The sequence below is a fragment of the Podarcis tiliguerta genome (assembly GCF_965153285.1).
Source record: "Podarcis tiliguerta genome assembly, chromosome: 7".
Classification (NCBI taxonomy): domain Eukaryota; kingdom Metazoa; phylum Chordata; class Lepidosauria; order Squamata; family Lacertidae; genus Podarcis; species Podarcis tiliguerta.
This window is the reverse complement of record NC_139540.1, coordinates 77021233-77082302: the sequence shown is the minus strand read 5'-3', so window position 1 is coordinate 77082302 and position 61070 is coordinate 77021233. Positions and strand designations below refer to the sequence as shown.

Genomic DNA, 61070 nt, shown 5'->3' with positions numbered 1-61070 from the left:
TATTGTGCCCAAGAGATACATGGAGCTCAGCTAGCATTGATGTACGTGTGTGTTTTTACAGTGAAGTCAAACTTTGCTTTTCTGTTATTGCTTCCTGAGTTTCAGTCTTCACTGATTTATTAGCAGTGCTATGCTACTACACCTAAAGTCAATATTTGAACTCCCTTTATGAGAAAAGAACCCTAGAAGCTAGCAAGCAAGCAAGCAAGCAAAAAATACTGTATCGCACAACTGTATGTTTGGCCACTGTTGAAGGATTTTGACCTTTTTACTTTGAAAGTTGGTTGTGATCTTTGCACAAGACATTATGCAATCGTTTTGTATTATGTCTAGGTATATAGACATACACTCTAGTCCTGGATATACTCCTCTGTTTCAAACCCTTTGTAATACTGGGCTAACATTTTTCCTCTAGACTTTCCTAAAATGGAAGTCAATAGAAACCATTCCATTTGTTTTTTTGTTGCAGTGGCTTTAACTAGTTAATAGTTGTAGTGGTGTCTTATTTTCGAGTACAGTGATATAGTTATATCACCCAGAAGACAATACATAACAGAGGCCACTCAAGTTTCCTCAAACCCAAACCGGAGTCTAATTTTACATTTTACCAAAATAAAGAAATAAAATTCTGTTGTCCCCAATGCTTCTGTTCATCCTCCCAAATGTCTATTTAATTTACAGCTTCAAAACAGCACCCAACTATCTGAGCAATAAACTGAACACTGGGTTAATCACAGATTTAAAACAGAACCAACAATTAATTGCACCCCATTAGCTTGATTTTTTTTGCATAATTGTAGCCAGAACATTTTAGCTTTCTTAATTCTTTTCTACACCTATTAGCAACCACTGAGTGAAGATATGCCCGGTATGTATTCTGCACTAAAAATAAAGATAAATTCCTCCCCCACACCATTACACTCCCCAACCAACAAATGTCTGAAAATAGTTTTGTCACTTTCTTTTTTTGCAGAATTTATCATGCAATTTTTTACTCACTTTGTTTTTTAATATATAATTTAAAAAATAGTATTCCAATATACCCCCAATAATAGCCAAATTATAACAATAACAATTTACTGATTTTGGTTTTACCAATCATAGTGAATGGCAAGGAGCAATACAAGGAGGTTGCATTGCCAACTACTGGAAATTTCCCCCCACTCACGTCTCTTCTGAATTTCACCTGGTGTGGTCTTAGCAGAAAGGACTGCTGCTTGCACAAGTCCAGGCATTGGTGTGTGTTTCGGGGGGGACGGGACCTCCTGGACCAGAACAAGATATGGCTTGGAGGGCTGCAAGAGGAAAGGAGGATGAGTGAAAATTGGGTGTCCCAACTTGCACAACCAGAAGCGCTTTCCACTAAAGCAAAGCCACCATTGGATATGACCCTTGAAAAGCAAAGAAAACTTACCTTATGGAGGAGATATGATGACTCAGGCCAAACTAACTCTAGCTGTTCCCTGCTTTGCTAAATGCCAACAAAATGGAGAATCAGGTATTTCCCTCATAACCAACAGAACCTTATATAATACTCTAACAAATTGCCTGTGTGCATTTTGGTGCCTCTGAGTTAATGACAAATATGCTCAAATTGTATGTCTTTAAATCCAGAAGCTTTTACCTGTTTTACCTGTTACTCATCTTCCTCGAGCTTTTATACTAGTGGTGCCCTCACTATAGAACTGTCTTCCCAGCAAAGCCTTGCAAGGCCAGTTCTGTTAGGGTGGCTAAACAATGCTTTCTTCTCTCCTGCCCCCAAAGATAAATTATAATTTATGCTCAAACTGAATTTTAAATTGCTTTCCTGTTTGCCATTTCTCTAATCTTCATAGTTTGTTTTAATGCTATTCTTATTCGTCTTTGTTGTAATCTGCCGTCAGGTTCATAGTTTAGTTGGAAAGTTAGAAATTAAGGTTGTAGCCAACTAAGTCCTAAATCCATTGAAATTAATGGACCTAAGTTAGTCATGCCCATTAAATTTAATGGAGTTACTTGGAGTAGATCTAACATTGGATAGAATATTATATGTATCTCACCCAATGGCAGGAAACAGGATTCCCCCTGTGTGATTCAGTCACAGATGCAGCCTCTTGATGGTGAGATGAAGGCCAAGGCACCTGTCCTATTCAGTTTTCTTTCCTAGTACAACTAACCTAATTAAGTTGCCACCAGTCAAACAGCTGTAATGCAATCTTGCAAGCAGATAATTACTTTGGCAAAATCTGGAACCACTGCCAGCACCTGGACTCCTGCTCAGAACTTCCCATTATAAATTTTAAATTGGTGCACTGTGCAAAAAGTTGTTCCATTTTGTTGAACTTTTCCTGCGTCTTCTAACAGCAGCACAAGACACAGAAATTAAACATAACAGGAGTTTCCCCTAGCATAGAGTGGCGGAAATATTTTTTCAGTCTAGTTTTATAAAACTGGAAGCCACTTCTTGTGTGATCGATAGCATCTTCAGTGTGTTCTGTTTGTCCTGTACATATTTTCTTTTTTGGTGGGGCCGGGGAGTTTACCTTGGAGATTAATAAGAATTAACTAGCTCAGAAAAAGACGTTAAGCGTTGTTGGATACTAGTAGCAGCTGCACAGTGCTGGTGTCTTGTTTCAGCTATTCATCCATTATGCCAGCCTCCCCCAATCTAGCCAGAGTTGATGGGAATGGTTCTCAAAAGCATCTGAAGGTCACTAGGTTGATTAAAGCTCCATTATGCACAGGAGCACATACAAAAGCAGCCCATTCTGTGTTGTAGCATATGTGTGTGTGTGTGTTTTTCTGCTGCATCGGGGGTCCAAAAAAATCCAAGAGTTTTAATAACACACTAGAAATTCACCTAGTACCATAGTGCAGTACATTTCCAACATATACAGAATAGCAAAAGGAGATGCTGTGCTTTTAATAAATGTTCCCCTAATGAGCTCAACTGAAGAGTTTATTTAAGGATGTTGTTTTTGTTCCAGATTCTTCCAGGTGTCACATTTGTCACATCAGTTGCAGGCTAATGTCCTCTCTGCTTGATAAACCATCACTTGTGGGTGTCATCATGCCAGTTGATCATAGTATCATGAGCTCATGGTGAGGCAGCTCTGGTTAATTTCCACCCCACAGAAAAAGCAACAGTGATTTAAAATGCAGTTATTCATCGTGCTGAATTTTTAAATGGACAAGGCTGCCACAAGGTATTCAATAAATATGGCTCCATTGAAAGCTAATCTAATGTTGCACCTGCCAGATAAATAAGTTGCCAGATCTTAAATTCAAAAGCAGTCGGCTTTCTTGCGCAATAGGATGCAAGGTTTAATGCTACATACTGCTCTCTTAAATTTTGCTAAAACTGAACGGATTCCCCAAGATGTAGTATTAGACTTTTGGTCAAAAACCACTCCCATGTATCCTTGAATTCAACTCCAGTGATGTTTGTAATAGCAGTCAACCGTGACAACCAAGCAAGCAAACTATACTTCCTCCAAGTAAGATTTGGCTAACAATTTTACTTCCAAAACGCGATCCCAAATCTGATTGTATCCAACTAAGTTATACAGATGGCAACCATTTTGTGTGGTGGTTCCATTCCCAGCCCCCGCACACATTGGCAGTGTATAAGCATGCCCCACCCCATTACACCCTGCCCACGTTCTGCCCTCTTCTGGGTCCAAAAGGACCTGTGGTCACCATCTGTACTCAGAATAGACCCATAGAAATTTATGGACTTAAGTTTGTTGTTTAGTCGTTTAGTCATGTCCGACTCTTCGTGACCCCATGGACCAGAGCATGTCAGGCACTCCTGTCTTCCACTGCCTCCCGCAGTTTGGTCAGACTCATGCTGGTAGCTTTGAGAACACTGCCCAACTTAAGTTAGTCATGCCTATTAATTTCAATCAGTCTACACCAGTGTTTCCCAAACGGGTCTCCAGCTGTTTTGGGACTACAACTCCCATCATCCCTAGCTAGCAGGACCAGTGGTCAGGGATGGTGGGAACTTGTAGTTCAAAAAGAGCTGGAGACAAAAAATAGGGAAACACTGGTCTACGCCGATTTAACATTGAATACAACTGTATTGCATTATCATGTTTTAAATAGAGGTAATAGGAGTTCAACATTATCCAAAGAATGTATTCAAAACAGTGACAGGAGGAGTGCTTATTCTTACCACCACCGCATGGATAATTAATGTAACGTTTTTACAATGCATTTTATGCCAGTAGTAAGGCTGTATAAAATTAGAAGAAGCCAAGTAGGTAAGTGGATAGGTTAGGATGTCCTTGGTAGTCTTTCAACATATTGTGCTTTCTTCTGTTACAGTTTAGTAATAATGAATCTCTTTTAGGCATTTATGAATGCAGGATATATTAATTTAATATTGGAGGTACCCTTCCCCCCTGTGCCACTAGTGAGAAACTTTTAAAGGCTGGTCATATACATTTGGCTTGATTGGTCACAGGTTTTACAGGTCTGAATGATTCATTACAGATACACTTGACAATTTTTAAAAAAAAAAAAATCACAGAACTTGGCATATTCCATATTTATCTATCACACGTTATTTGGTGATTGCCGTTTTGTGGATATTTGCAATATTTCATGTTGCCATGGTCACAGCACATAGGTCTCTATTCACCAGGCACAAGTAGATCCAATGACCCAAAGACAGTTATGAGCTGCAATTCTCCAGAAACTTTAATTCGGAGCTATTACTAAGAAAGAACAAGGTGCTGAATACAGTGAAAGAACACTACAGTCAGCAAACATAGCCTTGCCCCATTAGGAATAGATGTATCCACTGGTATATTGACCTTAGTCAAAGCAGCCTTCCATGGGCAGCCACAAACACCACCTCTGGCAGATAACATTACCTCTCTCGCAATGCTTTTCAAGTCATGTCAGTTTATCATCAAGTGTAGGGATGGAAACAAAACTGTCCAGGTATTAAGTTTCAGTGGGTCCAACAAATGAACAAGTGAACTCCAGATAGGACCTAGGTTGCAATGCTAAACATACTGAAATGGGAGCAAGCACCACTGGACCCAGTGAGACTTCTCATAAATCGAAGAGTTGCTCATGTTCTCTTGATGATGTGCATAAAGCCCAGTTTGATTTATATCCATAAAATACATCACATGTACAGTTATTGAGATGAGCAGACTTTCAGAGAGTAGATGGCTACATTGCACCTCATGACAATAACATTTAAATTAAATGCAAAACATTTTATTTAATATCTAGCATTCAGTTTTCATTTGTCACAAGGTAGTCATTTTAATGGCACTTCGAGAAAGAAGAATTTGCCTCATAAGCTACACACGCTGAAACTTGATTTCAAAAAAGGCAGAATTTTTTTCTGGAAACAAATTAGAACCAAGTCATTTAAAGCCAATAACACATTCGCCTTAGGTTTCACTTCTTATTGTTCACATGGCTTATTCTGGTCAAGTCAAGTATCTTTAGGACTTCAGCTGTTTTATGCACAGAAATCTGATAAGCATATACGTACATGAAATAAGTATAAGGACACCCTTTAACATTTATCCCTCTAGCATTCTATTTCCAGTGGGCAGCCTGATGATTTTGAGTGCTCACAAAGCACGGCATGAAAATGATAGCCTTTTCTCCACCACAAGAGAGATATTCCTCCTCCATACACCGAGTTCCAATTTAGTTATCATGGATAAGCACACGAGAAGCGCACTCCATGAATGTTTTCCTCAGCAGAGAGATTCTGCCACTGAAATGCCTCAAGGGTTTGAAAACATTTTTCACAGTTACATGTGAAAATAAACATGCAAACAAGAGAACCATTTAAATTGCAGCTATTTAGATACAGAGAGCAGCAAAGCAACTCCATCTAAAGAACTCTAGGCAGCATGTTGCTCCTATTCACCAACTATGCCCGTGTTGATGAATTGGTGTCTAGGTAGGTAGGTAGGTAGGTTCTATGGCACAGTGACATCTAGGCCATACTGCACCAAATTAGGCAGTTTCTACTCATTTTTCTTTCTGCTCAATCATGTATTCATAGAAGAACCAGGCAACCATGCCTTAAAATGGGTCAGCAAGGTTTCACCGGGCCGGTTCACTCGAGCAGAGACCCCTCGCATGTGCGCCTGCGATTTCCAGTGTCTGCACCTGCGGAGACGTGATTTCCGGTGTCTGCGCAGATGCGATTTCCAGCGCTGTGGAAGCGAGTCCTCGGCGGGGCCTCGCCGAGCGGGCGGCTTGGTTTGGGGGTGGCTCATGGGCCAGTTAAATGACCCCCACGGGCCGCATGTGGCCCATGGGCCTTAGGTTGCTGACCCCTGCCTTAAAATGTGAGAAAAGCATCTAGATTCACGTCTTGACCAAGACATAGAAAGGTCCAGATGTTGCAGACTAGGTTGCTGAATTCACACACAAGCTGGAGAGCAGTTATGGATTGACACCCTAGCAACACATGTTCAAGGGTCAGAGGAATGACCCAATGCAAGCAGCTATCATGTCCAATTTGTAGTTGGGGGAGTTTTTCCACGTGCAGTTCTTCTGTGACACTTTTGACTGTGAAGCAGATATTTCTTTGTGTTTGAAGAGTTTGCTGTTTGACCTAGTTTTCCTAGAGTTCTGTCATCAATTTAGGCATAACGATCCAGGGTAAAGAGGTTCCCTCTGTGCCCAATGGCAAGGTAGGCATCTTTAAACATTGAGGAAAACATTAGTATGCAGCCCTTTGTAAAGCTTTGACTTGTTTTACACACAGCGGCTGAAGAAACCAAACAGACCCCATTTCTGTTTCGTTTCAAAACCATGGCAGTCGTAAAATAATTACACATTTTTATTAAGCAGTATTTCAATGGGTTTTTATTATTATTAAACCTCTCTCCTCTTGCAGTTTTCTCATGTTATTCGTCATTAAAAATAAATGATTCTTCAAAGCCCAAGGGGAGTGGAAATCTTCCATGGTTGCCGGAAGAGAAATTGTAACAATGATTTATTAGCAGCCAACTTTTTCTGAAGTTATTAGAATGCATTGTAGTCTACAGGATTAAAAAGAAGAAGAAAAAAAAGAATGGTGTGGTTTCACCATTTAAAAAATAAAGTACCTATAAAAATGTAAATGAAATTTGGGTACAGCATTACAGAACCAAGTGATTCCGAAGTACAAGTTTTTTTGCATGACCAGGCCTAGCTTTCACCATAATGATTTTTACATCCCCCGCTCCCAAATCTAGCAGTGGATATCCTTATAGGCAGCTGATGGAGATCTTAAGGTGTGCAATGCAACACTCATCTTGTTCCCTAACGAGTGTAATGGATCTAACAGATATATATGAGAATACACACCACCATCTTGAGACCACTTGCCACACGCTAGAGCTAATTTATTCTGCTTGCTGTGAGGAAATAAAAGGACAAGTCATTGTCCACCAGTACTTCACATGTTACTGCATTAATATAACATAGATGTTAAATTGCCACTGTAGGATTATTCAAGTTTGTATATGGCGGGGTCCTTCCTGGACTGCAGGCACTTCAGATTGCAGGCAGAGCATTCAAACATGTGATTCACCCGGATCCTACAATTTGAAGCTGTATATTTAGGAATGGCTGTGCTGTCATGTGTTACTCCTGCAGGCTTAAAATCTGTTTCAAGTTTCTGTACTTTCTGACCATGTAGAAAGTGTAGCAATAGGTAGACCATCCAATCTTGCCATTTTATTTGGATTCTTGCCTCTTATTGCTCTGTTGTTGTTTTTTGGGGGGGCGGAATGTAGACTTTGGGCCAACCAGTTGGCTCATCTTTGGCTAGGCTGCGACATAAATCTCCTAAAGACCCACACTTTGCAAGAGAGGTCTACCCATCTGAGAAATTTCTGGTCCTTTTCATATCCTAGACTAAAATAAAAATAATTGCGCCGGCCCTCCCTCAAACATGTTTGAGAAAAAGAAGAAGAAAATAATAAAAATAATTGCAAGGATGCCCTAAAAGTCTTACTCATACATTGAAAACCTCTCACCAGAAGAGGGCAAGCAAAAAGTAATACACCTCTTCCCCTCCCAATCTAATGCATTCCAGTAGTGCCAAAATCCAGAAATGAAAAAGTTTAAAATAATTATTCAAAGCTCTAGGTTTTCCCAATCCCGTTACATTTCTATGACCATATTTTTTTTTATTGGCAGTACACAGGGACATGGTTTTTTTTCAGCTGAGTTGTAGGACTGAAGACTCTTCCCTCCCCACCCCCTCCCCTTTTTAACCATTTAAACCATAGGCAATTAAGGCAAAAGCATGAGATACCACTTTCAAAAGATCTGGTAGCACAAATCTCTTAATCATTCCATCCGTAAACACTATGGCTGGATCCTGGGACAGGAGCTTCATTTGCGAGGTTGGTGGATGTGTTGGTTGACATGTTGTGCGGGAGGATGCTTTTCCACAGAGGGATGCGGTTTCTGATGAGCCACCTGGGCTGCAGCTGGAGGGAAGTCTTTATCACCCTGATTAAAAAAACAAACACATCAGAATGAAAAGGAAAAGGAAAAGGAAAAGAGAGAACACCTGTCTCATCTGCAAGTTGTGTGTGTGTGTGTGTGTGTTTGCTCCAGCCTGACATGCCAGAATGTCAGATTTTCTTACAAAGTGTTTCTTGGGGCTACAGAATATGAGCTTGTGGTTCATATAAGCTTGCCTATTTCACAATATAAACATTTTCCTGTTGTTGAAATGACCATGGTGTATACAAACTGCAGCTGACCAGATCAGTTAAAATAAGCTGCTCTACAGGAATCTAGGAAATTGGCTTAAAATGCAGGTTTTGCACATTTTACTACTTATGAAACAAATGGCTGCATAACTTGGCAAGCCGATGTGTGTGAATTTGCAATATTACAACGAGAGCTTCCTGGTAGCTGTATCACTGCTGCCCACCAAGTGTGGGAAGACGGTGGCAAAGTCTCCCCATGGTATCCATTTTGTGACTGGTGCCCATAATCTTTCTCTAAATTCAAAATGTACATGCTGGTCCAAAATGGTATGAATAAGGCCATACAGTGGTGCCCCGCAAGACGAATGCCTCGCAAGACGAAAAACCTGCAAGACGAAAGGGTTTTCCGTTTTCAGAGGTGCTTCGCAAGACGAATTTCCCTATGGGCTTGCTTCGCAAGACGAAAACGTCTTGCAAGTTTGTTTCCTGTTTCTTAAAACAGCTAATACCCAGAGTGCATTGCTTGAAGAGGTGCAGTTGCGACTTGACTTCGAGGAGCAACTCATAGCACGAGGTGTGGTAGCCTTTTTTTTGCGATTTCTGAAGACTTCTGTGATTTTTTGAAGATTTTCCAGAACTTCTTTTGCAGCCATTTGGTAAGTTAAACTTTTAAAAACTTTTTTTGGGTTTTTGGATTTTGGGTTGGGGTGTTAGGAATTGAAGGACTTGGTGTTGGGGAAGGGTCTGCAAGAATCTGGAAGCTTGTGGGGTTTTTTTCCTGATTTGTGGGGTTTTTTTCCTGACTGCCTTTTTTTTAAAAAAAAATTGTCTGGCTTTGGATTTCTGAGTGGAGGGTGGCTGGGGGGGGGGTTCAGGGAATTGTTGAGAAGGGGTTTGCAAGAATCTGGAAGCTTGTGGGGGGGGGGGGTTCTGATTTTTTCTGACTTGCTGTGACCATTGGGGCAAACTGCATTTTTTGGAAAAAAAATCAGGCTTTGGATTTCTGAGTGGAGGGTGGCTGGGGGGTTCAGGGAATTGTTGAGAAGGGGTTTGCAAGAATCTGGAAGCTTGTGGGGGGGGGGTTCTGATTTTTTATGACTTGCTGTGACCATTGGGGCAACCTGCCTTTTTTGAAAAAAAAATTCAGGCTTTGGATTTCTGTGTGCAGGGTGTCTGGGGGTGGTTCAGGGAGTTGTTGAGAAGGGGTTTGCAGGACTCTGGAAGCTTTTGCAGGTTTTTCTGCATTTTTCTGACTTGCTGTGACCATTGGGGCAAACTGCCTTTTTTGAAAAAAAATTGTCTGGCTTTGGATTTCTGAGTGCAGGGTGGCTGGGGGGTGGTTCAGGGAATTGTTTTCTGGGAGGTTTGGTGCTTTTTTGGCTTTGTTCCGACTTTTTTTGACCATAGGAACGCATTAATTGATTTTCAATGCATTCCTATGGGAAACCATGCTTCACAAGACGAAAAATTCGCCAGACGAAAAAACTCACAGAACGAATTAATTTCGTCTTGCGAGGCACCACTGTATTCTGCACTATAAAGTGCATAGCAACTAGCCCTTTTCTGACACACAAATACACACACACACACACGTTAAATGATGCACTTTTCCATACCCTTCCCTTTTTGGGTTTTGTCTATTAGACTGTGCGCCTGTGGTCAGGAGCTGTCTTATCTTTCAATCTTTGTATGGCACTTAATATATTAGGGACGTGTGAATGATGACATAAATTAAAGGGGAGACATCAGATCAAAACCAAAAGGAAGTTGAAATTCACAAGAAGCTGGCAAAGCTTCCCTTGATTTTAAAACAGTTGAAAATTAACAAAGATAGAAACTCACCCTTGCAATGACTCCAGAAATGAACACAGTTGGTTTAGGTGGACTGGAAAATTAAAAGAGGAATATTCAACTATATAACTGAACAGTGCCATTTGATACAGCCAGAGGGCAAAAAGCCACAACAGATAATTCCAAAGACTTTATTACTCAAGACTTTATAATCAATTCAAACAAACACAGCAAGAGACACTCTTGGAAAATAACATTCTCATAGCAATCTCCATAAATTATCTATTCAGCCCATCCTTGCTGTACTAGTTAACGTACCAGAGGTGCAAACATGGCGGAGTTTCGAAGATTTATTCTTAGATGTTCCAGATTCAAAATTAAATAAAATAAAAATGGAACCCCAAATAAGCAATATGACAAGGCAGCAACAGGTCCTTCAGTCTACATTCTCTGGGGTTCAAGTCATCCTCTCCTTTTCTTTGATTGGTACAATGGGTGGTGGAGAGCTTGTAAGAGGTCTGTGGAAGGAGTGGGTGGGGCGAAGGAACTAGGATTACATTATCATCTGCTTTAGTGGGAGTTTAAAATGTGCTGTGCCCAGAACACAAAGTGGCAATCCAGCTTCTGGTGGGTCAAGTTTTAGTAGTAAACATCAATCTACAAATGGCTGACATTGAATCTGCTCCCCCCAAGGGATAGCCCCATTGATCCTCTGTGACCAATTCCAGTCAGGCTGGCAGACTGCAGTCCTGAACACCCTCCAAAAACTGGGTTTTGCCCCTCAGGCCCTTCTAAGTCTGGGCTTGGGCCAGGCAAAAGCTATGGTCAGGCAAAGAATAGTAGACACCGAGAGACAACAGGACTGTGCAAGATGCCCCGACTATAAAATTGGAGAAATTGAGAGATATATAGCCGCACCGGCAGCATATCTCTTCTTTCTCGTATCTAGAAATGCAAGAAGGGCCTTCACACTCGCCAGAAGCTCGGCTCTTCCCTCGCCGGTCCTGGATGGAGCCTTTAGAAAAGTTCCCTATGCTCAGAGACTTTGCACCTGTCCATTGGGAGAGATAGGAAGCCCAGAAAACTTGTTCTTTAGATGTCCCTTTTATGAAGAGGCACATCATTGATCCCCTACTGGTGAGGCTTGCCAACCTCCCGCAAAAGCAAAAAATTGACCTTTTGCTGTTACGCAAAGATCAGAAGATGACCTGGATGGTCGCCAGATTTTGTGTACAAATCTGTAGGCGCAGATCATCGCCCAACTCAAAATAGTCCGGCATGAAAATCCCCAAACTCAGTTCCATGGGTGACTCTGAGTCAACTCCCTGGGATAGTTTATTGTTGTACATTGTTTCTAAATTTATTGTTGCACATTGTTTTATTTGTCTGTTTTAACCATATTTGCACATCAGTTTCTAATGTTGTGAGTGCCCTTCAGAGGCTTCAAGAATTTTATTTTATTTTATAAAGGTAAAGGTAAAGGTACCCCTGCCCGTACGGGCCAGTCTTGACAGACTCTAGGGTTGTGCGCCCATCTCACTCAAGAGGCCGGGGGCCAGCGCTGTCCGAAGACACTTCCGGGTCACGTGGCCAGCGTGACATCGCTGCTCTGGCGAGCCAGAGCCGCACATGGAAACGCCATTTACCTTCCCGCTAGTAAGCAGTCCCTATTTATCTACTTGCACCCGGGAGTGCTTTCGAACTGCTAGGTTGGCAGGCGCTGGGACCGAACGACGGGAGCGCACCCCGCCGCGGGGATTCGAACCGCCGACCTTTCGATCGACAAGCCCTAGGCGCTGAGGCTTTTACCCACAGCGCCACCCGCGTCCCCTATTTTATTTTATAGTAGTAAACATAAGGCAAAAAATATAAAATCAGCCTTTAAGGCTAACACTACAGCATCAAAATCCAGGAAACCTAGCTATGACATTTCTGGGGAGGATGTTTGATTTACAAACTTTTCAAATTTGTGTTAAGCGCTTAAACACACATGACAGTAAGAAAAAACGAATAGCAAACAACGTGTTAATAAAACATGAAATCTAGTTTCTGCACAGTATTTGCTTGCCATGACATTTTCTGAAAGGCTTCATAATGGCAAATCTGAATTTGAATGATTTCCTCACATATTCTCCCTATGACCTTTCAATTTTCACTGTTCTCCGTCGAACCATGAAATTTTGGAGCAGCATTTTTTTGAGAAGCACTTGCAGCCACCAGATTTATCCACCGGCGTTGCTCAAAGAAGATGTTTGTAATGAAGCCCCTTGGGTCAAAGACGTATGGGCTGGTTCTCTCTCTGAGACAACTTAGGAGACTTCCACGTGAAAGCCGTTTCAATCTAAGGGCAACCTCTCAGGAAAAGGAGGCAAAAAACCGCACCAAGAGCACATGATTCTACCTCAAGTTGCCTCAGCTGGAAAAAACAAAGCTGGAAAAAGCCATCTCTGACAACCAACTAGTGCCCTCCTTTGTGGTCATGAAGGTGTTTTTGAGTCAGTGGATGCCTCCGCTAATGGAAGAGGACAAGTGACTTTTCCGAATCCCTTTGCTGCCTCAAAAAATCAGCTCCAGAGAGTGGAGAAACCTCCACATCAGAGTGGAAGTTGGCAAGAGGAGCTTGCAGACAGAACGGCAGATTGACCAAAATAAATAAATAAATCACCTGCCCTTCTATTAGTGGTAAAGGTAAAGGGACCCCTTCCGTTAGGTCCAGTCGTGACCGACTCTGGGGTTGCGGTGCTCATCTCGCTTTATTGGCCGAGGGAGCCGGCATACAGCTTCCGGGTCATGTGGCCAGCATGACTAAGCCGCTTCTGGCGAACCAGAGCAGCGCACGGAAACGCCGCTTACCTTACCGCCGGAGTGGTACCTATTGATCTACTTGCACTTTGACGTGCTTTCGAACTGCTAGGTGGGAAGGAGCACGGACTGACCAACGGGAGCTCACCCCGTCGCGGGGATTCGAACCGCTGACCTTCTGATCGGTAAGTCCTAGGCTCTGTGATTTAACCCACAGCGCCACCCGCATCCCTTTTATTAGTGGAGACACTGCTAAATCAAAAGCTCTACCATAAGTGCAAGGTCACCAATTGGATTCCACTTCCTGATATAATTTACTTCCCATGTGTCAGAGCCAGGCTGGGGCCATGACTTAGTGGACCTGCATACAGGCCTGGAATGTGTGTCTCCAAGCAAGTGTCTGAGATGAGTGACTGGAAGTGAAGGCTAGATGACGCTTGCTTGCTCTGTTCAATATTTTTTTTTGGGGGGGGGGGGGACGACACACAGGTGACTAGTATTTATACCAGGCCTAGTCTTTCCAGAGCCTTCATATTACCATCCAATTATAGGGGCCAATATTGCACATCTGTATTTCCTGAAGAAATCAGAGTCTGATTTCTGGTGCAAGACACCAATTCCCTGATTTCATGATATTTACAGCATCCTGACATCAGCAATGCTGCCATCTCTCCACAAATAGCTGCTAAAAATAGAAAGGGATAGAGAAATCCTGACAGCAGACTCCCCTCCTCCTTCTCCAATCCTCCAGAGAAATGGAAGGGAGGAGGAAACAGGGTTTCATTCTTTCAATTGCTTTGCATTCTGCTGGCGTTTCACGCATAGTGTAACCTACATTTCTAGTATTTTGTAAGCTATAAATGGCTGCTTTGAGGATATATTTAATCTGATGAAAACCAGTTTGACAGATGTTGTTTTGAAGATACAGCATACCATACCTTTCTCTCTAGGCTTTCGTAAATAAATTTTAAAAAGGACTGCCTCCTTTAATGTAGGGAACACTTGTTTTTAACAAATGCATTTAGCGAATATAAATAGATGCAATTTAAAAATAATAATGAAAACGAAGAAGTGCCACTATAAAACCTGAACTTTCAGAGAGAATAGTCTCATTTCAAAACATCATAACATATGGGAAGAAATCCAACACCTGCTTATGATGAAATGTTTGAAGCACTCGGTGCTTCTATTAAGAAATGCACCTGCTGCACATCAATATCTTCAAGGAGTTCATTTATTCTTAATCCTATAATATGGAATTCTAATATTTCATGATACTAAAGCTTAAACAAGGCAGATATTGACATTGCGGAGAACTCACACAGAAGACTGATTAGTTGAAAAGGCCACTAAACCAGTGAAATGAGATATGAGGAATACTAAAAAGTGTTTTTGCCTTCATCGTGTAAGATTTGAGGTCTTTAGTTTCATTATTATTCATTATTATTGTTACAGCGCTTCCATCTCACTTTATGAAGTACTCACACACCACTCTGAAGTCTATTCAAAGTAATTCACATACATCATTGCAGTAATCTTTACAGCAACTATACGGTAAAGGTACCCCTGACAATTATGTCCAGTCGCGACCGGCTCTGGGGTTGCAGCGCTCATCTCGCTTTATTGGCCGAGGGAGCTGGCGTTTGTCCGCTTCCGCAGACAGTTTTTCCAGGTCATGTGGCCAGCATGACTAAGCCACTTCTGGTGAAACCAGAGCAGCGCACGGAAACACCGTTTACCTTCCCGCTGGAGCGGTAACTATTTATCTACTTGTACTGGTATGCTTTCAAACTGCTAGGTTGGCAGGAGCTGGGACCGAACAACGGGAGCTGACTCCGTCGCGGGGATTTGAAGCGCCGACCTTTTGATCGGCGAGCCCAAGAGGCACAGTGGTTTAACCCACAGCGCCACTCGCGTCCCCAACTATACAGTAGGCCAGTATTATGTGCTTCTATATTCTCTCTCTATGAGGCATTGTTATTTGGATGTGGAATGGGGTGTCTGGCAATGCTATGTCCCAAAATAAGTAAGAGTGTGGGTTTGCAGATCTCCATGGAATTCAGGGAAGGACAGAATAGTTAATTATTATTATTTTTTAAATAGTATGTGCAAATTACTTAGGGAAATAACCCATTGCTCATACCTTTGTGGAAAACAGATAGTGGCTCAGATAAAACTTTAAGTGTAAAAATACTTTTAAAAAGAGAGAGTTCAAAAAGCACAGGGGAACTGTCAACTATTTTTTTAAAAAAATATGGATTTCCCTTGACCTGAGGGAATGTAATAAAAACCACCTAGTTGCTTTGATAAATCTGTAAGCAGGCACCAATCCTGTAGGGTCCAAAGGGAGACTCTAGCAGGGGGTTTCTTCAGCTTTTTTCTGCTCAACCTTCATTCTATTGTTTTCAATATTTCACCTGATCGACATGACTTTTCTAACGCGTGGTCCTGAAGGTAAAACAGGTTTGAAATGCTTTGTTGCCACTTCCTGATAATTTGCTTCTCACATATCAAATTCTTCGCTAGCAGATCGGCACAGAATCAAAGAATTCCAAAACACTTCGCAAGAGGGAGGGGTTTTTTTTGCCTGGCGAGGCTGAAAATGTGCAAGGATTTCCACAAGATGGCACTGCTGAGCCTCCGAACTTCGCAGAGAGGCAAACAAGCAAACTTAAAAAGACAAGCTGATCCTTTCTTCCTCTTAATTTTAGAACACAAGAGTTGCAAATAACGTAATTCTTTGCAATGGGGGGAGGACAATGCACACTCGTACATACGTTTAATTCATAAAGATCTCGATTGGAGAGTTCAATGAATCTCCTCCAAGGAGCTCATGGTGATACACACAAGATTTCTCATCTTAAATTCAGAACAGCCCTGAGAAGTAGGCTGGACCAAAGTCCCATTTATAGGTTCAAAGCACAGTTATGGACATAGAAGCATAGAAGGACAGCAGAACTAACAATGCCACCGAGCAGAAAGTTATGAAAGGAGGATTTTTCATGCAAGGTTTCTGACTGCAGGGAGAAGTCTATGTGGGTTTGCCACAACGTCGTCCCCCAAAAAAATTCCCATCAGTATTTCCAGCTCAATGTGGAAATGCAGGGATACTGGGGCAGGGCCACCAGTTGCAGCCCAATACCCCTTCTGCATTTCATGGTCACACATGGCCTTTGAATGAAGGAACAGAGCTTCTGAGACTGGGTGAGTGGGCATTGGAATACAGTGGACCCTTCGGTTATGTTACCTTTGGGTAAGGTTGTGAAAAAAGCAGATGATGCTGAGGAAGCTGAGGATAATGATGATGATGATCAGAGTTCGGATTCCAGCTCAGTGAGTGGCGCTGCTGCTGACAGCGACAGTGATGACACAGCAGACTACAAGAGCGCAAAGGCCTCAGTCAGACCATCTGATGCGTCTGACAATGAACTGGAAGAACCACTGTTCACCATTGGTCACTTTTCTCCTAAGAAGGAGGAGATGAGTCCAGATGCGTCAAGTACGCAGGTCTGAAAGGGCGACCAAAGGCAGACCTCCAAAGAGATTTGCTGATGAGTTTGCTAAGATGGCAGCTGCTGTTCTTAGAAGCTCAGAAAAGGTGTGGGAACCTTCAAGCTTCAATGAGGTTCAGGAGTTAACCTCTAAAGATGCTGAGCCTTGGCTAAATGCCATGAAGGCTGAAGTTGATTCCTTGAATAGGAACCAAACTTGGGAACTGGTATCGGTAGTCCCAGGAATGAGACTGGTTGGCAGCAAATGGGTCTTCAAGGCCAAGACAGACCAGAATGGCAACTTCCGGGTTGCAAACGTCGCAAACTGCATGTATGCAGAAGCGGTGCCTCATGTTGCGGACTTACTGGGGTACATAAGGAGCCCTGGAACGAATTAAGTTCGTATCAGGAGGGTCCACTGTAATTCTTTTTTTTTTCTAGTACAAGTCCAACACTCCATGCATTATATTGCACAAGCTTTTATATTCACACAAATAAAGACGTAGCTATACAGAAACAGTCTCTCAAAAATAACTATTTACAAACTGATTTTATAAAACTTCTTAGAGTTAAGTCTTTATGTGCTTTGCTCTAACTTAAAAAAAAATCAGTCATATGGAAATGAGTCATTGATCCATTTTTCTCAAGCCCACCTCTTAATTCGGATCCTGCGAGGACAATAACCAGACAGAATTTCTAGGTGTCAAGTAGCGATGGATTTTCCTTTTGTCCAGGGGGCACCAACCATTTTGGGCACACATCTCGAATCCTGCAAAAGTGCTATTGGTGCCAGTCACAAAATGGCTATACTGAGATGTGTGGCACAACACAAAATGGCTGTCTCATTTAAATGAGAAGAATAATAGGACCAAAAAATGCTCTGGGCATCAACTGCCCTAGCAATAAGCGGGGAAAGCACCAATATCAACCACAACTACTCACAAAGGGAAACTCTGGCATCAAATGAATTGTGGGTGTGGCTTTGGGATGGGCATTCAACATAGGATAAACTGAGCACACAGGATCTGAGCAGGAAAACCTAGCAGTCTCTGATGAATTGTAGATTTCCTGCATGATGGAAAAGTTAGTGGTAAACTGGCACCCATGGGTGCCATGTTGGAAATCTCTACTTTAGTCCCTCCTGTACTCCCATCTGACTGCTGTCACTGCAGATGGTGACAGCAGCCACGAAATTATACGACGCCTGCTTCTTGGGAGAAAAGCAATGACAAACCCAGGCAGCATCTTAAAAAGCAGAGTCATCACCTTGCCAACAAAGGTCCGTATAGCTAAAGCTATGGTTTTCCCAGTAGTGATGTATGGAAGTGAGAGCTGGACCATAAAGAAGGCTGATTGCCGAAGAATTGATGCTTTTGAATTATGGTGCTGGAGGAGACTCTTGAGAGTCCCATGGACTGCAAGAAGATCAAACCTATCCATTCTTAAGGAAATCAGCCCTGAGTGCTCACTGGAAGGACAGATCCTGAAGCTGAGACTCCAATACTTTGGCCACCTCATGAGAAGAGAAGACCCCCTGGTAAAGACCCTGATGTTGGGAAAGATGGAGGGCACAAGGAGAAGGGGACGACAGAGGACGAGATGGTTGGACAGTGTTCTCGAAGCTACCAATATGAGTTTGACCAAACTGCGGGAGGCAGCGGAAGACAGGAGTGCCTGGCGTGCTCTGGTCCATGGGGTCACGAAGAGTCGGACACGACTAAACGACAACAATGTACTCCCATCACCACAGTTTGATGGAAGGTAGCACACAGAGACAACATACTGCAATCTCTCCAATCACTGGTCCTTGTCCTGGGCCAGTGGAGGGCAAAAGGGAGTGTGAGTGGTGGAGGATGGAAATGACACTAATTCTGTCCTTTACTGACTTTCCCAGCAAGACTACTGTAATGCATTATACATGGGGCTGCCCTTGAAGACCGCTCAAAAGCTTCAATTAGTGTAGAACCTGTCTTTTAGAATACTAGCTGCTTCTACAAAGTGGGGCCCAATTTTGAAAGAACTGCACAGACTTCCCATTTGCTTCCAAGCCTAATTTAAGGTCCTGCTACTTTTGTTTATTTGGTCTTTATTTCCACGGAGTTCAAGAGTCAGTAAGAACAAATATGCATGGCTAAACTACCTCTGAGAAACTGGTTCTGAGGACCATGTCGTGAAGTGTTTTCAGATATGTATGTGAGAAACTAGTGAGTATACTCCTACGCTTAAAAAAAAAGAGAGATAATTTTTCAATGTTCAAGAGAAGCAAAATATGTTGGGTGCAAGGTCCCCGAGCTTCTAATAATTGTGGATTGATTCCACTTGCTTCTGGCTTTAAGTGATACAGACTACACAAATGCCCAAATCTTGCTGAAGCCTCCAAGAAGTTCTTCCTCTGTTCCAGCTCTCTCTCATTCATGATTTTATCTGCACAAGCAGAAGGAAGCAAATGCCCTCCTAAGAATTGAGCTGTTCTGTGGGCAACGGCTGAAAGAAAACAGCGGGAGTGAGAAAAATGTTTACAATTCCATGTCCCAAAGGGCCACTGTTTTTTGTTTGCTTTAAGTCACGTTAACTACCAGACCGCAATCCATCGCTGGGACAGTGCTTCTAAGAAGACAGGCTCAGGCACTAGCTCTTAAAAACAGTAATTCATTTCTGCCAGATCAAAAGATTTGTGTTTACAAGGCATTTGTGAGGCACTATCTAAAGCTATAGGCTATCTCTCCTTTGCAAGAGGGTTTATTTATGAGGCATGTTAAGTTTCTTGATCGCAACTATATACCTACTGGTAATGCCCCCTATTAATATTATGCTAGCTATGTGTGTGCTTTGTGGGTATTGAATTTTTTCTTCCATGCACAGTTCTTTTGCCAGTGTACAACTTCCCCCTATCAATGATTATTTACAACAACGGCTTTTCACATGCATGTAATTTTCCTGTGAAGAAGACAGAGGCAGGGATATAAGGCGTACTGCTTTAATTTTCAAATGAGGCATTACCTGCAAATGAAGGGCACTGTCAGGGCCAGACTATGGGTGGCTACACCCGAATCTAGGCTCTGCCTCTCAAGATCAGTCAGTGAAGGTAGAAAAAGCTGTGGTCTCAATTGCTACAAGCAGCTGGTATTGCTCCACAAACTAGATAAAGGTAGAATGCCATGCCCCTAATACCTATAAAAAACCCCAGCCAGTTTGGGGGATTCTTGCTGTCTCCCACTTGCAGTGTTCGTTGCCAGTAGAGAGATGAAACTGTGAAGGACCAAAGAAGTGCTTTCTTCTTCTAGGCATTGTGCCATTTGATGACCTTTCTCCATTTTTCACACTTTAAACAGTTTCCCTCTAACCCCAAACCAGATTTAATCTATACTGCGTTTCTACAACAACCCCTTTTGCTTCTATACCCAAGCGTATATGTGCACGACTATAACCAAAAGCAATACACACATACATGAAAACCTGGTGCCCCTTCCCAGATGTTTTGGACTACATGAGCCCCTGGCAGCACAACTATGACGGCCGCCACTGATTGTAGTCCAAAAGCAGCTGGAATTCCATTGCCTGGAGAAGCCACACTAGAACATGGGAAGAACCTTCTGGAGCTAAACAAAGGCTAACCTAGTCCAGCATCCCGTTTGGTACAGCATCCAACCAGATGCCTCCAGGAAGGCCACAAACAAGACGCCTGGTATCATTTAGAAGCACATCAGTGAGATTCTATCAGTGGTGGCCAAACTTGGCCCTCCAGCTGTTTTGGGACTACAATTCCCATCACCCCTAACCACTGGTCCTGTTATGTGATGGGACTTGTAGTCCCAAAACAGCTGGAGGGCCGAGTTTGGCCACCACTGGATTACATCCAAAACATTACAGAATTACCTAGTTAAAATAATGAAGCGCGGAAAATGGATTTCAGTTTTTTAGACCGAAGGCAGAAGTCTTTGGGGTGGGGGGAAAGAGTACCTTGGTCTTAATTTCATTCACAGGGTGGGGGTGGGGGGAAATCAGACACGCCATCTGCCACATTACGCAGATTACATGAAGATTAGTGTTGCTCAAAAACACACACTTGCAGCTCCTGTTTCCAAAGCAGCATGCCGTTTGGCATTACATAAATGGCTGACAGCAGCAATAATCTGCAGAGAGCCATCCAACCAGCTGAGTGGCATCTTAGCTTAACGTCTTACTGCCACCAAGTTATGTAAATGTGTCCATTATTTTAATTCTAGAATGTGTCTGAGCAAAGCAAGCATGCAGTGCTCCTACTTTCTCAATGCACTCCAGTGGGCTCTGTTAGCATGAATGGAATATGGGGGTGGGGTGGGAAGAAGGAGAATGACTGTCAATACCTTGCCTCCATGCTTTGGAACAATTTTTAAGGGCATGCCAGTAAAAGGTAAAGGACCCCTGGATGGTTAAGTCCAGTCAAAGGCAACTATGAGGTTGCAGCGCTCATCTCACTTTCAGGCCGAGGGAGCCGGCGTTGGTCCACAGACAGCTTTCCGAGTAATGTGGCCAGCATGACTCAAACGTTTCTGGCGCAACGGAACACCGTGACGGAAACCAGAGCTCACGGAAACGCCGTTTACCTTCCCGCTGCAGTGGTACCTATTTATCTACTTGCACTGGTGTGCTTTCAAACTGCTAGATTGGCAGGAGCTGGGACAGAGCAACGGGAGCTCACCCGTCACGGGGATTCGAACAGCTGACCTTCTGATCGGCAAGCCCAAGAGGCCCAGCGGTTTAGACCACAGCGCCATCTGCGTCCAGTAAACACCTGTTTCATGGAATTAATCAACCTGCCACCCTGAGATCTTCACATGAAGGGTGGTATGCAAATTTAATAATATCAATAATATAAAATATTGATCCTTTCTGGTTACATACTAATTATTGTGGAGTCCTCTTATAATCAAACATCACTTCAATTGTGTGCAGTCAAAGAGTGGAGGAAACCCATCAGTAAATCTCAACTGTTGGTATAAAAGGATTGTTAAGTGACCAAAAACCTAGGTTAAGCTAAGAAGAGTACTGAGGCTGGTTGATAACAGGGAAAGCCTAAATAATTCTCCCAGAGAGCATGAGAAAAGCAGTGTGAACTTATATATATATCCTATTAACACATCGCTGAGGTTTTTTGTTCAGGTTGTAGGCTGGCCTCTAACTTCTTTAGAGTAGACTTAGAGGGTCAAAATACTATTTCTCCCATGTCTGGTTTTGAAAGGGAATCTACCCTCTTCCTAACGGAAACATTATCCTAACAATTGTGGATTTTCTCATAATCCATCATAATGTCTAACCTTATGTTGAACTCTACTAAGCTTTTTAGCCTCAAAGGAATCTTGTCAAAAACAAGCTTCACTTGCTTGTATATTGTGTGCCCAAAATACACTATTTTATCAGTATGATTTCGGCTTAATAGGCATGTCTGTGAAGAGTGAACAAGTATACAGTGGTACCTCGGAAGTTGAACGGAATCCCTTCCGGAAGTCTGTTCAACTTCCAAAACATTCAGAAACCAAGGCACGGCTTCTGATTGGCTGCAGGACTGGGCGGGTGGGGAGGAAGACTCCTGCCTAAAACCTTGGAGAGGAGAGGCACTGCCAACCGGTGCAAATAATGAGGCAATGGGCTGGCTTGGTTTAAGTCGACTTACTTGCCTTGTAGGAGGCAGATTTTTCATTTATGTGCCAGTATCCGCCACTGCCGTCACCCCAACAACATGCAAGAGAAAGCCCAGGAACGACGACCGACTGCAAATTGGCAGTGGCAGCCAGGCAATTGTCTACCTAGCCAGGACTTAATCCAGGTTGATGCCTGAAATCCTATTCTTATTAGCAGCAATTATATTTTTTCATTTCAAAGCCAATATCACTGTGCTACCCTGTCAGTTTTCATCTTATCCTGGACAGAGCCTCAGAGCATTCCATGACTGTGAAAGAGGCAATTTTAATTATGTTGGTTTGGAAGATAACAATACCTTACAGAGCTGACCCCTACTTATCTGGGCTTGAACCAATTCTTTTGAACTTCTGCTTTGATCAAAGGAAGAAACCTCACTGCCCTTTTAAGGTTCATTGATGGAAGTCTCATATGACCAGAACTTTAGATGAAATTCTAACAGCGCTATAATTTTTTTTTTTTAATCTAGCAGTGCAAGTCTTACCGACTTTTGCAGGGTGCCCTGGCAAACCATTTTAAGGAAGCGCCTGCTTTCAGTCTTCAATATTATCAAGCCTCTGGTTTGCAGTCTGAAGGGAAAATCCGCTTCTTGAGTTATCTGGCAAAACCTTTGTCCCACGAACCACTGCGCTTTGATGTGCTGGTATGCTACTTACAAGGACAACATTTTAATTCTTACATGTAAGGGTCATTTAAACTTGTGAGACCCATTTGCATTCTGAAGTGGCATATAGAGCCTAATCACAGTTACCTTTAAAGTCGGCACTGATGCTATCTGAACTGCATGGGATGGATGTTAACTAACCACAGTAAGGTGCGATAGCAGAAATTCGCATTCCAAAACAGAGAGGACAGAGGCACACAATTTTGCAGGTAAGCCATCACCAGTGTTTCATTTACATCAGCAATTAAAGCTTCTTCCCCCAGCACCTCCCCGTCCTACCCTTTTAAAAGGATTATACAAAAGTAATAGGGATGTGGGTGGCGCTGTGGGTTAACCCACAGAGCCTAGGACTTGCCGATCAGAAGGTCGGCGGTTTGAATCCCCGTGATGGGGTGAGCTCCCGTTGCTCGGTCCCTGCTCCTGCCAACCTAGCAGTTCGAAAGACCGTCAAAGTGCAAGTAGATAAATAGGAAGGTAAATGGCATTTCTGTGCACTGCTCTGGTTCTCCAGAAGCGGCTTAGTCATGCTGGCCACATGACCTGAAAGCTGTATGCCGGCTCCCTCGGCCAATAAAGTGAGATGAGCGCCGCAACCCCAGAGTCAGTCACGACTGGATCTAATGATCAGGGGTCCCTTTACCTTTACCTTACAAAAGTAATGCCTCCTCTTTTAGTTGAGCAGCCATAATTTTCCCAACACTGCACATTCAAAGCACAATATTTCAAGTTCAATTTAAATACTGAATCACACCTGACCTAATAGCTTATACAGAGTGACGGAATTACATTTGTCGGTTGCCCATTACCATTGTAACTCAAGTATTCAAAGAAGTAAAACAGTAATTAATATACTGATGGGGGAAGTGCAAAGCATGCACATTTCACAGGATATATTGATTTTAGTTAGATGAGAAGCGATTATCTAGCTTGAAAACATTTATCAGGTTCCCTTTAAATTAAGAAACTAAACAACAAGACGATCTCATAGTTTTGGTTTGTGGAGTATTTAGAGATTGCTGGAAATTTACAGGTGTGTATGGACAACACATTGAAGAACTCTTAAATCCAGCCATCATTCCTTCTACCACTTCCAAATCTTCATTCAGGTGTGTTTCAGAAGACAACGTGCAAAGGGTAAGTAAAACGTACATAAAGGAAGAAGCGAAGGCAATTTTGTTTAATATGCTAGAAGATAATAAATGATGATCAACCTTACTACAAAAATAATACAAAGCTAAAAACTCCAGTCTAGGAGAGCTCAGTTACTCAGCTGATTGGTGGTTTCTTGACAGACCTTCAGACTAAAACTTTTTCACTCTATATAACATTCACAGGCCATTCTGGAAGAATCTGAAACCAGTAGATTAAACTGGAACCACTGAGTAATGGCCATTTGCTAATACTTTAGCAAGTCCATTCCAAGCCACTCTATGTGTACGTCAGCTGTGTCTTTCCTACACATCACATAAAACCCTAACTCCTCCCCCTTAACCCCTTTTCATGTTTCTCTCAGATAGATCGTAAGTTGTTCAGAAAAGGACTGTGTAATTTCTGAATAGCATACTGTTAGTATCCCTCAAAAGGTAGCATATTTTAAATGAAAACAATGTATGAAACTTTCATTTTAATCCGGTTCTGCAAGAGAACATTACAAAAATGGGAGGGCAATGTGCTAAAGGTCTTTTTCCAGAGCATGCAATGCTGAATGCTGAACTTAGCAGCTATAGATCAGAGCCTTACCAAACAAATACAGTAGTACCTCGGGTTACAGACGCTTCAGGTTACAGACTCCGCTAACCCAGAAACAGTACCTCGGGTTAAGAACTTTGCTTCAGGATGAGAACAGAAATCGCGCGGCGGCGGCGGGAGGCCCCATTAGCTAAAGTGGTACCTCAGGTTAAGAACAGTTTCAGGTTAAGAACAGACCGCCAGAACAAATTAAGTTCTTAACCTGAGGTACCACTGTATCTTGGTAACAAGGTATGTGCAAGTCAAGCAATACTTACCCAATGTCAACTGAATATGCCCCCCCCCCTTGTGTGGTCAAGTAAAGCTGCACTGGAGACCAGAAGGAGTTTTAATTTTGGAGCCTTTCAGACAGCTGGCGATAAGGTAGATGTAAGAAAGAGCATGCAAACCAGAACAGTGTTCTAACAAGACTGTGAAGTTCTGAACTTGCTTCTTTAATTGAATGGCCCCTGGTATCCCAAGTAGCAGAGCAATTTTACTGACCCAACAGCATACCAAAAGTGAGTGATGTTTCGTGTATGTGTGTGTTTTAAAAGGAGCATGAGTCAAGAGGGCATGAGATCATGCATTTAAGGGATTTGTCTCATTAAAGGAGGCTGCACAATCTGTTTTTTCTCACTGCGCAAGAAAGATAAGAAAAAGATACTACCCTGGGTATAAAACATACACTGGGTAGCTGAAAAGCTTGCAGTAAATTTGTGAGAGATCTGTATTCTTACAGAAATGTGCTTCTAAACAAACAAACACTGAACTGTGACTTGAAGGACTAAGTATGTCAAGATTGTTTGGGGGGGGGTATTGTTTTGTTGTTTTAACTATTTGTGTTTTTACCTTGTATTTTATCCTGCGACTCGCCCTGATGAAGGGCAGTATACAAATCTAAATAAAATGAAATAATAAAGTAAAATAAATAAGGGAAATATTAAGGGCAGAAACATGTCCACCCTTTTCATTTATTAAAGCTGCTGCTATAAATTAGGATGCAGTCTTTATGCCCAGTTGTACACAGTTGAGTAAACTGGGCATAATCAGATGGAAACTGGATAAGCACCTCTGAACGCAAATGGAATCTGCACATGTGCTATTGTTCTGTTGTATAATTTCAACTGAGCCAATCGTGTGAAAATGCGTGCAACCACCTGCCTTATTTCAGGTGGCATGGGGCTTTGGGAGTAAACAAGCCAGGATAAAACCGTGACTTCAGATCCTGCCTTCTTGGGAAGCCACCGCTTGAACCAAGCAGTTCCCAGAATTCAGATTCTACACGGGACTGTTACATTGACAAGTTCACCAATTAAATATCACTTTGGCCCGGGTTTCAGAAAAAAAGCAGATGAAATGGTAAACCTTTTTTGACTATGCCACTTCAGACTGCAGCTGGGGAATGCCATAAATACAGTGGTGCCCCGCAAGACGAATGCCTCGCAAGACGGAAAACCCGCAAGACGAAAGGGTTTTCCGTTTGCAGAGGCGCTTTGCAAGACGAATTTCCCTATGGGCTTGCTTCGCAAGACGAAAAATGACGAAAATTTTCAGGGTTTTTTTTTGCTCCCAAACCCCTTATTTTGAATCGCTAAGCTGCTAAAAGCATTTTAGCAGCAAAACCGCTAATCCCCCACCCCTTAAAAAGCCGTTTTTAGCCCTTAAAATGTCAGTAGTGCTAATAGCGCTACTCCGTCAATGGGCTTCCTTCGCAAGACGAAAAAACCGCAAGACGAAAAGACCCGCGGAACGGATTCTTTTCGTCTTGTGAGGCACCACTGTAAATGCTCGTTCATAGGAAAAATTCTCTCCGTGCAGAAAAATGGATGTCGGGGCCTCCTCCTCAAAATGCAAAATAGGGGATTTTTATTTTTATTTATTTTGTATGGGGGCTCGTTCAACCATGCGACTCCCCACCGGCAATCTGAAGTGATATACAATCAAGTAACAGGTTTATCAATGCATCTGTTATTTGTGAGAACTAGGCAGTTGTATAAAACATAATCATGTTGACTGAGCACAATGTGGTAAAGACGCCATGCTATTACAGTGAAGCAGAACAGACAAGCTTGCTTTAGCAACAGCAAAAACGAGCGCTTTTAAATGTATGATTGAATGCAGATATGATTTCATATCAGGTTTTCAAAGCATAGCCTGAATACCTTGTTGTCAAGCTTCAACAATGTAAGATTAGGGTATCAGGGCCTACTTTTAATCAAGAATGCCTTGAAAACCTGCTGCAGTGCAGGACATCAAATTAAAAAGCTTTGAGGGCGAAACCTGTTCTTTGCTCAAGGTGGCATTTAGAAAGAGAAAAAGAGGAGTATCCTGGGTCATTTCAGTATCAGTTTAAACTATTCAAGAGGTAAAAGGACTTGAATTTAACCCAAAATAAATATTTAGGGAAAGGTAAAGGGACCCCCTGACCATTAGATCCAGTTGTGGACTCTGGGGTTGCGGCGCTCATCTCGCTTTACTGGCCGAGGGAGCCGGCGTACAGCTTCCAGGTCATGTGGCCAGCATGACTAAGCCGCTTCTGGCGAACCAGAGCAGCGCACGGAAACACCGTTTACTTTCCCGCCGGAGCGGTACCTATTTATCTACTTGCACTTTGATGTGCTTTCGAACTCCTAGGTTGGCAGGAGCAGGGACCGAGCAACGGGAGCTCACCCTGTCACGGGGATTCGAACCGCTGACCTTCTGATTGGCAAGTCCTAGGCTCTGTGGTTTAACCCACAGCGCCACCCGCGTCCCCAATAAATATTTACTCCGGTTAAAAACCCTTTTTTGCCCTGTCCACTGGAAGCAAGATCAAAAGTCAGGGGCAAATATCTCCCTTTGTAAACATCTGCATATCCAATATGGTGGTGGAAGCCTGTAATTTAGGAGCTATGGGCAGAAGCATGGCACAGTGGTGTCCTTCCTTAAATACAGTAGCACTCACAAGGAATATGGACTGGGTGACAAATCTGAAAAATGCACTGACCTTCAAAGCTCTCTGTCACTGTTGGGGGTGGTTAGGCAAGGGAGCTGCAGAGAGGTCATTTTGAAAGCTACCAACAAACAGATCAAGAGAACAACTGGAACAACTTGTTCTACATCCCCTTTAGTTGCTGGGAGCATTCTGTTCACCTTGAATATTTGTAGTACTTATCAACCTGCCTTGGGGCAGGAGGACAGAGAGAGAGAACAGGTGTGTTTGCAATAGTTAGAATTTAATTTCTGCCACACAACAGTAACCTTTTCAGATCTAGACCTTGCCTTGAATGTCAAGCTCCAAGATGAACGCCACTTTTTATTTTTTTAAACACATCTGTTTTTGTACCCCTCACTTCCCCTCTTCTTTTTAAACCAAATTAAAAACAAAACGATGCCACTAGCGAGAGCAGTCGACTTGTGGGTCATGACCCAACCACGCTGAAGATCCAATGGTGTAAACTGCTGGAGTAAGGGCATGCCAGATTCAGACCATGCTTTTGTGTGTGTTTTTAATACCGTGGTACCTCGGGTTACATACGCTTCAGGTTACAGACGCTTCAGGTTACAGAATCCGCTAACCCAGAAATATTATCTCGGGTTAAGAACTTTGCTACAGGATGAGAACAGAAATCGTGCTCCAGCGGCGCAGTGGCAGCAGGAGGCCCCATTAGCTAAAGTGGTGCTTCAGGTTAAGAACAGTTTCAGGTTAAGAACAGACGTCCAGAACAAATTAAGTTCTTAACCCGAGGTACCACTGTACTGCAAGACCAAACAATGGGGTCGAAGGCCTTGAAACCGATCTAGAGTAAAAATACGAACAAAAGAAAGAAATACTGAAAGAGAACTAGATGGGATAGCAGCAGATGACGCCTTTAAACTTGGATCTACTGTAAAGCAAGAGATGGAGGACCTTTTTTAAAAGACACAGGGAGAAAGCTGGACAGCTTGTATTCCAAGATATAGAGATTCATAACCAACTTTTACAATGGTTATTAGCTTAAATTTTGTTATTTAAAAAAACAAAAAAAAACAGACTGGAACAATGAAAAAATGCTAGGGAGGTTGCTTGCATTTTAAAAAAAAATTCTCTTACCCTCTTTCCGTACAAAATCAAATATTTAACTCTAGAACTTGAAGGTCTCTGGACTATTAAAACCATTTTCACTAATCACCCTCATGACCTACCCCCCCCCCTCTCTCACACACACAGAGTTCATGTTCCTCAGAGACCCAGTGTGGTATAGTGCTAGACTCAAGTTCAGGAGACTGGGATAAAAATCCCTGCTCAGCTATGAAGCTCACTTGTTCATTTTTAGACGGTTTTTCTCTCTCTCTCACACACACACAAACACGAACCCCATTCAAGTATTAATATCACTGATAATAATTCATTTGTACTCTGAAGCTTAACAGTTGACTATGGTAGTGGGACGCAGGTGGCACTGTGGTCTAAACCACAGAGCCTAGGACTTTGCTGATCAGAAGGTCAGCAGTTCGAATCCCTGCAACGGGGTGAACTCCCATTGTTCGGTACCAGCTCCTGCCCACCTAGCAGTTTGAAAGCACGTGCAAGTAGATAAATAGGTACTGCTGTGGCGGGAAGGTAAACGCTGTTTCTACTCGCCAGAAACGGCTTAGAAATGCTGGCCACAGCTGTCTGCGGACAAACGCCGGCTCCCTCGGCCTACAGAGCAAGATGAGAGTGCAACCCCAGAGTCGTCCACGACTGGACCTAATGGTCAGGTGCACCTTTACCTTTATGGTAGCAATAGGGTTCCTTTCTTCCTCCTCTGTTCTCCTTTTTATCAACATTCTTGCCCAACCCTAGCCCTTGCATGATGGAGAATGTAAAAGAAAAGTCTGTGCAGTTGGAAAGTTCATAGAAAACATTCCACCCAGTGGAATGGCCATATTAGCCTGCTCCTGCAACAAGTGCTGTGTTCAGGAATTTGCCAGCACCTGCAATGCCTCCAATGTCCCCCAGCACATAGGCTGCCCTTTAGAGGATAATGTGATCAGCACACAGGTCCGTAAAAGGTTCCAAGCATGTACAGTAGAACATGCCTAGAAACTCTCCCCGTGATCGGAACCCTGATTAGACAAGGGCTGCCAACTGCAGCGAGTCTTCTAGGAGCACTCCAAAGTGTTTTCTAGGCGCCCTGAAGTCAACATGGTTAAGTACTCTCTAAAGACCTGTGTACTAATCTCATGGAGGTCTAAAGGACAACTGGCACACCCACTGTGGGTGGCGCTTCCATGCCAGCTCCTGTCCTGTCCTCGTTTACAATGTCACGTGTCTGGGCAAACACTTGAACAGAGCCAAGGAGCTTTGCACCGTCGTAAACACTAACAAATTTATTCCTGAATAAGCTTTCATGGATCAGAGTCTACTTTCTCAGTTCCAAATGGTAGCTGAACCAATGGTTATGGAAGACTCATTTCAATCAACTGAAGCAGGATATTTCACAGCCAAATAAACTATGGGATTTTCAAACACCGCAGCCTGAATTGATCTCAGAGTCGAGCGTTCCCCCATCGCCAATCTTTTGTCATGTTTATCTTTTTGTTTGTGCAAACTAGCAAGCCTACTGGTTCCGTGCTTTCATTTTTATACCTCATTTGCCTCAAAACGATCATAGTCCTTATCCTAGCCAATTATCTAAAGCCGGTTTTGACTTTGAAATATAGAAGATAAACTATAGCAGCAATAAATGCACAAGCAAGAACCACAGTTTTGGATAATAGCACCACTGAGGAGAGGAAGCTCCCTTTCTAGCTCAGATCAAATAAATGCAAACAATCTTGTTTGTGAAAGAAAGAAAGAAAGAAAGAAAGAAAGAAAGAAAAGAAAAGAAAAGAAAATGCCTTTTGAGGCCACCCTTATTTCTTTGCTAAAGTAATTACTGCCTATATTTCTTGGGGCGCACAAGCAAAGGCTAATAAAGGCTTTAATAATTAAACAGAAATGCTGCCTGTTTGTCCTTCAAGTGTATCTGTTGCGTTAACTTTCTAGATTTTGACAGACAAGTCGGAATGTAATTCTACGCCTGCCTCACGCAAGCAACTCCAGAGGCCCAACAGTTATGATCATTTCAGTCTAAATAGCTCAGAATATTCCACCCCCCATGTCACCACTTGTGACAACAAATGATCTTGCAAAATGATCTATTGTCCTCTCAGGAATTCCTAATCTAAGGTTTTAATTAAAGTTCTTCATCTTAATAAATATGACACGGCCAAGCAACAGCCAGCGTACATACGACTGCCAATCAAAACCAGGATCTGGCGCTGAATGAATAAACAAAGTGAGAAGAAGCAAGGCAACTGCACAAAACCAGCTCTTAAAATAATTGCATAAATGTTTCATTTTTTATCAGAAACACGGAGGCTGAAAACCTGTAATATTTATTTAGGGATTTTATATACTGGGCCAAGTTCAAAGTCAATAAACAAACTAAGATGAGACTCCATTATGAGTTTTTCAATCACGCTAACTTACATTCAGGATTTATTCGCTCACCATTTGTTAAGTTCAACACAATTCTTCTGCCATCCACAGTGCAGAGTGCGAATGCAGCAGAGGAGTGTGATTAACACTATCTTCAGTCTGCCTTGTCCCTACGATCAAATGTTCACCACAGTGGTAACTACGTGTCTGTCTGGGGTGTAGAACTTCAGACTACAAGTTGGGGCTCATATAACAGAACATGAGTTCCTATTAAAAAAGGATCCTGCACATAGACAGTGGAGAAGGGTAGGTTAGAATGTCTACGTCAGTCCATTTATGTGTTGAATCCCTGTCAGGGGAAATGGCTTGGTGTAAATAAATATACTACTAATAATAACTGAGTACAGTCGTATATTGGATCTTGAACGCCTTGTGAGTTGAATGTTTTGGCTCCCGGACGCCGCAAACCCGGAAGTGAGCGTTCCGGTTTGTGAACGTTCTTTGGAACCCAAATGTCCGACGGGGCTTCCGATTGGCTGCAGGAGCTACGCTTTGGTTTCCAAACATTTGGGAAGTCGAACGGACTTCCAGAATGAATTCTGTTCAACTTCCGAGGTGTGATTGTACAGAATGCATAGCCCAAACCACGAGAAGCCTACTGCTCAATGTCAAGGGAGAAAGCTCCTACGAATCAAGCCTAAATGTACAACCCCATACATATCTTGAGCCCCGCAAATAGACACAAACTGGGCCAAGAGGGGAAGGTTAGGTGCCTTTGTGGGGAGACACTTCCACTAAGTATATATACCCTAATCTTTGCCAACCTGGTGCCTTCCAGATGTTTTGGACTACAACTCAGTTCCAGCTAAGAAGTGAGAGAACAGGGCTAGACCACATCTTGATTCAACACTCTCCATGAATTATTTTGAAGCCAACATATTAACCTTTGTTGCTCTGCCAACAATTCAGTTGTTATCTTTGGCTGGTTATCTTCCGGCTCCCCACTTTAATTAGCTGGGAACTTACCTATTGGCTAAGAACCTAATACAAACAATTCTCTAAAGGTTATTCCCACAAGACTACCCTAGTAAGATTCCTTTTTGCAAACACTTACAATTCCTTAAAACATCATGGTTTCACCCGAAGTAAACGGTGGGTGTGTACAATGTTCAGAGAGAGGAGAAAATCCCTGTTGTGTGATTTATTTGTTTTTTGGCAACTGGAAAAAAGAATCTGTTTGAAATGTTAGTCATGACTAAGGCTGTGATCCCAAACGTATTTACTAGGGTCTACTGTCCCAACAAGTTGGACGCGGGTGGCGCTGTGGGTAAAACCTCAGCGCCTAGGACTTGCCGATCGCATGGTCGGCGGTTCGAATCCCCGCGGCGGGGTGCGCTCCCGTCGTTCGGTCCCAGCGCCTGCCAACCTAGCAGTTTGAAAGCACCCCCGGGTGCAAGTAGATAAATAGGGACCGCTTACTAGCGGGAAGGTAAACGGCGTTCCGTGTGCTGCGCTGGCTCGCCAGATGCAGCTTGTCACACTGGCCACGTGACCCGGAAGTGTCTGTGGACAGCGCTGGCTCCCGGCCTATAGAGTGAGATGAGCGCACAACCCTAGAGTCTGGCAAGACTGGCCTGTACGGGCAGGGGTACCTTTACCCTTACTGTCCCAACAAATACAATGGGACTTATTTCTGAGTAGCCATTTGCAGTATTGCACTGCATGCAGAGTCCGACTGAGTTCAATAGAACTTAACAGCAGCTAACTTGATCTGGATCCAACCCTTCGTGCAATAGCCACCCCAGTCTCTGGCTGCAGCCATAAGAAGATTTCAAGAAATATACAACACTTGTGCCTTCGCATTGCATGCAAAAGATTCCAGGATTAATCCCAAGCTTCTGCCAGTAAGTGCAGATCAGGAATGGGGAACATATGGTTCTCCCTATATTGCTGGACTTTCAACTATTAGAAACATACAGTATAGACATTCCGCTTGCACCCTCTCCTTGGCTTGATGTTGCGGGGGAAAGAACCATCAATCTTTGTTCAAAATTTATTACTAGCTTGTATCCCTTGCTCCTGATTGGGTTTCTGTATTTCAAAGGACCTGAAATGAAGAGAAAACGATACCATTCCCTTTTAACTGCAAAGTAGGGGGTTGCTCTGCAATTTCAGGCACACCTGGACATTATTGGCTTCCTGGCTTCCTGCCAGTCTGGCTTTCCACTTGGATATGGACTGTGCTTTTGGCTTTGTTTAATGATCTTTGCCTAGAGGTCGATGTGAGAAATTGTACCCTACTGGCTTATTACATCTTCATTCTTCGCTTTATGCTGTTATCCATGAGGCGCTGTTGATTCAAGGGCAGAACACAGACGGACCTCGTGGGAGCACAAACCTACCTGGAACAGCCTGACCAGTAAACGGACGACCGGTGCATAGTCCTAAATAATTGTACACTTACAGCGTTTTTCCTCCAAAGCGCTCCAAGTGTTTCACATTGTGAACAGTGGGAGATTCAAGACAGGTAAAAGGAAATGCTTCTTAACACACAGTTAAGCGTATAGTTAGAAATGGGATTTGTACCATAATAAGTGGTGAGAACCACCGATTTAAAGATGGCTTTAACGGGGGATAAGACAATGCGTGGCCAATAAGTCTACAAATGGCTACTAGTCATGATGGCTATATATTTCCTCCAAGATCAGAGGCACCTTGCCTCTGAACACCAGACACTGGCGATTAACAGCAGTAAAGGCTGCTGTGCTCACAGACTTGGGAGGGACCCCATGGGCTATCTAGTCCAACCCCCTGCAATGCAGGAATATGCTCCCATACGGGGATCAAACCTGTCACCTTGGCGTTATCAGCACTACGCTCTAACCCAGGCATAGGCAAATTCGGGCCCTCCAGATGTTTGGGACTACAATTCCCATCATCCCTGACCACTGGTCCTGTTAGCTAGGGATGATGGGAATTGTAGTCCCAAACATCTGGAGGGCTGGAGTTTGCCTATGCCTGCTCTAACCAACTGAGCTATTGCCAAAGTAGTCATGATCAAAGAAATCCGGTTGGCGCTGCGCTAAATGGATCTTTGATTTAGCCTAGCACAGCAGTGTTACGTTCTCCTTAAGTATTCGGGTAAAATAATATTCATGGACCTTGAGTACTTATTTTATATGCATTTAAATGTGTACTTTCTGTATTGATTTCCCCCCTCTGTTATCCACTGGGCAAATGTCAGTTGATAAAAAAGGTCAGCCTCTTGGCCAAGCTTACTAAATGCAAGCTATATAAGCACTGCATCATATTAAGGACACCACATGCCTCCGTGGTACCTCTGAATGCAATTATGCTAGGGATGAACGGCAGAGGGGGGAGGAGTGTAGTTTTCATGCCCCATCCAAGTTTTTCATGCAGGCATCTGGAAGCCCACTGTAAGAGTGCTGGAACAGATCAGATCAGAATCATAGAATCATAGAGTTGGAAGAGACCACAAGGGCCATCGAGTCCAACCCCCTGCCAAGCAGGAAACACCATCAGAGCACTCCTGACATATGGTTGTCAAGCCTCTGCTTAAAGACCTCCAAAGAAGGAGACTCCACCACACTCCTTGGCAGCAAATTCCACTGTCGAACAGCTCTTACTGTCAGGAAGTTCTTCCTAATGTTTAGGTGGAATCTTCTTTCTTGTAGTTTGGCAAGAACTTTAATTTGCATCAGCCACTAGCCATGGCAATAAAATAAAATAAAATGTACTGAAGATAAGAGGTAAAAACTTAACTATACAAAATACATTTTGGACCTTTACATCAATAATCAAATAATAGATCTTATTCTAATTGCCCCTGCCAAATGTTTTGCAGTTTAGGCTGGGAGTGCTGGATTACAGTTGAAAAACAGAAGGCAGTTAACATGGGGTGGGGTGTCTTTTTAAAAAGTCAACCTTCGAATAATCGTTTAAATGTAAAACTTTAGATTTTAAATATCTTAGGATATAGCACACACATTATTAGCACGTTTTCGAAATCAGACGTTTCTTTTTATAAATCATATTCCCACCCACCCCATGCCTATCTGACCATCAGCAATATGGTTCTATGTAGCAAAACATGAAAAAAAACAAGTAAATAAAGTCCATTTTAATTTCTACTGAGTAAGTAGCAGCGGAACGCAGGAAAAGACCTGCGGCCAAGCAGATGCGTGTGAGAAGTGAGACTCTCTGCTTGTGCAGTTATTCCATGCTCAGAATCTGGAGGAAATCACCAGAGGTTTATAAGCTGCTACTGGTCCCATTCATTCCGTTCCTGAACATTTTCCACTAAAGCCTATTTCAATAAGCCCCTGAATAGCTCTGTGCTCATACAAAAAATGTTTAACTACCTACAGCCCTTTCCCTACATATCTGCAACCCCACCTCAATCTTCAATAGACCACCTGGCTTGGCTGGCCCAAAGGTAAAAAGAAGTGGCAGCCAAAACAGGTTTTAAAAAGAAACAGGCAAACACACACCTGCCCCCACCAAAGCAGGAATTCTATTTTTCCAACTCTTTTCAGTTCTTACTGAATTCTCTACCTTGCATCCACCTTAGATGTCATTGAAAACTGTCATGCAATCACTTGGATTAGCATAAATAAATGTGGATTGTTGAGTGTGTGTTATTATATTTAGGGAGCCATTCTATGAACAAGAACCTTGCGTAAAGGGAACCAGAGTAATTTCAGCTAGTATAAAGTTTCACCAGATCCAGTCTAAGTCCCCAGCCTTACCCCCCGCTCTGGTCCTGCTCCCAGATCACCCCTTTTGGGGGACTCACACCACCCTCAGCTCAGCTAGCTGAGCCCCAGCTGAGCAAGTTCCACGGCTGCATCTTTGGCCGAGACGGAGATCTGTTGCATTTTGGCAGATCTTGCCATAGGGCTGCCTCCGTGTTCACCCAAGCTGTCCAATTCCCCACAACTGTGCTTTGCTGGAAAAAGAGTAATCGCCTTGCTCATTTATAGTAATACACATGATGGAAAGGCCTTCACCTGGTGCCAGGAGTTTCCCAGTCCTCCTGCTCCTTCTCTTTCTCCTCTTTGGTTTCTACGACATGTGGATGTTTCTGCACGATTCTCATTCCACCAGCTTTGACTGCAACAAAAATAAAGGGGCCTGTCAGATATGCTGCATGATGGCAGGCAAACACATTAAAGCCACATGAAACATTAGAAATTAGTACTGCATCATCAGAATTCGCCCATGAGCATTTCTGATGGTCCAAATGGACCAAATATTGTGATGACCTCTATACAAATGCTGTTTTTCGTTCTACATAATTGTGAGAATGAAACACAGAAGTGATACATTATTTTCATTGTACTGCCTGAGAGGAACAGAAAATAAAAACAGCAGTGATTTTCATTTCCTATAACTCATATTCCAACAGCAGGAGCTTCGAGCTAACTGCTCCTTATAGGTAACTTCAATCTCCCTCAACCTTTTAGTTGCACGGCTGAGGCCAGTACCAAGCCTGTTATAAAGACCACCAAAATAAAGGCTTTCTTTTACAGCCATCTCACTTTATTTCTGCAGTTTCTGAAAACTGTATCTAGACTTTTAAGCCATACTCAGCTTCACTCCTACTGAGTCAAACTGCTACAATGCATTTAACAGATGAGCACAAACCAGTTTAGGGAAAATCAAATTCTTAAAGCTGTTTTCACAGGGACAGTGCATCCAAAACAAATCAAGACACTTGAAAACCCTTGCTGGAAACATAGCCTGTGAACTGTATTTTGGCTGCCGATAATGTTGTCTGGATTTGGGATGAAAAACTCCCAATCTTTTTAACTCCAGTGATTAATTTCCCAATCCAATCACTTGCAGTTGGTGGCAGTGCGGGATGTGGGATAAATTAAAGGTAAAGGGACCCCTGGACAGTTAAGTCCAGTCGCGGACGACTCTGGGGTTGCAGTGCTCATATCGCTTTACTGGCTGAGGGAGCCGGCGTACAACGTCCGGATCATGTGGCCAGCATGACTAAGCCACTTCTGGCGAACCAGAGCAGCGCATGGAAATGCTGTTTACCTTCGCGCCGGAGCGGTACTTATTTGTCTACTTGTACTGTGACGTGCTTTTGAACTGCTAGGTTGGCAGGAGCTGGGACCAAGCAACGGGAGCTCAACCCGTAATGGGGATTCGAACCGCCAACCTTCTGATCGGCAAGCCCTAGGCTCTGTGGTTTAAAAGAGTAGTCAACACTAAACCACAATGCAGGTACATAGCTGAAAAGCACTTGTGTGAATTACATTACACGGGACATTTTCCCGTTGGAAATCAGTGAGATATCCCTCAATATAGATCCCTAAACCCATTCATCATTCTGAATAACAATAGCATTTTCCCCAAAGATCCAGATTCCCTTCAACAACAATTCCCAGAACTACAGTATTTTTTTAAAGGGTGTGTGTGTATTGTTTTGCAGATCATCCAGAAATGTACCTCCTATCTAGAATCATAGAATCATAGAGTTGGAAGAGACCACAAGGGCCATCGAGTCCAACCCCCTGCCAAGCAGGAAACACCATCAGAGCACTCCTGACATATGGTTGTCAAGCCTCTGCTTAAAAACCTCCAAAGAAGGAGACTCCACCACACTCCTTGGCAGCAAATTCCACTGTCGAACAGCTCTTACTGTCAGGAAGTTCTTCCTAATGTTTATGTGGAATCTTCTTTCTTATAGTGTGGATCCATTGCTCCGTGTCCGCTTCTCTGGAGCAGCAGAAAACAACCTTTCTCCCTCCTCTATGTGACATCCTTTTATATATTTGAACATGGCTATCATATCTAAGTGCATTTAGTTCCAGCATCATCGAAACTTTGTGCAATAGCACAAAGTCAATACAGGTGTAGATTTGGACCTACCCATGACTAATAATAATAATAATAATAATAATAATAATAATAATAATATAATATTTATCCCCCGCCCATCTGGCTGGGTTTCCCCAGCCATTCTGGCCGGTTTCCAACAAAATATTAGAAATACAATAAAACATCAAACATTAAAAACTTCCCTAAACAAGGCTGCCTTCAGACGTCTTCTAAAAGTCAGAAAGATGTTTATTTCCTTGACATCTGATGGGAGGGCATTCCACAAGGTAGGCGCCACTTGACCTAGACTTGGTCGAGCCACTCTTAGCCCTGACTTCTCTCGACATTTAAATAATAGCGGCCTATTTCATAAGGTGGAGATCTATATATCCACCTGGTTTTCTAACACAGAACTTGTCTGTGTGAAGACTTCCAAATCTTCCATCTTCTTTTTGAAAGTGCTTAGCTGGAGCCCAATATTTTGTTTACTAGGCCTGTAAAAACATCTCCATCTTTCGGACTGTACTGTTGCACATGAACTATCTTTAGGCTGATTGCCTACACCTTACATGTTTTTCTACAGCAGATGGACTTGTGCTTGTTCGTCTATAGGGACTTGTGATTGTAATAAGTGCCTATTAACACAACACATTAATGGGCCCCTCTTCCTCTCTAGGGTTGATGGGTAATTTCTGTCCAGGTGACTTCTCTTGTTGTTTTCCTCTCTGCACATGAACACCGCAATCCATTGCACAATTATGAGCACTCAAATCTCACTGAAACCCATGGAGCTTGAGTCCACATAACAATGTGCTAGATTCAGCCTAAAAACACTGTGCAGGATTGCCAGAAGCAGGGGAAAGCCAAGAAGCCACTTTGGGGCAGTTCTGGAGAAAGTGAAGAAGTGGGAGCACACACACCGGCCCTTAAAAAAGCAGTATGCTCACAGCTGATTAACTAGGGGCCACCCATTTTCAGAGACAATTTCTGAACAATTAACTGTGCAAAGATCTGCAGGGAGGGCGAAATAGGAGGGGGCAAAGTAGTGCCACACACGAATTTTTCAACATTTCCCTCCAGTGTAATTTAGCCAGTGTTCCTGAAAAAAGAACATGGCAGGGGCAAGGGGAAGGGAAATTGGCTGGATCCTAAGCTTGCTCAACACAGTCATATGACCTGGCAACCCAGCGTAAGTTAAGATAGCAAGAAGGGTGGTGTAACTCAAACACTACTTTAAAGGCTTGTTTTTCCTAGGCTTAGGCCAGCTCAACCACCAGTAGCCTCGCAGCTGAATGGAGTCTGGTTCTAGTATAACTTTGTGCCGGCTTAATTTGCACCGGCTTGCTTTATGCCTGTTTCTTGCGGATACAATTGATCTCTCAATGTAGGGTTCAGCTCCTCAACACCACCAACACTTATCAGCTGTTTACCTAAGCAACAGCTGGTCCTCTCTCAAACTACAGAGCTCAAGTCAAACATGCCCCTTCTACAGCTTGCAATAATTTTTTACTTTTCCTTCTTCATTGCCTTCAGTTTACATGGTTCTTTATATATAGTAGAAAGGGGGGGGGGGGATACTTAGAAAACAATTAGAAAAATAAAAGTATTCTTCACTTCCAGGAAATTAAAAAGGACTGTAAGGAGAAATGTCCTGGATCATTGGTTCCAACTGGGGGTCTGTGGACCCCAGGAGATCTGTGGCACCATTCACGTAACAAAAACTACCATAGGGATAGGGAAAATTTCAAAAGTAGGGAGTCCAAGGCTTGGCTTTTGACAAACAGGGGGTCTGCAGTACTTAACTAACTGGGAACCACTGTTCTAGATCTCTCACCTTCCTCTTATAATAATGAAATTTCCCTTACTTTCAGCATAGGACTTTCAAGATTAAGGCATCATGAAACAGTGGGGTCATACAGGTCAAGAACAGACTGGGAAGGTTAAAGGTTGAAGTAAGAGAAGTACTGTCTGCAAGTGAGCAATATAATCCAGGAAGATGAAAGGGAAGTTAAATGAAGAGACACTAAAAAATGCAGTTCTTGTTTTCCCTTTGGTGATTTCTGAAATCCACAGGGTTTACAAGCACAACAGCTTCAAGACAGCTCCATGTTCAGAATACTGTATTGCACAATGTTGCTTAGACTTTGCTCTGAACAACAAATGTTGAAGTTAGACAAATGAATAAATCAGAATGTGGACAGAAAGCCATTACATTCCTGTTGCTCAGGGTGGAGGGGAATGTTTTTAATCTTTTTCTACTGAAATTTTTGCTTCAGGAGTTTTTATTTTATTTTTGAAAATCCAACAATAATTTATGAAAAGCACGGCAGTAATTAAATCAGCAGCAAGAACTTTCTGCGCTTTCATGGAAAGATTAACACAAAATAAGAAACTTGCTTACTTTTTTGACATTTTGTTTTAACCTCTACTTTTAGGACATGGCAAATTCTTTGGACAGTCACTTTGGGGATTTTTTTGAAGTTTTATTATTATTTTTATACTGTTTTATTTAACAGTAGCTTCAAATATTGCTATTGCACAGAATGTAACTAAAGTGTGTCTAGGACTGCAGCCAACCTGAGAATAAGCACTATTAAACTCATTGAAAAAAGCTTATACAATCTGGCTGCAATAGTACACAGTAACTCTCTGTACTGTATTATGGCATCCACACACACTTTGCAATGTTCCTCTGTGCTATGGTGTCTATAAACTAGACTCCTATGAGGATCCATCCGGTGACCTCCAAGTGGCTTTTCACAAGACACTTGCGGGATCTGTTTTCTTGCATACGTTGGCATGGCGTCCTCAAGTGGAAAGCGGGGAATGGACAAAGTCCTACTTTGCAGAAGTTTCAACACGCATAGGCCATACAAAACTTTTGTTGCTTTAAGAGAGGCGGAAGGAAGCACGTATTAACAGCGCAGCACCTTCTGTGCACCCCGATCCTCAGCATGTTGACTAGACAGTAATGTTGCAATCCTGTTTACCCGGAAGAAAGCCCCGCAGCTTCAACGGGGCTCACTCTTTGGTAAGCACACTTTGGGCTGCAGCCGCCCCCGTCACCTCAATGAAAGTGGGCTTGCTTCTTGTGCTCAGAAAAACAACAACAACCCCAACTCTGCTCCATGGGGCTTGCTCCCAAGTAAACGTGCACAGGATTTGCAGCTTTAAAAAGAATCGGGCACCCGCCTCCTTCCCTGATGCGCACACAAAACATGTCCACACACCCCACACCCCGGCCCACTCTCCATTTAGGACGACATGCAAATATTGTGTATGTGTGTGTGTGTGGGGGGGTGATTTTTAATTTTAAAAAACTTACCAGCTTCCCCCTCCTCCCCTAATCACCCCTCCCAACAACAAACTCCCGTTTGGCCAAGCCAAGATCTGGAGAGGTGGAAAGAGAGAAGGAAAGAGAGAGAGATGGGGGGAAGGTCAGCAGTACCAGCAGGAGGGTGTCCAGCCCGGGTCTCTGTTTTGACTTTAGGCGGCGAAGACATGCTCGCTCGGAAGCTGCTGCTGCTGCTTGCTGCAAATCAAGAGTCTGCCCCAAAAGCTCAAGCGCAAAGCGGCTCCTCCGGCAGCGTCCTCAGTTGCCAACGTGGCCTCTGGCTGCGCACGGATCTGTCGTCAGAGCGCGCGGCGAAGCGGGAGGAGGAGGAGAGAGAAAGGGACGCGCGGAAAGAGGAGGACGGCTGCTCCTTCCTCTTCCTGCGAGCAAGGAAGGCGAGAGAGGCGCGTGCGGGCAGCTGCCTCTTCCATTCTCTCTCCACCCCCTTTTTTTTTTTGGCTAGGGGATCTATTGCTTTGTGTTTGTTTATTCAGCTCACGCAATGTATACATTGCAAAAAAGAAGAAGAGCGGTTTGCAAAAAGGGGGAAATCTAGGGTGGAATTGCAACATAGATGTGTAGGGTTGTTGGAAAGGGACCCCCGCCCCGAGGACATCTAGCCGAACCCCCTGCAATGCAAAAAGTTAAAATGCTAAACCAGGTTAGAAATGATGCGTCCCATCTGTCTCCAGAGCCTATGGAGGAGTTGCACCTTCAGGGGCTTAAGTTGGAAAATTGCAGCCCCCCTCCCCCCCCCGTGGCTGTAGAGAAATCCAATACGGGAGATGTTAAGTTGTGGGCGAACATATCAGACGACACAGCGTTTCTTCCAAAGCAGCCTTTTATTTGTAAGCTGGAACAGAACTGAACTGAGGAGCTCAGTCAGAGCTCCACTAGAATGCAACAGTAACCATTTTCTGTAACTAGCCAATCACCAAACGTTCAAGAAGGACACTGACAACCTGGAACGTGTCCAAAGGAGGGCAACCAAAATGGTCAAAGGCCTGGAAACGATGCCTTATGAGGAACGGCTAAGGGAGCTGGGCATGTTTAGCCTGGAGAAGAGGAGGTTAAGGGGTGATATGATAGCCATGTTCAAATATATAAAAGGATGTCACATAGAGGAGGGAGAAAGGTTGTTTTCTGCTGCTCCAGAGAAGCGGACACGGAGCAATGGATCCAAACTACAAGAAAGAAGATTCCACCTAAACATTAGGAAGAACTTCCTGACAGTAAGAGCTGTTCGGCAGTGGAATTTGCTGCCAAGGAGTGTGGTGGAGGCTCCTTCTTTGGAGGTCTTTAAGCAGAGGCTTGACAACCATATGTCAGGAGTGCTCTGATGGTGTTTCCTGCTTGGCAGGGGGTTGGACTCGATGGCCCTTGTGGTCTCTTTCAACTCTATGATTCTATGATTCTATGTCACTTTCGATCCTTCATTTGCATACAAACTATCCAATCACTGAACGTCACTTTCGATCCTTCATTTGCATAACTATCTACAGTATCCCCCTGCTGGCCCAGGGTGAGAACTTCATTACATAACAGGAGAGACATGCTTTGTTGCAACTGGGGCAGATGAAGGTGTCTGGTTGTGCCGATGCAGGTGTGCCATTTCATCTGCACCCCTCCCAGCGTTCATTCCTTCTCTGGTCACAGCTGTGGATACACAACCTGACTGATGGTTTCCATGTGCTGTACAGTGGTACCTCGGGTTAAGTACTTAATTTGTTCCGGAGGTCCGTTCTGAACCTAAAACTGTTCTTAATGTGAAGCACCACTTTAGCTAATGGGGCCTCCTGCTGCCGCTGCACCGCTGCCACACGATTTCTGTTCTCATTCTGAAGCAGAGTTCTTAACCCGAGGTACTATTTCTGGGTTAGCGGAGTCTGTAACCTGAAGAGTATGTAACCTGAGGTACCACTGTAGTTGTCTAGAAAGGGATTCCCCTAAAGTGGAGTTAAGGTAGGCAACCTTCGTGTCTTGTTTGCAGACACCTTTGTAATGCACAGTTAGTCTGCCTGGTGCCTGAAGCCAGCTCCCTGTAAAGCACATCTTTAGGGATCAGGCACCTTCCATTCTGTGGGCATGACCAATCCAGTGTAGATGCCCTCTGTCCTGCCATGTAATGCCCTAAATCTTCCTGATGCAGCGCATGTGGAAGGCGTTGAGGCGTCGGTCCTGGCAAGTGTAAGCTGCCCACAACTCATTGCTATTGATTAAAGGTAAAGGGACCCCTGACCATTAGGTCCAGTCGTGACCGACTCTGGGGTTGCAGCGCTCATCTCGTTTTATTGGCCAAAGGAGCCGGTGTACAGCTTCTGGGTCATGTGGCCAGCAGGCCTAAGCCGCTTCTGGCGAACCAGAGCAGTGCACGGAAACGCTGTTTACCTTCCCACTGGAGCGGTACCTATTTATCTACTTGCACTTTGACGTGCTTTTGAACTGCTACGTTGGCAGGAGCAGGGACCGAGCAACGGGAGCTCACCCCGTCGCGGGGATTCGACCCGCCGACCGTCTGATCGGCAAGCCCTAGGGTCTGTGGTTTAACCCACAGCGCCACCCGCGTCCCATTACTACTGATACAGTTGTCCTAAAAACAGAATTCGCAGAATGGTAGAGTTGGAAGGGGCCTCAAGAGCCATCTAGTCCAACCCCTGCAATGCAGGAATCTCAGCTAAAGCATCCATGGCAGATGGCCACCCAACCTCTGCTAAAAAACCTCCAAGGAAGGATGGTCCACGACCTCCCAGGGGAGAGTGTTCCACTGTTGAACAGCTCTTACTGCCAGAAAGTTTTTCTGTATGTTTAGTCGGAATCTCCTTTCTTGTAACTTGAATCCATTGTTTCATTCTGGAGCAGGAGAAAACAAGCTTGCTCCATTTTTGATGTGACAGCTGTTTAGATATTTGAAGGTGGCTGTCATATTTCCTCACAGTCTGCTCTTCTCTAGGCTAAACATACACAGCAGCTTACAGTCGGTGCTTAAAAGAGTACAATGGTAAAGGTAAAGTAAAGGTAAAGGTACCCCTGCCCGTACGGGCCAGTCTTGACAGACTCTAGGGTTGTGCGCCCATCTCACTCAAAGAGGCCGGGGGCCAGCGCTGTCCGAAGACACTTCCGGGTCACGTGGCCAGCGTGACATCGCTGCTCTGGCGAGCCAGAGCCGCACACGGAAACGCCGTTTACCTTCCTGCTAGTAAGCGGTCCCTATTTATCTACTTGCACCCGAGAGTGCTTTCGAACTGCTAGGTTGGCAGGCGCTGGGACCGAACAGCGGGAGCGCACCCCGCCGCGGGGATTCGAACCGCCGACCTTTCGATCGGCAAGCCCTAGGCGCTGAGGCTTTAACCCACAGCGCCACCTGCATCCCTTGCGGGTGGTACCTCAGGTTAAGTACTTAATTCGTTCTGGAGGTCCGTACTTAACCTGCAACTGTTATTAACATGAAGCACCACTTTAGCTAATGGGGCCTCCTGCTGCCGCCGCGCCGCCGGAGCACGATGTCTGTTCTTATCCTGAAGCAAAGTTCTTAACCTGAAGCACAGTTTCTGTGTTAGCGTAGTCTGTAACCTGAAGCGTATGTAACCTGAAGTGTATGTAACCTGAGGTACCACTGTACTGGGAAGGTGCCTGCTCAATAGGCAGGGCAGTAAAATGTTTAGGAAATGAGCAGCATGCTCTTTAAAAAGCAGGGTTGGGAAGGCTGTGGAAGACAAGCCTTTTGGCCAACGTGGCTTAACAGCTACTGTTGGCTAGCTAGAGCCTCCATGTACAGGGGCACTGTACCAGCGTACCCCTGGTTCACACAGAATTAACAGCAATAATAAAAAACACAATTGAATTCACTCCAGAACTTTTTTTATTTTAACAATGTCCCAAGGTACAAATAAAGGGTTAGCATCTAAAGAACTTACCACCTTGCTGTTGATTGCAGCAGGGCTGTCTATCATCCAACTTAGGAAAGTTTTGATAACTATACAATTGAGGCACAAAATGTATGGAACATTGCAATTTAAGTGGGGGGGGGATACATTTAGTTTAAAATTCATTCAAGGAAAGGCAGAACCTTTGGATTTTTGTGCAGTGTGGTGGGATTTTAAACAATATGCTAATAACAGTAATTTGTGAATTGATTCCAGAAGTAAATAAGAATGTTTGGCTAGCGTGAGAATATAAGATGATGTCGTCCTGTTTGTGGATAGGCTATATTCCACTGTCTTTATACTTTTAACTTTGCTTTTAGCATTTGTACTCCTGCGGATTATGGCATAACACCAGTTTATTAATACCGTAGCAGACCTACACGAAAAATAATAACATTTTTAGAAAAGTAGTGAAAATGTGAAATGACATATTATTCTTGATACTGTAAAACACACACCCCTTCCATACCCATTGTTTATACAAGTTATGTTGGTTGAATTTGTATTTTGCTATACTGAAAACTAATTTAAAAAAATGGGGGGAGGAACTGTTGGAAAGGACCTTTATAAATAAGTGTTTTAAAAACAAAATAAGTACATTTTGCAGTTACCTTTGCACCCCCAATTTTTATCTTGCAAAGCCTTTGCTTTGATTTCTAAACGCAAATAGACATTGGCATTATTTCTTCATTTGTAGTATTTCCAGCACCTAATTTGAAGGAGGATTTCATGCCTTTCATAACTGCAGAGCCAAGAGTTATTTAGCAAGGTCTCCTAGCACTGAACCGTTGCGAAAGGTGCTAAAAAGGCTGGTGGTGAGGTTTTGCTAGGTGTTTTTTGTTTTTGCAGATTGTAAACTCCTGTCACCAAGGAGCCATAGTTGCAAACTGCCTTGAGTTTGCTACCAGAAACTCGGTCTGTTTTTTCGATAGCGGTAATTGGGCTAAAGATACAACCAACAAATATGTCACGGTAACCTGGACTCTGACAACGATTGCACAAGTTTAGAAAAGCAAATGGTATGACAGCACCTAAGCACATGCTGCTGTAAAGTTAGTCAGTTAAAGGGGTTACCGTATTTTTCGCCCCATAGGACGCACTGCCCTGTAGAACGCACCAAGCTTCCCCCGACCCCAGCCCCAGCTAGGGCCGTGCAAGCCCCTGGGAGCATGCAGGGAGGGGTGACGGTATGGTGCCCAGCCCCATTCTCTCCCCAATATTGTTTTCACTTACTGGCTTTTGCTGGAATCCGGAAGTCAGTTCTGTCCCCAGGCGGGGGCACAGATAGTCGTAACCAATGCCTAAATAACCACTCACATTATGTATTTTAATAAAGTTGTGGCCAAAATTATGCCAAAAACCGTAAACAAAAATTCTATGTGAATTGTGATTTATTTAGGGGGTGGCTTGGGGACCTCGATAAGGGATGTGGGTGGTGCTGTGGGTTAAACCACAGAGCCTAGGACTTGCCGATCAGAAGGTCAGCGGTTCGAATCCCTGCGATGGGGTGAGCTCCCGTTGCTTGGTCCCTGCTCCTGCCAACCTAGCAGTTCGAAAGCACGTCAAAGTACAAGTAGATAAATAGGTACCGCTCCTGCGGGAAGGTAAACGGCGTTTCCGTGCGCTGTTCTGGTTCGCCAGAAGCAGCTTCGTCATGCTGGCCATGTGACCCTGAAGCTGTACGCCGGTTCCATCGGCCAATAAAGCAGGATGAGCGCCGCAACCCCAGAATCGGCCAGGCGTCCCTTTACCTTTACTGGGGACCTCGACACGCAAAGAAACGTTTCACAAGTCAGCCAGGCAAGCAAGAATTTAGGTCTGGCCAAGAGAGGAAACTTGGGATGGGTGTAATTCCAGAGGCCAAACACAGCTGTCCACGCCTAAGATTTTGCACCTCTGTTACTGACAGATACTTCACTAAGTAGTTTTGGTTGCATGCAGAGTATGGTATTTCTGATCTCTTTTCTTTCTGTGATCTTTGGATGAAGAGCGTCACACGGATGCAGTTAAACAAACAAACAAACAAACAAACTGTACGCTGTAGGTCCCTGGCCATACAGCTTGTCTACGCAGGGCTCAGGCTGGAGCTATATCATAAATATCTGTGTAGCTCTGGGGAGGAAAGCATTTTGGGAAGGGCTGAATTAGAGCAGCCAGATTATTGGGCTGGAAAGTGTTAAAACAATCCTTTCTCTGAAGGGCCCTGGGTGAGGGGTTCACTCTTCTGCGTGTTAAATAAGGGTAAAGATACAATCGTAGGGTTGCTATACGCTCGGAATGCTATATCCACATTCATCAGCATCATCTAAATGTCTGGGAAAATCTGGACGTATAGCAGGCAATTTTGCTGATGTTAAAACAGCTCGAAAACGGCATTTTTTGAACTTTGGCCAAAACAAAAGAAAGCTCAACAACTTTTCCATCTTGATTTTCACTGTTTGAAATATTGTATTTACTTTCTCTGTTCCGCTCTTCTTCTTAATTTTCTTCCCTTACTTATTCTTGCTTTTTCCTTTCTAGATTATTTTGGCTTTTATTGTATGTTGAAAACGTTTAATAAAGATTGATTATTTTATTAAAAAAACCCAACCCTTTCTCTTTCCCCACCCTCAGTCCTCTGCTCATCCTGACCCCCCCAAAAAAAACTAATTTTAAACATGAGAAAATGTGGTGAAGATTAGGAATTGCAGAATTAGAAAAATAGAAAAAAATATGGCTGATTTATAACTCTATGAGTGTGATACAGCACATTGCCTCAAAAACTGCATCTGAAGGCCCAACAAAAGGAGCTGGTGCTATATTGAGCTTTCCATATTCCCAGTCCCTGTCGGAGGCTTTGATTCCCTGTTTATCTATCTTAGATGTAGTCTGCTGGGTACTTGCTGTTGCATGAGCTTTACCTTCAGGTCTTTGGTAGATGATTTAAGATTTCTGTTAACTTTGTTCCATACTTTATCAATCACAAGGTTCAGGGCTTTTGCTCCGTGCATTTTTCTCCCAAAGAATATGAACCGGTAGTAGGCTATAAATAATGCATTGTGAAGGCCTTGCATTCTGTCTCCGCTAAGTCTGTGTGTAATATAACCTCATCTTTTTCATGTAGGGAGCTCGGTGAAGTATATAGATGGCTAGGCTGCAGCAGGCAGTATTAAAACGGGCTGCGTTTATTTTAAAAGAGAAATTATTTATTTAGGGAGATAGAAATGTATTTTTCGACTCGTTTTTAAGTACCAGATAATCTCTAATTATGACTGCTGTATTCTTAATCACCAGATGTCTGGTTTTTTCAGAATTGATAACCACTTCTTTTCCTGGGCACTCCCTACTTAGACAATAATGACAATTAATGCTGTTGGATTGGCAATTCATCATAGTTAAACACCTTGTGGGAGGCACATTCTTCTTCCAAATTAATGCACTCCCCCCCATTACTTTATAATTGGAACACTTTCCAATTTTACTGGGGATGAAAGGAAATTTTTTTTTAAAATGTGAGGAGTAAATCATTGGTTAAAGGTAAAAAGACCAGAAAAGTTGACACCAACCGATAGAAATAAGCTATCAAATGATTATGGGATGTTATTTAATACTCAGGTAGAAGAATATAAAACCTTTATCAAGAAATGGTAGAGAGACGATAAAGAAAAGTGCTTTTAGATGGATGCACAGTGGTGCTTGTGGGCCTGCAAAATGAATAAAATTGGTGAAAAGGAGATTGAATGTACTAAATTTGTACAAAACCAAAAAGTCCCCATGACAAGAACATGTCTTCCAAGGAGATGGAATATTTGTAAATATTTGTAAATAACGAAGAGATTTTGCAGCATGCACACATGTTGGAAGCATGGGAAGGCAATTAAATATTTGCGGATGGTAGTGAATATAAATTTTTTCAGTTTCTTATTTATTTATTTATTTATTTAAAGTTTTTTATTTATACAAGAAGAAAAACAAACAAACAAAAAACACAAATACCAAATTATACACAAATTACAAAAATAACCATAGACGCATGATATTCTTAGCAAACAATAAAACATCTATTGGTCTTAACACTAAAGACCTAATTTTTTCAGTTTCATATTATATTAGACTTTGAAATGTTTATTACATTTTGTCAAATATTGTGTTTCTTATTTTTATATCTTGCAGTGGTTAAAAGGGTGTTTTCTAAAACGGAAGAAAAGCAGTTGAAGACCGATAAGGCTAATAAGAAACATTTGGGAATTTGATGGCATTTCTGAGGAACCCACAATAAAGTGGCCCTGAGGAGAAGGAATCTAGGGATTCGGTATGGAAAAAAAGGTAAGAAAGGGGCAGAGGGCAAACTTGACATTGTGAATCATGTAAAGGTTGAGATGGAATAATGGCTTTTTGTTTTTGTTTTTGTTTTAAAAAAATCATTTTTGTTTTCATGTGTGAGTGAGGTGGGTGGGTGTTTTGGATCAGCTTAGCCATATTGATTTGTATGCTGTTGGTGGATTATTGTCATTGTCCTGTTGGGCTGTGTATCAACACAAGCAACGCTGACACCAAACTCTACATACATTAAACATAATAGAAACACCGTCACCCGACCCCACCCCCATCCATCTTCCCTCTCTCCACCCCCCCTTTCTTTTTTTTTTCTTCTCCCCCTAATGCCTCAACAAATGAAATGGATTTGTAAATATGTTACATGGAAAAAAAAAACCAAGGCATTACACTTACTTCTGTAAAACAAGAAAATCCTTAATAAAATATCAAGATGGGGGAAAAAATCATTTTTATTTGATTTTACAGATAGAAATTTATAACAATAGCAAATACATATCCATGTATAGAGAATTCTCTGAATCTCAAGACTTCCCCCCATCCCCTCCATGGATCCTATTGTCAACATTTTCAACTGCATATTATTCCATACTCTATATTTTATATCCATCCATGTTATCCATAATCTAACAAAGATTATGATGGCAAAGAACATTACAAGTGACATTGAAATCCTGCTAATGTTTTCATCTGCTTACAGTGGTCAAAATAATGGCATTTTGTATCCAACAGTCGGAAAGTTATATGGAAGAAATATAATTCCATGTATTATTCTGAGTAGTCCCACTGAAATCAATGGAGTTGTCAATGCAAACTTCCAACTCCCATTCATTTCAGTGGGTCTGCTCTGAGCATGATTTAGTCAGGTAGAATCTTATATATACTATACAGCAGATGTATATTGCGTAGTTTTTCATAATATAGATCTCAGCTTGTAAGCAGGTTGATCTCAGATGGCCCTTCCAGGGTTTCCCCCCACTCCCCCCCCTTTTTTTTTTAAATCATCGATTTTTGGTGGCAGTGCATGCAGTCATGACCACAGAGGCACAGGCATGCTGAGTCACACTGAAATCAATGCGTTCAATGTGCTTATAGCTGGGCTTCAGATTACATTCTGTTTTTAACACAGAAAGGAACTCAGGAACCAGAGTTCCTGAGTTAAACAACACAATGTAGATTTTCAGGTGTTTTTTGTTTTTGTTTTACATCAAATTTGGTTGTGATTTCTGTATTTAGTAATGCAAGTGTGTTCTTTGTGGCCTTCCTTAAACAATGCTTTTTATATAAAAGCCACTAAAATCTTTATTGTGGTTGCTAGCAACATGGTCCTATGCATGTTTATTCAGAACTGAATCTAATTGTATTTGTTCGGTCTTGCAATACAGTGGTACCTCAGGTTAAGTACTTAATTCGTTCCAGAGGTCCGTACTTAACCTGAAACTGTTCTTAACCTGAAGCGCCACGTTAGCTAATGAGGCCTCCTCCTGCTGCCGCGCCGCCAGAACACGATTTCTGTTCTCATCCTGAAGCAAAGTTCTTAACCTGAAGCACTATTTCTGGGTTAGCGGAGTCTGTAACCTGAAGTGTATGTAACCTGAAGCATATGTAACCTGAGGTACCACTGTACTACAAATAATCAGAATCCTACCATTTATCAATTTCTGCGGTTTGGGGGGGGACCCCCTCAAATCTATAACCAGTGCTTTTTCTGAGAGTAGTCAAGAGTACCGGCACCTTTTTTTTTCTAGAAGAAAAGCACTGTCTATAACAATATATTTTTTCTGGCTTGCGGCAAAACTAGGGCTAATCTAAAAGTGGATTAGTGCTTTAGTCTGCACTCCAATCTCCAATTCCCTGTGGTAAGGGGAACTCCCTTTTGAGTAGACATGTATAAGAATGTGGCACTGCCTGTATTGTTTTTGGCTGAACGTAACAGGATTTTAGCAGAGACGCGGGTGGCGCTGTGGGTAAAACCTCAGCGCCTAGGACTTGCCGATTGCATGGTCGGCGGTTCGAATCCCCGTGGCGGGGTGCGCTCCCGTCGTTCGGTCCCAGTGCCTGCCAACCTAGCAGTTCGAAAGCACCCCCGGGTGCAAGTAGATAAATAGGGACCGCTTACCAGCGGGAAGCTAAACGGCGTTCCGTGTGCTGCGCTGGCTCGCCAGATGCAGCTTGTCATGCTGGCCACGTGACCCGGAAGTGTCTGCGGACAGCGCTGGCTCCCGGCCTATAGAGTGAGATGAGCGCACAACCCTAGAGTCTGTCAAGACTGGCCCGTACGGGCAGGGGTACCTTTACCTTTAACAGGATTTTATGTTTCTGCGGTTATGTACTGTAAACCTTGAGAAGGGGGTGGCCCATACACTTTCAAATAGCCGACTACGTTTCAAGTCCATCATCTCCTCCATGTTCCACTTCTCCCAGCGGAGGCTGTTAGGATTCCTTATGTGGGTGGCTGAGGTGTAAGGAAAGTTGTTTTTCTTGGACATATTGCAGCTTCCTGTAGCGAGACGTGAAATATTCTGACAGCACTGGGCTGGGCCAAGAGTCTAAAATGAGATAACACATGCTAGCTGACTAAAGAGACCTATAAAAAAATAATAAAAGCTTTTGTTTTGTTGCTGGTTTCGACAAGGAAAGCTGCCAAGCGTAGCATGTTGTAGAACCCCGGGGTGCTTTTCCATGTTAGCAGCTTCTATCCTATGCATATGGTGATAAGCACCAGTCTGCCCTTTTCAAGGCTTTTTCTCCTACGTACTGAGGCCATCTGAGATTAATACTGCTAGATACATTCAATATTGGTTTACTGGAATCCATGAGGATTTTGCCTGCTTTCCTATACATGTAGGGTTTACATGTCACAAAGATTGAAGTGATCTCCCGCTGCAAAGATTCCCACCCCCTCAATAATAATAAAAAAGGAAAAGCTGCTGGCAATCTTATTATACCTGTTGTTGATAATGCATATACAGTGGTACCTTGGGTTACATACGCTTGATGTTACATACGCTTCAGGTTACAGACTCCGCTAACCCAGAAATATTACCTCGGGTTAAGAACTTTGCTTCAGGATAAGAACAGAAATCGTTCAGCGGCGGCGCAGCGGCAGCAGGAGGCCCCATTAGCTAAAGTGGTGCTTCAGGTAAAGAACAGTTTCATGTAAAGAACAGACCTCCAGTTCTTAACCCGAGGTACCACTGTATGCAGACAGATAAGATAGCTATCTTTCCATATCATGAGATATATCATAAGATCTTTGTTTGGACAAGCATACATGTATTGCTAGGGAGCAAGTGGCGCTGTGGTCTAAACCACTGAGCCTCTTGGGCTTGCCAATCGGAAGGTTGGTGGTTGGAATCCCTGCGACAGGGTGAGCTCCTGTTGCTGTGTCCCAGCTTCTGTCAACCTAGCAGTTCAAAAGCACACCAATGCAAGTAGATAAATAGGTACCGCTGCGGCGGGAAGGTAAATGGCGTTTCCGTGTGCTCTGGTTTCCTTCACAGTGTCCCGTTGCACCAGAAGTGGTTTAGTCATGCTGGCCACAATACCTGGAAAGCTGTCTGTGGACAAACGCCGGCTCCCTCGACCTGAAAAGCGTGATGAGCGCCGCAACCCAATAGTCGCCTTTAACTGGACTTAACTGTCCAGGGGCCATTTACCTTTTACATGTATTGCTACTTATTTTATTTTATATTGCTGGAGCATTGCCTCCTCCTTTTAAATATATTACCTACACTTGATCCCCAAGATAAAGTATATCATGTTTAGCTGAATATAGTTTTATATAACTCTCTATTTGCCATGAAATGTTAAGATTTGTATTATATGCCCTGGGGTCTCCAATCCAGTTCAGCCAATGGCAGATTCACACCTTATCATTTCTGTACGCTATTCTACTTACTGTATTTGTGTTGACTGGTAACTGGATTTATAAACTGACTCCATTTTGTTTCAGGTGTTTGGAAATCAAAGAATTGTAGAGTTGGAAGGCACCCCCCAGGGGTGGTCTTGTCCAACCCCCCTGCAATGTAGGAAGCCTGCCAACAGCCATCCCTGGGTGGGCTCGAACCCCCAACCTTCTTGTGAACAGCCAGACACACCAACCCATTGTGTCACAGAAGGGCAAGCTCTCTGTGTGGTCCTGTATCTGTGATAACATTCAGGTTATCTTTCCATATCGCAGTCATGAACATGCATGCGTCCAATGAATCTAAAGTTGCTCTGATAAGCGAAAATTCTTAGAATAAAACCCTATAAAAATCTGCTTGATTTACTTTTGAAACGGGCAGAAGTGCAGGAAGTCCTCTTGACCTGTGAATCAGGCTGAGTGTTGAAAAGCATAATATTCTGGAAAAAAATGATGTGAGAATCCATGGATACAGAACACCTTAGTGGTACTTGTAGGAGATCATTATGTGGCTGACTGCAAGCTAATTGCATTTGTTCAGTGACTGAGAAAATGGGATACAGATGGGAAGTGAGCGGTAGGAAACACCCTACTGTTGGAGAGCAAAATAAAGCAACTGCTACAGGGTATAGCACGTTGTTGTCAAGGAAAAAAAGGTTGAAATTGCCTACCCCACGCATGCGCTTTTTTCTGCTTAAATAGCTCTTTTAATTAATTTTTAGCAATGTGTGGTTGTCACAAAACAAGCGTAGTAATGGCTGAGGGCAGCTAATAACGTACACTTCTTCAGTGGGAGTATAGCTGAAGTGATTGACAGCATTTCCTTCGAAGCAGTGCGATAAATATCAGTCTGTGAAAGCTGCTTTGAATTCACAAATACAAATAATCATATGAAGATGATGGCAACTCCTTTTTAAATTTTTTATTTCCAGAAAAATACATGGAGCGCATAAACTGTCACAGTGCGAGCCAGCCAGTGGTACAGCCTTTGCTTTGCTGATAGCCAATCTTGATGGGTCATGGCACTGCCTTTGTTTCTTAATGGCTTGTTTCCAGGTGACTCTCTGGTTAGGAGAAACCAGTTTAGCCTCCATTTGTACACTGCTAAATTCAGTGTCTGGCACCTTCTCTAAATCAAGGAAATATGAGTGCCTTGCCTCCACACACTCTGGCACCCAAAATCTGGCTGCAGTCTTCACACCAGTTACTGCCATTTAGTCCTAGACATCCTCTAGACATCCTGCCAACCTAGCAGTTCGAAAGCATGTCAAAGTGCAAGTAGATAAATAGGTACTGTTCCGGCGGGAAGGTAAATGGTGTTTCCATGCGCTGTTCTGGTTCGCCAGAAGTGGCTTAGTCACGCTGGCCACATGACCCGGAAGCTTCACGCTGGCTCCCTCAGCCAGTAAAGCGAGATGAGCACCGCAACCCCAGAGTCGGTCACGACTGGACCTAATGGTTGGGGTCCCTTTACCTTTATCCTCTAGAAAGCTAGAGAATTGGTGAAGGGAAAAGGAAAAGGGAAAAGACTCCTGGACGATAAAGTCCAGTCAAAGGCGACTATGGGGTTGCGGTGCTCATCTTGCTTTCAGGCCGAGGGAGCCAGTGTTTCTCCACAGAGCTTTCCGGGTCATTTGGCCAGCATGACTAAATCCCTTCTGGCGCAACGGGACGCCGTGACGGAAACCAGAGCTCACAGAAACGCCGTTTACCTTCCTGCTGCAGTGGTAACTATTTATCTACTTGTACTGGCGTGCTTTCAAACTTTACCTTTAGTGAATCAAACAGTGTGAAGACTGCTATCTTATGGATGCCATCTTATTGGCAATGTTTATAATGCCACCCAATATCCCATTGAGCTTGATATTTGCTTCAAAAGCAGTGTATTTTATGAACAAATAGCCGGATGGAGCTGGCGGAGGGGGGGGGGCACAAGCATCTGTGACGGCATGCACACACAGTGCGCTGAGATCATGTGGCCCCGGGTGGCCTGCGTGATTGGGGAAATTTCACATTGAAAAGGTTTAACCTACTTCTTCCATTGTGTAGCTATTATACGGACGGCCACGATCCAATTCAGGTGGAGCCCACAGCTGCTTTTTAAAAGAAACATACAGAGATCCCGGATGCAGTCATTGAATTCTAACGTCTTGGCTAGGCTTGCCCCTAATTATTTCTTCTTTGCCAAGCTGACAGCCATTTCCCAGATAGAGATGCATTGTGTAGCTTTGTAAAGGTGTGGGGGAATCATACCTACTAATGTATTGTAGTGAATAAAACTATAGGGGTTTCTGTTAGGAAAGGAGCCGAAAACCATTGTTGCAAACTTCTTGAGATTTCTGAAGGCTGCAGCTATCTCATTCAGAAGACAGTTATTCTTAACCTCCTCCTTGGTACTTTGTTGCAATTTCTGTGACTACCAACCTCACTCTTACAGCTATGACATACCTTAAAGTGCTCTGGCCTGATGCAATTTCACATTCTAGCAAAGTCCCTGATCTCAGGGTCTCTACCCCGCTTTCCCCATCTTCTCTGTTGTTTAGTGTGCAGTAGATGGTATGCTTCTTATACCTCCGTTAATTCTCCAATGACATTCTCCAAATCACTGCCTTCCCATAATTTCCCTTCCCTCAATCTGGACTTTCTCATATTAAGGATACTCCAAAAAAGTGAAGGGTAAGTGAAAATCTGGATTGAAGGGGGAAAGTGACTGAATCACAGGGGTGGGCAGAGTTAGGCCAAATGTCTGCTGAAACAGAGTCGTTATACAGCAGCAAAATGCCATTAGTGAGTGAGCTGGGCAGATCTCTTGGCACAGACGTCTTCACCCTGGGCACTCCCATGGGGAATGCAAAATGCACTCTTGACAGCAGAATGATGAGAAGGGCCCGCCCTCCCCAACCTGAGCAGATGGACAGGTTCATGTTGGAGGAGATAGTCTTCAGGTATCATCAGGACAAACTACTTAGGGCTTTAAAGGTGATCACCTTTGAACTGACCTTGGAAGTCACGAAAGCGGATCCAGCAACGGAGTCAACATTCTCCATCAAACTGCTCTGGCCACAGCAACCCTGACTGCAGCATTTTACAGCCATTATAGTTTCCAAACGCTTTTCATTTTTTTTAAAAAATATTTTTATTAAATTTTCAACAAAAATTTTAACATAATCGCTGCTGGTAAAAAAAAAATCAAAAAATTAATTCTCAATTACCCCCCCACCCAACATCCCTTTCTGGTTTATAACATATTCACTTTTCCTGCTTGTTATTTTATATCCCTTATGTAATAAAGTTAAAATTGTACATTGTTATATTCTTAATATTTTAACCTCATATTTATGTTTTCTGTTTATGTTCATTAATTGTAAGTGTTTTAGTGAAATCCTGAAAGTGAGTCCATTTCCTTACATTGTTTCTGTAGATATATCATAAAAGGTTCCCAATATTTTTTGAAGTCTCTGTTGGCCTTATCTTTAAGTCTTTCAGTCAGCTTTGCCATTTCGGCATATTCCATCTAGCCATTGTTCTTCCGTTGACATTTCATTGCTTTTCCACCTTTGAGCTAGTAAAATTCTAGCTGCTGTTGTAGCATACGTAAATAAATTCTTCTTGTCTTTTGGCAAATTTTGACCTAAAATGCCTAATAAGAAAGCTTCTGGTCTTTTAACAAAGGTTATCTTAAACATTCTTTTCATTTCATTATAAATCATATCCCAATAATTTTTAATTATTTTACAATTCCACCGCATGTGAAAAAATGTGCCTTCCCTTTCTTTACATTTCCAACACTTATTGGAGTGTTGTTTCCGAACATTTTTCAAAAGTAGTGTTACACAGAGCATGTTGCATTGGAATCCACTCAGAATGTAGCTAAAGGCATAGATGGGGAGCGTGCTGCCTTGCAGATGATGCTGGACTGCAGTTTTCATAATCCACTCTAATCAACTCTAACCACTCTGGTGTTTAGGGCTGGTGGGAGTCCATCAACATTTAGATGGCTACTTGTACCTCTCTCCTGGTCTGAGGGGACCAGCTTGCACCCACTTTTTATTTAACCACTCCCCTGTTTTGCTTAGTTACATGTTTTCTTGAAAGAAAATGGGATGAGCCAAGAGAAAACTCAGGACCTATGTATTTACTATTATACAGAGATTTGAATACAACAGACCTTGTCAACCTAAGCCCAACAGATGGCACTCTTTGCAGTAATTATCATGGTCTTGTATGTCTGGTCCCTGGCCTTAAAGAAGATTTCCCCCACAGCTTGTGTTAATATTTAAGTAGCATCTAAGTGACCCGGGCTGGTGATAGTGGCACATATTCACACAGCACATATTCACTCAGGAATCTAAAGCCAGTCCAACAATAGATGCACCACATAATATGTCTGCTGAACATGTACCTTGCAAAATGTCATGGCTGGGAAATTATGTCTTTAGGAAGAACTTCTAAATATGACCCTTCAGGTCTTCCACAAACTGGCAAGACTGTAAGAGACATGCCACACAAATGTGTCAAGAAACGTGTGATGGAGTGAACTGCAACCTTATCTTTAGTGCTCCCCCCCCCCACTTATTTTTGAAGGTGTTTGCCTCCGCAATCTATGTGTTAATGTTGCTATTTTAATTTTCCCATTCACAATGATTTTTGGATATCGTTGCCAATATCTTGTCACAGGTCACTTCCCATCTAGTCAACACCATTAAAGATGGCAGGATTTGCCAGCCTACGAGAAGTTCGTGGGCTTCGTTCCAAGCCTGTTTAGTCCTCTGCGGAGGCTGCCAGACAAGCAGCCAGTGAATATATTAGTAACTCTGATGGGAAATTGGCAGTGAGAAATCCTGTAGCCTCTTCCTCTCTCAATCCCCTATCTGTGCTTTTTGTCTAATACTCCATTAAAATGGCATCTGGTCGCCATTCGTTTTAACAACAGGTGCGATCTTTTAACTGGTTGAGGCAAAGTTTCCAAAACTGCTTCAGTGGCAAGAAATGGCCCAGATTTTGTTGCAAGCCATTAGATGCCCTCTTTGACATTTTCAAATCTGGGCTATAATGTCTTCACACTACTTGGAAAGTGGGGGTAGGGGGCGGAGAAGTGGTTCATTGTTCTTGGTTGTGCTTCTTTCCCACCTGGAGTCCTAATCCTCTGTTCGGAAAATTCTCATTTACTTGGTTGCTGAGGCAATGAATAGTGTCACAAACAAAGGATTAGGATGTCAAAAGAGGACTAAGCAGCAGGTGCAAAACTGAAATAAAGATTCCCTTTTCATCAGAATGCTTCTATTATTGAAAATGCATAGAACGTTTTAATGTACAGATGCAAGGTTGTTGCTTAAGATAAATGCTTTCCTCAAGGTTGGCTCGCAGGTTTGCACAACAGGCTATGCCCATGATAACTGCAAACATATGAGAGTACATGAGACTTTATAGATGTTGCCCAGCCATTGCAAGAGTTCCTGTGTTAAGGTGTCAAGTGATGTGGGTATTACTTTAGGTGCTCACCACAAACATTTTACTAGTGCCATGTGTAACTATTATACAGACTGTATACACCTGGAAGGCCATATTCACAAATACCAAGGGCTACAATAATTAACCCTGAAAGGTTTCAGACAGATAGCCTTTGCAGTCAACCCGCTAGAAATCCACCCAGCAGTTACCTTGTTCAACCCACATTTTACAGCTTCTCTGCAAGAATATCATGTGGGGCTTTTGTCAGAAGCCTTACTGAAATCAAGATACACTATGTCGACAGCATTCCTCTGATCTACCAAGCTTGTGACTCTATCAAAAAAAGAAAGAAAAAAGAAATGAGATTCGTTTGGTATGACTTGTTTTTGAGAAACCCAGTTCGCCTGTCTTCCCAAGTGATGTGTAAAATTTTTCGGAGACACCGTTGATGGAATCTTTTGAGGAATTGGAGATGGCATTTATAAGTGGTCCATGTTTCACAAGCATATAGTAAGGTTGGTAGTACAATAGCTTTGTAAACAAGCATTTTGGTTTCCTTGCGAATGTCCCGGTCCTCAAACACTCTGCACTTCAATTGGAAGAAAGCCGCACTCGCTCAGGTGATGCTGAATTTTGGCATCAACGTTGGCAACCACCAGAGGCTTTCTGTCATGATCCACTGGAATCGTTTGGAGCACAATGGAATGAAGATTGCAAGAAAATGTTTCATGAGATCATTCTGTGCTTAACATAGGCTCCAGCGTTAGCCTGTGCAGTTGCAATTAAGCCATTCATTCTCTACTTGGCACACAGATACCACCACTAGTGGACTGGGGGCAATGTTGTACCAAGAGATTGATGGGAAAAGGAGGTCTCACCATGAGCAAAGCCGGACACTACATACATAAATAACAATTTCCAGCACTGAAATGGGCCTTTATTGAGAAATTCCCAGGCAATTTGGAGAGACAACCAATTTAGAGAAACAATAAGCTCCTTACCTACGTCCATACATGGGCAAAGCTGGCCACAGTATTCATTATCCACACTTCAGTATTCATCGCCAGACTGGAAAGACTAGCATAGATGCAAAGGCATTATCTTGCCAACAGCATAATAAATAGTCCAGCATCCCTGCTGAAGGAGTGAACACACTATGTGGTGAGGATGGAGTGAAGCCAGGACCATCAATGGGATTTGCTGCTGAGAAACCAAGCATTCCATATGTTTTTATAATATTCTGTTTTTCTTGTTGTTAGATGACAATATGTCACGGAGAAGGTTGATCTAGCACTCTTTTCTCTTGACATCTCGCTTGCTTTGTACAGTGACCATTTATGCACAGCTAGCCTGACACAGTTCAATGGGATTCTGTGTTTATATTTTAAATATCTTTTATTTCTCTGTTTTCAAGTCTCGTTCCAAATTCATAAATACATTTCCCTATACATCAGACAAAAGCGAAACAAATATTCAATAAGAACATAAATTTATTAATTTTTTTAAACATCACAGGGCTCCTGACATGATTCACAAACAATATTTCTTGAAAACCAAGTTGGACTGCAGTCCTATATGCACTTACATCAGCATATGTCCAACTGAACCCAATGGGATTACTTCTGAGTAGGCAGCTATAGGCTTGCCCATCAGACTAGTAAAATACAGTAATTATTGGAAGGACTGGTGAAAAAGAAGAAGAGAGAATTTCTAAAGGTAAATAACCCCTGGACGGTTAAGTGCAGTCAAAAACGACTATGGGGTGTGGTGCTCATCGCTTTCAGGCCAAGGGAGCCGGCATTTGTCCACAGACAGCTTTCCGGGTCATGTGACTAAACCGCTTCTGGCACAGTGGGACACCATGACGGAAACCAGAGCACAAGGAAACGCTGTTTACCTTCCCGCCGCAACAGTACCTATTTATCTACTATTGCACTGGCGTGATTTTAAACTGCTAGGTTGGCAGGAGCTGGGACAGAGCAACGGGAGCTCACCCCATCGCAGGGATTTGAACCACCGACCT

At 43.1% G+C, this 61070-nt stretch overlaps 1 protein-coding gene and 1 long non-coding RNA gene across 2 annotated transcripts; one reads left to right on the top strand and one right to left on the bottom strand.

The window, feature by feature from the left end:
- Positions 1-6805: 6805 nt before the first annotated feature.
- Positions 6806-41891, bottom strand: DAP (death associated protein). Its single transcript, XM_083449725.1, has 4 exons — positions 41567-41891; positions 36294-36396; positions 10521-10563; positions 6806-8472 (listed from the first exon to the last, which is right to left on the bottom strand). Exons 1-4 carry the CDS (start codon positions 41619-41621, stop codon positions 8353-8355), a joined length of 321 nt encoding a protein of 106 aa, XP_083305851.1. The 5' UTR covers positions 41622-41891; the 3' UTR covers positions 6806-8352.
- Positions 41892-43378: 1487 nt separating this feature from the next.
- On the top strand, positions 43379-53953 carry LOC310681701. Its single transcript, XR_014513527.1, has 3 exons — positions 43379-43639; positions 49528-49680; positions 53645-53953. It is a non-coding gene; the product is annotated as an uncharacterized lncRNA (long non-coding RNA).
- Positions 53954-61070: the final 7117 nt, after the last annotated feature.

Bases quoted from the DNA above. Each gene is read 5' to 3' on its own strand.
- DAP (XM_083449725.1), bottom strand. From the start codon at position 41,621: ATGTCTTCGCCGCCTAAAGTCAAAACAGAGACCCGGGCTGGACACCCT. The intron at 36,397-41,566 runs GTACTGCTGACC...TTTTTGTTGCAG, and splicing joins GGCTGGACACCCTCCTGCTG to TCAAAGCTGGTGGAATGAGA. The intron at 8,473-10,520 runs GTGAGTTTCTAT...TTTTTTAATCAG, and splicing joins TTTCTGGAGTCATTGCAAGG to GGTGATAAAGACTTCCCTCC.